The sequence below is a fragment of the Medicago sativa genome, chromosome 8, assembly GCF_051527215.1.
Source record: "Medicago sativa cultivar Bolivia chromosome 8, Bolivia_mono, whole genome shotgun sequence".
Taxonomy (NCBI): domain Eukaryota; kingdom Viridiplantae; phylum Streptophyta; class Magnoliopsida; order Fabales; family Fabaceae; genus Medicago; species Medicago sativa.
Window position 1 is genome coordinate 93,144,763 of NC_140756.1, and position 57,723 is coordinate 93,202,485.

Here is a 57,723-nt window from a genome sequence, read left to right on the forward strand (position 1 = left end):
TATTTAGTGGTACAAATTATGTTGCCTACACCACTAAAATTTTACGGATTTGTCGTTGCATTCAAGTATCGTGATTGTACGCTCTAAATCGCCTATTTTTTTTTTTTAGGTATTTCTTCCTCTAAGTTTTTTTCCTTTGCAATTTATTACTCATAACCCAAATTTTCACATATTTTACGTAAATGTGGCTAAAATAAATGAGGTTGAAAGCCAACTAATATTTTCCACATGACATTGATACGTTTTGTTGGTGTAATTTTTTTTACACATGCATCAAATGATACAACAAAATTTTACATATACATCTAATGATATATTGTTAGATCATTTAATGAGTTACAAACACATTATTTGTTAGAGATTAATTGGAATGCTCTGACGGTGTAAAATCGCTTTACACTATCAACCAATAGAATTCTGCCACATGGTATCATCTTTTAAAATATGTTAAACCTAAAATTACAATTAATTACACATGTGTGCAAACCATCTGTTCTTGGTGCTTGATGGTAACTAACATAGCACTCACGAGCATCTTAACATAGACGTAAGATTTTTGAACGGGAATTGGAGAGAGTATAATTTTATTCAGGTAATTGACATATTTGAATTAGAAATTGGGGGATTTCACCAAAAAGAAATTTCAGAATTTTATTGTTTATGATAATTGGGAACGACGAAGATGACGGAACTTCTGCTTTCTCTAATCCAATTAAGTCAATCAATCACCCTCTTAATTTCTTTGTTCCGATCAATCCATATTCTTGTTCTCTGTTCCTCAATTACTTGTCATGTGTAAAAGCACCATGAGTTGCCGTCAAGCGCCGAGAACCAGAATAGGTTGAGAGTGTGATTAAAGAGATGAAGAACGGTACAATAGAGATAGAGATGCGGTTGCGGTAAGGGAGAAGAAGAGGATGAAACCAGTAGTTTTCAGACTTAATTTTAGATTTATTTTTAATTCAATTAACATATTTTTAAAGTGAACATGATATGGCCGAATTCTATTGGTTGACAGTGTAAAATGATTTTACACTGTCAGAGCATTCCAATTAATCTCTATTTGTTATACTTTATTAATTGACGTGACAACACATCATTTGATATACATGTAAATTTATTTACATTGTCGGTATATATAAATTAAACTCTTCCAACATTGACTTTTGTTTAAATCAAATACTTAAAGAAACAAAATATGAGTGACAAATAAACTCTAAAAGTATCCAAATCTCAAATCAAATCCGTAAATTGTTCCTCTTTATTTGAGAGGAAGCACAACATATAAATTCATATATTCTTCTTCTTCAAAGTTTTAGACTATTGACATTAATAAAATACTTGGAATGTCTCACACAAATATTCAAGTTCTCTTTACATTATTTTAAAGGATTCAATTCTCTATATAAATATGATTTTATGCGGATACCACATAGCAATTATCTTCCACACCTATATGACTCTAATTGGTATTTATATTTCATATAGTGATTATAGTAAATTTTAAAATGAATTTAAGTGTTGACTTATTTCCATCCAGGCTGAGCTGATTTTGAAAGGAGTTGAAATAAAATCCATACTGTCTTCTCCCTCACATGCAAGCGCAAGAACTATTCAAAGAAGTTGGTCTATAATCAACCAACTCAAACGTTAAAATTAAAAGACATTCACATATTATTCTTCATGTACGTAATACGGCACATGCTTCACTTGGATTGGTCAAATAAAAACCGAAGACCCGTTATTTTAGAGGATGAATGTACGTGTGACCACGCAAAATAATAGGTCACACCAAACCAAAAATGACAACTAAAATCAAGTTGTAGAAAAAGTTATTCATAAACATCTTATTGACCGAGTGCTCCATTATATAAATCATATGAAAAAAGCTTTATTTTTTGATTTCATCTATGACTATTCCAACAATTTTACTAAATCCAAAGAAGAACTAGTTAAACAATTAGGTTGATCAAACAACACATAATTACGATGATTTTATATTGATCATACACATGCCAACCAAATTGCGTAAAGTATTCATTTCCTTTCTTTCTACGAGAAACCAAAATATGTGAATTGAACAACATGATCGAAACAATTATTTGTCATTGCACATCTAAATCTCAACCAAGATAAAACATCTACCCATAATTTTCCAAAGACAAGACAATCAAAGAATTAATAAATGCTTAAATGTTTTGTTCAAATTATATCCATCAACACATGAAGAGATAATAAACTTTGCATTCCAATTCAAATTAAATTATCTTTGATTGAAAGACGATTATACAATAATCTCAAAACAAACACTAATATCTTCAAATGACTTTAAATAGAGGGGAATCAACAATTGCTTCAAAATTTGATATCAAGTTATAAACTTCTTTAAATGAAAACATATTGTCGCCGTTGATATCTCAAATTCAAATATGGGGTTTAAACTCCAAACTTTACAAATGATACATCTGATAGCTACCAACTGAACTATATTTATGAACTAATGCAGACTTTCCTGTATAAAAAAAAAATTAAGGCAAGACCTCTCCATTATATATTCATAATTCATTAATCATGCATATAATTTTATAAATAAATAACTGATTAACTTATTGGTGTATTGTTACAAAAAAACTTATTGGTGTACTCAAAGCCAGGTACACAGGGCACACATATTTTTGAGACTGAAAGTCGCCTACAAATTGATTTAATTATACGAAAACTTATTATTAATTTTTTTTAGAGGATACGAGTCATTATCTATATCAAAAAGTAAAAGTAGTGTTTATTGACCATGGAGAAAATTATTAGTAGTATGTTCTTCCGAAACATTTTTTTTTATTGCTCATTGTGTACATGATTGTTTTAAATACTTTTATAATAACACCAAAAAAAAAAAAAAACTTTTAGAATGGTCAAGTTAAAAATACGTGGTCATGATTTTTATGAAGGAAATTTAAAAGCAAGGGGGTGGTGCCCAAAAAGACCTTAGACTCAAAAGAGAATTTACATTTATCTCTTTCTCAAAAAAATTAGCTTAGGTCAACCCGAAACTCTTAGAAAATGGACAACGTAGACCAAACCCATTAGAGTTAAAATTTGGCCAAGTTAAAAAAAGACAAATAAAATGAAAATTACTAGGACCTTGTATATTTTTCCTCTGCTAAATTGGAAGGAAAAAAATTAATTCTATTTATTATTTTTGGGTACCTAATATCCGAACTATTAAAGATGAAACAAATCCTTCAAAATAAAAATAAAAATAAAGATGAAACAATGAAGAAAAGAATGGAATGTTCTATTCTGAAACCTATAGTGAGCATAAGTAAAATGAACATCCACAAATTCATTTTAACTGTCCCACTTTCTTTTTAAAAAACTAAAGAATGCTATGGCTAACAAAATTTAACAAAACGTAAATAGACTCATAGGCCATAAGCTCTCTTGCCAAACAGACTTATAGAACCCAAGAGCTTCTAGCTTCCTGAAAAATATGCTACTGATTGTAGGTAGCACTGTTGATGATATTGGGATTACTGTTATTGTTGCTGGGAGGAGCAGCACCAATTATGGAGGAGATAGCAGCTGCGAGTGCTGCCGTGAAGTTTGGATCCGCGGTGATGGCGGCACTTAGTGATGATGCCTGTTGAGTTGGATGCAACTGGGAAGAGCCTCCAACATCTTGAGACATTTGAAGGCCGGAGAATTTGGATTGGTTATAAAGTGCTTGTGCAATCACTTGTGGTAATTGTCCTGATCCAAAGTTTTGAGGTTGTCCAAGCTGGAATTGGGAAGGAGAATTTCCGTTATTATCTGTAGTGTCGCGTGTAAGGTCTAGTGTCACAGTAGGAAATGGTGCTGATGCTGAGAGTGTGGCCATGCTAGAAGAGCAATTAGGAAGAATTCTGGCTAGTAAATTGGGGTTCATCACCCCATCAGCACTTGACATTGACCCAGATAGTAACACAGTAGCAGCAGCTGCGGTGGTCGATGCCATTGGCATAGCAGCAGGTGGGAGTGGATGGCTATGTGTCCCTTCATATGTTGTTATCAAAATTGATCTGTCCTCCGCACAACGTTGAACCTATAATATTTCAAATGAAACAAATAAAATGAGACGCATATTATGAGACGAAAGGAGTAACATTTTTAAAATAGAAGCAATAGTAGCTAGTATTAGACTATTAGTACTATACACATTGATTCATCAGAATAACCAGACTCACTTGTTTGCGAACGGGGCAACCCAGAGCCATTGTGCATCTGTAATATGCGCGAGGACAAGGGTTTCCTTTAGCCATTTTTTGTCCATATTTTCGCCATTGGCATCCATCATTGATCTGCAATTGTGATCAATTAGTTAATTAAATCAGCTAGGAGTCAATCAATGATCGATATAATATAATTAGATTTCTTTTTAGATGCACACTAATATAGTATACCATGTGGGCTTCTGATCGGGCACGGACTGAGACTCGTGCTTTTCTCATAGTGGCTTCTGCATTTGCTTGATCAGCGGCATTGGAGGGGTTTAATCTGGGAAGCTGACTTCGGTCCAAAAGTTGTACTAGTTCTGATGCGTCTGGATCAGGCTCTTTCTGATTGTTCTGAGGTGTGCATGGTTCAGGCTCTTGGTGATCATCCACTTCTGCTGCTGGACCATTCATCAACTTTCTAGCCACCACACCATCTCCTTTCTCCTCAGCTTTTCCTTTGACGATCTAAAATGTAAAAAACATATATCCATCCAGTTTCATAATTTCATTTCAAGTACGGGTATAAAGATATTTTAAACTGGCAGATAATTATTAATTAATCACCTGATCATGTTCTGTGGTTTGGTTTTGTTGCTGTTGCATTAAGGACATAAAACGCTTATGCAAGTTTGTGTAGCTACTGCTCATGTCACTCAGCATTTCCTTCAGCTTTTGGTTCTCTGCATTCACACGTCCAAGCTCCTCTTGCAATTGCTCCGTCTAAAAATTTAACAAGTGTATTTCATCTCTGTTAACTTTAACTTAGTGTGTATATAATAAATAACACTTAAATTTCATTAAATTATAATCTTGTTAAGTAGAATATTTGCAAATAATTACAATAGTACTGTAATCTTAATATGACTGAACATCCCTGTAAAATGAAATTAAACTAAGATGGTAATTAAGAAATTGACCTGTTCAGTCTTGGCACGCTTATCTTCAGCATTTATTGAAGTTCCATCATCCACCATTGATTGATCACTTCCGGTGTTAGTAATAAGGAGTTGTAAACCAGTCTACAATATTTGCATCAAATAAAAAATAATTAGCATATACCGTAATTCCTATGATAAATATTTTCACATTTATTTTCTTTTTCTTGTTATTGAGTTGCACTGACAAATCACAACCACACTTCAAAGGTAATTATGATTAACATCCAATATTTTTTATTTCACTAATCTACTGTCTCAGAAAGAATGAATATAAATTAAATCTATTTATTTATATATATATATATTAACTTTAATTAATCGAAGTGAATGAATAAAACAAACAGTAAATACGATATTTGGTTTGGGGACCAAGTATTTTCCTTATATTTCTACTTTGTAACTAATAATATCAAATAAAAAAGAAAGAAAAAATGGCTTACGTTGACATGGTCAGCGCGGAGATTGCAATGAGGATCGTAAATCTCATTAATATTATTATTATTATTCTTCATTGAAACATCATCAAGTTGTTCTGGCGATGATGATGATTTATCATTTGAGAAGAAATCAACTTCATCCATAGTTACACGATTCATGCCGCCGCGATTTTGATCATCTTCATTTTCATTCTCATCACACCATGTTGCTCCGTTTGTGCTTATTAGATTCATCGTCGGAAATGTTAACATCTTAGAAAGAAGAAGAAGAAGAAGAAAAAGCTAGATCATAAAATAAGATAAGAAGAATGAATAATAGACCTTTGTTATATATATTACTACAATAGAAAGAGATAAAAAAAAAAATATGATATATAGAGAAGAATGAAAAGACGTGGAGAAGAAAGAAGAAGAGAGTGACGAAGTCAAAGAGAGAGAAGTAATTGTGTGAAGTCTTCTACCGCTGCAATTGCCTCGCCTACAAAATGGGTTTACTTGGGACAATTTAAACCAAATATTCCTTTTTCCTATTTTCTTTTTTTCTTTTCTTTATTATTTTCTCCAATATCAAATCAATTATTATTATTTCATTTGATCCTTTTTTATTTTATTTTATTTTATTTTCTTTTCAGTTGCATTGCATCAGATAATGCGTCATTAGGCTAGAAAATCTCTGTTTACTTGGACACCCACAACTTTCACCTTCATAGCTGATCTGCCTCAAATCTCAACGCTCCACCTCATGTAACTAATATTTTTATTCAATTTCATTTGACTTTTGACTATGTTTTTTTGGATATAAAATTCAGTTTGACTCTATCTTTAATTTAATCCTTTTCATAATAAATACTATACGTGTCCTCTTTCACATGGAGTCTTCTTTTTTGTTCAAACTAGTTGTCAACCCGTGCTTCGCACGGGGTGGATTGCTTTTTTTTCGGATAATTTTGTTGGCAAACACATATTTGTTAATACGCTTAAAAGTAAACTGATTCGAAATTTAGGATATATAAAACTGGCAAACACAAATATATAAAACCTTCTAAGCTAAGAAAGGATATATAAAACATTCTAAGCTAAGAAAGGATATTTTTAGATATCGGTAGTTGTCCGGTCGTACCCAAACAGTTAGATTCCAGAGGAAAATGCACCTAAGATCAAATATTTCGAGCCAGCTTCCGTGGAAAATTACAATTTTGCAGATTTGACCCAATTTTCCTGCATGAAACATGTCAAAATTCATCCAAAAACAGTCCCCAAACAGCCCAAACCAGTTTAATCATCATTACCTACAAAACTATTCGGATTGAGCAGCATTTTCGTTCGCCAGCCTTCAATATCCAAAAGATAGAATTCCGTGTTCATGAGATCTGAATCGTACAACATGTTAACGAACCTGTCGGCGTAAACGCTCAGGGTTCAAAAAACTCATTACCACTAAAACTGTTCAGAAACAAAAAGAGAGAGCATGAATAACAAAGCAGAAATTTACGGGTCAAATTGAAAGTGGCTATGCCACTATTGTGGGTTTTAATAGAGAAAAAGGCCATGAAATATCAAAGGGATTAGAATGATAGATTAGTTTTCATTAGTAATAAAAATTTAGATGGATAACTCTTATAGCCATATCAATCACAAGCTTTATGGAGCAGTTGCATGTCTGCTAAACAAATTCTGGTTAATTGTTATAACATGTTATATTTTCAGTCCAACCCAATACTCTGCCAGTTGTAGTATAGCAATCTATGAATCAGAATTTAACAACACTTGCTTTCATACAAAACTGAATCCAAATATTTAAAATATCTAAAACAAAACTGAAGCAAAATCAATCCAAAACTACAAACACAACACTCATTTGTACAAATTTCCACATATCTAATTTCTATCCACCTTTTACTGCATGATTTATGTTGCGGTGTTCAAATTTCTGCACGAGACGGCGAGGCAGAAAGTAGAGGTTGCATGTTGAGTGGCATTAACCTCAAATTTACGTATCTTGTAATCAACATGCAACCTCTACGCACAAATTTCTCCCTGCATTATTGTTAATATGATTCCATGCTATACCAAGAGAACGTTATATTTGTTACTCTGCCTCAACATGCAACCTCTACGCACAAATTTCTCTTCTTTGAACTGATTTATCGTTTTGAACGGGGTTAGCATTGATTTATCGTTGAAACATGCAACCTCTACGTAATTCAACCCATGCTAACCCTTAAGATCGTTGTTGCCTTCGCACAGGTTGAATTACGTATTTTTTTTAAAAATTGCTCTAAAGGAGAGATGTTTAAGTTACGAAACATTGTCATTCTTCGTAATTTTGAGAACGAAGATCGCATAATAAGAATTTTGGTTCTTCATTGTCTATATGCATTATTGTTACTGCCTCAGCATGCAACCTCTACGCACAAATTTCTCTTCTTTGAACTGATTTATCGTTTTGAACGGGGTTAGCATTGATTTATCATTGAAACATGCAACCTCTACGTAATTCAACCCATGCTAACCCTTAAGATCGTTGTTGCCTTAGCACGGGTTGAATTACGTATTTTTTTAAAAAAATTGCTCTAAAGGAGAGATGTTTAAATTACGAAACATTGTCATTCTTCGTAATTTTGAGAACGAAGATCGCATAATAAGAATTTTGGTTCTTCATTGTCTAATGCTAGTCTAGTGATGAAGAAAAAAGAAAAAAGAAAACTTAACCAAGAAACACTTAATCTTCATTCGCATGTTCGTCACTTGACCGAAATGCATACTCAATCAACACAAGATGAGATGCCAATAAAATAAAATTAGTGTTTCAATTATTCACACCATCTAACAAAGAAAATGTTAGATCCCGTTTGCCTGTATAAAGGGCGCATTCTCTTTTAAGAAGATGATTTCAGGACTCAAAATTCAATGCCTTATCTACCCTCGCTTATTAAAAAATTACAAATTTGCAAAATCTATTGTAAGAGTAAATACTTAAATAATTGAGCATATGTACAGGCTCTTCATTCTTGGTATGAATAACATAAAAGATTTGGCCGTGATCAAGTTCACCACTAAACCAAGGTGACCAAACCTCCCTGACCAACCAACCAACCTATGAAAAGCAGAACATCCATCAGAATATGTACACGGAATTGGTACAAAGCAAATTGGATTCAAAATGAGCAGAAACCAAACATACCCTGTGTAAATAAGTTTCTGAGTTCTTCGGAAAATCAAAGTTAATAACAACATTAACCGCTTCGATGTTTATTCCTCTAGTAAAAAGATCTGTAAATGTTTCACATAAAGGAAGAGAAATGAAAATGATGAATTATTAGGACAATATATCTATATTGTAGGTTAAATATCGTTCCAAGCAACTTACGAAAAATAAACACACTGCCTGTTTATAAGAGGTTTTTTTAAGTGTTATCACTAAATAGGCTTACATGATCTGCAATCTCTTGATAATGTCTAAAAATGAAGGGCCTTATGGAGTGCATCAGAGTGAACCATTTCTGGCTAAAATCAGACCAAATAGCATTAGCTTTGGGCCCTGTCTCCTTCAATGTTTTCACTTTCTCTATGAATTCCAACAAAATTTCCTCACATGATAGACTTCAATTGTTAGTCATTCTAAATGACCTTAGATAAATATGAAATGGAAGGGTTCCCTATTACTTACATCTTTTCACATGAAACTATAAATTAGTGATGATGAAGTTGTTAAATTCAATATAAACTATCAATTATTAAAGCAACTTAATGGCACACAACCAAATATAAGATAAATATGTTTTCGAACCCTTTCTTTCAAATTAAAAGTATAAGTTCCCACGCGGATCTCAGCAATCACTTGTTCTGATTTTACATATTGATCATTTTGAACTATTAGCCAAACCAAGCAAATTATTAAAGCAACTTAATGGATGTGCAAAATATAAAGAAAAACTGGGGTTATCTTTACCATTAAAGCATGACCACCATCACCAATGTCTGAAATCGCATCTTCCTCACTTGGACCCATAAAATAGGGTATTCATTTGTAAACAAAAAACATTGAATCAAACAGAATCAGAGGTATAAAACATTAAACAAAATTAATTATACACAAAAAACCTAAATAAAAAAATAATAAGTAAAAACAAAGAATAAATCATATCATAACAAATGAAGGGAGAAATTTTGGCAAGATATTTTTTTCCTTTCAAAATACTCTGTTAAATCCACACACGCATGACATGGTTTCTTAGTAAAATCAAGGGCAAAACAATGACAAAATATATTCAGATTTGATTCATCAAATTCTAAATTGCCAATTTCACTACATCTGTTTATCTAAAGAGAACTTGGACCAAAATAAACTATTCTCATTGGAGAATAAACTATTCTTATCCCACAAAGGTAACACGCTTACCATTAAATGTGCCGAATTACATTGAATACAACCTAGAAACACCATTCCTCAATTTTGCAAAACCTCACAATGACAGAATTCCTGAGACAATCGAAACTACTTCAACCATATTTCAAACTTCACTGTGCTACTTCCGATTATTTTGTTGAAGCAATGGTTAATTTAAAAAGAAGATAGCATCAACATATGAAATTTGAGTTTAAAATATGTCAAAAAGGAAAAGGGAGCAGTACATACTAAAAACAACATGCAAACTTGGTGATTGGAGTCACTTCAAACCACTACAAAAGCATCATACTTGAGTCCACATACATACTTTATATCATAACTTTGGGAGTTTGCTGTTCAGCATCCTTGTTGGCTTAGACTTGCCATGCTCACAAGAGAAGAAGCTGAAATCATATATTGAAAGATAAATATCTCAAAGTTGTATAGTGTTAATATTGTCAAGTCCATAATCAAACAAAAAATACTGCAAATTTCTGCTTGAATTTTTATTCAGTTCATATCTTTTAGCCACTGCAAATTTCAAGCACCAAGATATAACCAAAATAATGCAAACACATAAAAAATTGATAACTCACAATTAAATGGCAAGTAATGGTGTATTATTTCCTATATGTAATCACTAAGTTGGTTGAGAATCTTGAGATTGTTCTTTTATAACCTCAATTCATTAATACAACTACAATGGATATTAGTACCTGTTTGTCATGGAGCTCAATGAATTTTCTGATAAGGACCTGCAAGTTCACATGATTAACCTTCAGACCTTTTCTAGTTATTGCCATAAACAACAAAATAAAAAAATAAAATCAGGTGTAGGGACTTTCTTGATCCTGAAAGCCAGAACCGCTTGTAGTTTTTAGGAAAATGAATATTAGAGAAAGCTATACAGAAGTGTATATATTCCTTTCTCTTTACTTTCTTTTTGTTTTTAGAGAATACCGAAAGAGTTACACGGAAGATACCTGTCAACATTTTCAGTATTCTTTGCTGCGATTCCCCCTTTGGGAGCTGCTGATAACTGCCAAAAGAGTACAAATAAAATACAAATTAGCTTGACCAAAAGCACTGTCAGTTGATATAAGTGCAGAGATTAATAAAAGCTTATTCCTACCTGAGGCAATATCCACACCGATTTCATCAAGCACCTGCCAAGAATAGGGTAAGTGAAATTACTATAAGTTTCTTTTTGTAATTTCAAAAGCTAATATTATCTTAATGTAAGGCCTTGAATTCATTTATCATCTTTAAGATTTTGTTTTAAAAATATTTTTATGTTTTATAATCTAAATTCACAAGAACTGCATTAGAAATATAGAAACACTGCAACTAAAAATATAATTAATCCTAGCCTTTAATGTTCAAGATCAAGACAATGACGCTAAAAAAATATACACAGTCTTTGTTGCTAACACTTGCATACAATTATTATGAGTGCTCAGAGTGCATTTGTAACAGAATAAACCAAAAATCATTAAAACAATATTTAAATGAGAAATTAACAGCGATGAATAAACCTAATCAAACAAAATAAAAATCACGGCGACCAAAATAAACCACAGTTCATAAAAGTCGCGAAATCGAGGTTTCTACTTACATCGTGCAGAATTTTCCGCGCTTCAGTATCCATTGGTAGTCACAATCTGGCAATTTCAGTTAAGCAAGAGCACCATTAACTGACCTGAAAAGGTAACAACCAAATTATAGCAAGTAATTACCGTGTAAAACACAACAAACCCATCGCTCATGATTTTTTATGGGAGAAACATATCAAGCTTAAATCAAAATTGTGGGAGAAACTCATCTCTCATGATTTTTTATGCCTAACTATGATTCCAAATCATTGTAGAAACCTGGCAGAGAGGGATTTCTTTGTCAGTGTGGTGAATCCCGAAGAGGTATGTAACATATCAATATTTGAACTTGAATATTGGAATTTGAAGAGGTATGTCTCTTAAATAATTTCATCGTTTCAAACTGATATTTTAAAATTTACCTGGTTCTGAAAGATGGAGTTATTTGAATAATTAACTCAATTCAGTTTCCTGTTATCATAAAATGTTAAGCTGGTCTCTCACTTTGCAGAAAGTTTGTCAAATTAGTCCATTTGTCATGTATTTGCTCATCGCTTGAATTTCATAGACACTAAGTATGTAATTTCATGGACTAAGAATATGAAATTTCAGGGACAACTTGATACTCAGTATGTAACTCCAGTGACAACTAAGTGAGGGACTGACGTGACATTTTATAAAAGCAGGGGACCAAATTGACACACCCTATAAAAATAAGGGAGCAAACTGGATATTTACTACCCTATCTATAACCAGCCTGAATTTTCATTACAATTACAGGAGTCTTCCATCTTATTTTTATCAACATAAACTGACAACAAATTTTAGAAAATGAAAACAAAATGTTTTTAAAAATTAAACAGACACTTACACTTCCTTTGCTTGTGCCACTTCTCTATACTTCCATACCAGTTCCACTGGAAACATAGTGCTGCAATACACATTATTCCAGCAGCAATAACCTCAACAAATGCCATTAAGAAAGACCTCTGAGGGGATAAACCTGAAGTTGCTAGGGATAACGCATACCCTCCAAATATGTTACATAACAGATATGATCACAACTGATCAATGATAACAGACACACATGTTAAAGCTTACATACATTCTTATTTTTAAACATCGGCAGAAGTCACCGGAAGATAAAGCTTACCTACATCAACTCAATTTCAAGCCGGTCATGACGAATGAAAGGAAGGCGACATTGAGGATGATCATCACCGGAAGTTTACGGCGGCTAGCGAATCCTGTTTCAGAGATTCGAGTTCAACGACTGATTGAGCATCAGATTGCAAGAAATATTTGATTCAAAGATTTCAAATTCAACGAAAAAGATGGAGAGAAAGATTGAGGGCGATTCACTTCCTTGCACGTTTTTGTCTCTCTTCCTTGAAACGCTGCTGAACCAATTTATAACAACCCTTCTAATGGTCAGAACCCAAATCGTTATTCTGTCTTGCCGCTTGTTCGCCGTCTTGCAAAGCCATCTCACCGTGTCGCCATTATGCAGCCCACTGCAATACTTTGTTCTGAAACAGTGAAATTTAGAGATGAATTGTTAATTAAAATAAAGAAACAACACATAACATCAAACACTAAGCATATATACACCCTTGATTTATTTAGGGCTAGTTTGGATTGACTTATTGTAGCTTATCTGCTGAGATATGTTTTGTGAGACTGTTTGGGAGAACTTGTGGAAAAAAGCTTATGAAAATATTCACAAGCTTTTTTTGGTTTATTTTCATAAGTTCTACAATATAACTTATAAAAATAGCTTATAGCATATATAAAAACACCATTTCTATAAGCTATTTAGATAAAATTAAGATTTTTCACAATTTAGATTTAAGGACCTATCCTAGCCAATGTCATCAAAATAGCTTATAGCATACACAATTTAAGTTTTTTCACAATATAAGCTATTTTTAACACCTATTATGACAACTTAACGACCAATGTAATCATCAAGGTATGTATTTTGATAAAATTAAGATTTTTCGCAATTTCTGTGAAACTGTTTTTGTATATACAAAAGCACCTATTATGACAACTTCATTTCACAATTTACCATCAGGTTCATACTACATACCTTGATGAGGCCAGTTCCAGTAACATGATCAGCATGTACATGTGTATTCATAGCATACACAAACTTCAAACCCAATTCTTGAATGAGTGATAAGTCTCTATCTACTGTCCTATCAGCAGGGTCGATCAACTGAAGTTTTCAACAACAAAAAATCAAAAATCAAAATCATCAACAACTAAAATTTTCATAAAAACACCAAAATCATCAAAACAACTGAATTTTTCGCAACAAAAAAAAAATCACCAATCATCAAAACAGAAGAAATCCATTATTCAATTCAACAAATAATTCTGACCCACATAAAAAAATTCCCATAAAAAAATTCTGACACTTCAAAATCATTTTTTTTCACAGAAAAATAAAAATTCATCAATCACCAAAATAGAAGAAACCCATCATCAAATTCAATAAATACTTCCAACCCAGATATAAAAATTTAATCTTCAGAAAAATCAATTAAAAAGGCCACATACCTGACATTCTCTATTTTCACCAATCAATTCACCAAAAGTTGAATTCTACGAAATCCCTACATCAATTTTCCTGCACAAAACCAAACAACAACCCAAATCCAAAAAAAGTAAAAAAATCACCATTGATAATCAAGAAAATGGAAGAAGAAAATGAATAAGCAAGTACCTTTCCTAATCCCTTACCTCCCTTAACAGCCAAACCTCTACTTTGTACCATCCTCCAATTAATTGGTTTTGGTCACCAACACAACACACAAACAGTTCCAAAATCACCCATGCATAACTCTTGAAGCTTGAATTTGATTAAATCTCAATAATGGTGAGAATGGTGGTGAGGTTCAGTTAGGGACAAGAGAGTGGAAGATTAAAAAAATAAAACTTGCATAAGATAATTGAGGCTGCATGGGTCATGATCTTTGAATTGCATGCTGCAGAAATTTTGTCAAAAAAGAAACGGCGGAGACGGCGAGGTCGCGGTGTGAGGAATAAGAAAACGGGTGGAAATTTTGAAGGAAGAAGAGAACTGTGTACGGTGTGAGCAAACCCAGATATATATGCCATGCCCGTTAATTTTACCAAAATGCCCTTCTCAAAAATTACAGGATTACCAAAATGCCCTCAGAAGGGCAAAATGGTAATTTCCACGGACATTAATTTTCTTATTTAGTTTAGTAGACTTCATACCCTCAATTAAGGTAAATAAGGAAAGTCAAAGATGGCAAACAGATCTAATAACTAGTAACAATGTTTCTAGTTACTGCCTTTGACTGGATTTCTGAATCAATGGTTCAAATTTTTAAAACTCAATTTTTCAATGTATAATTTGAATCATCTGATTTTACATTATTAGTTAAATTTGTCTACCGTTTATAATTGTGTGATTGGTTTACACCAATAAATTCAATATAGTTTATAGTGGTAATTTAAATTTTATTGTTGTAATTTATCATTTTCGCTGATGTGATATGATAGTCCATTTAAATCTAAACATTCATCAAAATCACTACCAAAAAAAAAACATTCATCAAAATAGAGAGAAAAAAAAGAGTTTACAATAAAATAAAATTAAATAAAATAAAGGGATAAAGGAGATTCAAGGGTTGAGAGTGACGAACATGAGAAAACATGTGAGAAATTTTATATAAGAAAATTCATTTTTTCATTTGCCATGTTTTTAAATAACAATGTGATAATGGCATACTAATTAAATTAAACTAATTTCTATTTGAACTCTATCTCTATAGCTTATAATGTCAAACTTTTATCACTAGAGGGGCACAACATGAACAAAAATAAATTTACTTATTATACACCGTCATTGTAAAAGATCAGTACACTATCAATTACTCATATTCATCACATCATTAAAAACAATTGGCTTTAGTTATTTTTTACAGTCACATATTTGATTATCGTGATGTGTTGACAATGTAAATTATACCGACAATGTATCACAGTTAAACTCCTAAAGATTAGAGAATATAATGCATAACATGTTGAATAGAGAAGATTATTGTTATGTAGTTGATACAGTCATGTAATCATTGTTCCGTAAGTGTAATTCAATTGGTAATCATCAACAACATTTTTTTGAACAATAATCATCAACAAGGAGTTTGAACATCAAATTTCTCATTTCTCCTGAATCTTATATTTTGATAATCGCTAATCTATTTGAAGAAAAAAAAAATCATATAATCATCTATCTTGAAAGGATAATAATAAGTGTAATAATTTTAACCCAAGAGAGAAGAATCACCGTGTGATTCAAACTTCTCTTATAAGAATAGGTGCATATTCCTCTATTATTATATTAAAATTATTTTGATGCAAGTCCTTCTTCAAAAAGTGAAGCCTTATTAGTAAAAGATTCTTATCTTCATACAACCTTTTCCTCTTTCCATGAATTGAAAGTATTGCTAGTTTCAATTTCTTGTGACGACGTTAGTTTTCAACTTCAGTTCCTTTGAATGGCCTTAATGATTCTTTTGAAAAATAGCACGAGAAAAGGCTTTATTTGGCTTTCCTTACCAAACGAAGAAAAAATCCATTATTTGTGGCTTATATCTTCTTTTCTATACCTTGATACCTTGACTAGGAAGAGTAGTTTGAAACAAAACTTCTACCAAAAAGAAGAAAAAAAACTTCACCGTCGAACATTGAACAACCCCTTTTTGAAAGAAAATTAAAGGCATGCTGGTTGGAACATTGACTGTTTGGTACGTAAGTTAGAATTTAGCACTATTTTCTCTCGTAAACTTAAAATCAGATAGTACTAAATATGCATAGTTGATCACATGGCTAATGTCCAATATTCTTTTCTTATGACGAAAGAAAAAAATAATACTAATAATTAGATAGGCAGTTTACAACAATATTTTACGATGAGGTTAAATTACATCATAAGTTGATCATTTAAATTTTTTCCATACCTACGCACTAACGTCTACACTCAGTCCAATTCTCTCTTTTCTCCTTCACTCACCATTCTCTCTCTCTCTCTCTCTCTCTCTCTCTCTCTCTCTCTCTCTCTCTCTCTCTCTCCATAACAACTTTATCTATCATACTCATATCATGTTTCTCATTTTTTCTTTCAATTGCTTTGGTTTTTGTGTCAATACCTACACCATCCAGTCACTATTATAAGCAAAAATCAACATTTTAGATTCATTCATTAAATGATGTATGTGATCTATAATAAATACTATATACATCATTAATTGAATGAATCTAAAATTTAGATTTTTGCTTATAATAGTGACCGGAGGGTGTACATATTTTTTAATATATTTTGGTTGTCCCACAAGTTGTCACATAAAATGGTTGTTCAAATAACATTGCTCTTTCTCAATCATTCTTACTCTCACAATTAACAATGTCAATCGCTCTCGGAGCTGAAAAAAAAACTTTATTTTTTATTTAAGATAATAATTCACTATGGGGACGGGGATGAGACTAGATACCCAAACCCGTCGGGGATGTAGATGAGATTCAATTTTTCATCCTGTTGGGTATGAGCAGAGTAACATGTAAGTATATGAGAGTCGGAGATGAGGATGAAGAAGGTAAAACTCGTCCCCATCTAACCCACCCCATTGTCATGCCTACTTAAATCCTTTAAGTTATTTAATTGTAATAAGTTGGTTTTAAGTTTTTTTGGTACCATTGAAAAATGCAAACTTGACATCTAGTTCAACAAACTCACACTGGAAGTAGTTTGCCACAACTACTACCAATCTCACAATAAATTTCTTTGCAACTGGTGCAAAGATTTACGTGAAGTCAAGGCCATGTTTTTGCAAGAATCCTTTTTGCAACTAGCCTTGCTTTATAATTTGCAATTGAGCCATCAAGCTAGTTAGGAGGAATTGAGCTTATTGTCGACAACAAATCAACAATCAACCTTGCTGAAAATTCCATAGCTCTTGGGAGATGCAAGCACATAGAGGCGAAATTTCACTTCCCTAGAGATCAAGTCAACACGGGAAGGATCACTTTTAGTCTACAAGACTGATGATCAAGATGCAGATGTTCTTACCAAGCCATTGAAGATAGAAAAATTCAAAGACATGAGGAAGATGCTCAATGTGATTAGCCTAGAGAAATTGAAATAAGAGGGAGTGTTGAAGTGTAATTCAAATTAGATATATTTTTATAGGCAAAGAATGATGTACGTGTGTTAAATTAGTTGTAACTCAACAAGTTAGTTACACTTAGTTGAGTTACTTGCAGTGCAAGTAACCAACTAACTAATATGGTTATGCTTGGTTTTTTTTTTTTTTTTTTTTGCTAATAATATGATTAGACTTAGTTGGTCAAAACAGTGACTCCTGAGACGTTGTATAAACACATACCCGTTGAGATAATGAAGGAAATAAAGTAGCCTAACCAAAATTAACAAACATTTCCTCATTTCCTGTTTTCTCTTTTTTCCCTCTTCACTAATTTTTTTTCTTTGTTTACAAATAGAGACAATTTGTACAGGCTGAAAGAATACGAATTTGAATTTCGCATTAAACTATCATTAATCAATACCTTTGTAATGAGTGTGAAATTAAATTGTGGGTGCAATTCACTTCAATGATTCCAAACATCTTGAAGTAGATTCTCTCCATAATTTGTGCAAAGCTTCACAATTCAGAAAGCAAAAAAGAGATAAATAGATTACGATTAAAGAAGCCATAGTAACGGAATAATAAAAGCAAAAGGAGGTCCTCAAAAAAGCAACAACACTTGCAGATATAATTATTATTGTCTCATACTTCAAGCTTTAAAATTCTTAGACCACTTTTGACTCAAAAACCATCAACCTAGTACCTGTTCATGCATTCATCTCTAAATTCTAATGATGAGTTTCCATCTAACTATAACCCAAAAACAAAAACCAATCTTATTACTATCAATAATTCAACTCATTTACTTATTCTCCATTCTCACAAAATCTCAATCCATCCTTTGTAGAACTTCATGTGGTTCCATTCCAATCCAATATCCTTTTTCCATTGATGATGGTTGTGGAAGTCCATATTACAGATTCATTCTTTCTTGTTCTGATACACAAAAGCTTGAACTAAGAACACCTTCTGGAAGATATCCTATTCATAATGTTAGCTATATTGATCCACACATTTTAGTCACCGATCCATTCATGTGGAACTGTGAAGACGGTGTCAATTATCGACCAACAAGACCATTTAGTTTAGACACAAGCACACGTTTCAAGCTTTCATCTCAAAATCAGTATCTTTTTTTCAATTGTAGTGAAGAAAAAGTTATTGTTAAACCAAAGCCTGTGTTTTGTGAACAATTTCCTGAACACTGTGATTCATCTTGTGATAGTGCTAGTTATCTTTGTAGACATTTGCCAGAGTGTTCTTTTGCTATGAGTGGTAGTTCTTGTTGTTCTTATAAACCTAAAGCTACTGAATCTTTGAGGTTGATGCTTGAGTATTGTACAAGTTATGCTAGTGTTTATTGGAGAAATGTTGGAGCACCTCAGCCTTATGATCAAGTTCCTCAATATGGGATTAGAGTTGATTTTGATATTCCAGTGACGACGCGGTGTCTTCAATGTCAGGATCAATCCAAAGGTGGTGGTGGAACTTGTGGATTTGATACACAGACTCAGAGTTTCTTGTGTTTATGTAAGGAAGGAAATTTCACTACTCATTGTAATGGTATGTCAAACAAACACATTATCCTATTTTATCTTGTGATTGTGACTTAGGAAACAAAACAATTTTTACTTTTTTAATCATGTTATTGGTGCAAAGTATCTATCGACTTGGATGATTACCTTTAGTGGGGTTTTGGAACTTCGTTTTTTTTCTCCATCGACAAAGTTCGAACCTCAGATCTTGCTTAAGGGATCTAAGTCCAGTTTCACTCGTACTAACATAGTATTGGTAGGAAGACGATAATTAAACTATTGAGTAACAATTTTTGGATGATTTTGAATTAATTTAATTGGATTTATTATTTGTTTGGCAGATCATGATAATGCAAGGCACAGTAGGAATGTCCATGTAATTGCAGGTGATTGAAATGAACTTAATTAGCAATTAATTAACATTCACAAAGTCATGGTTTTTGAAGTTGAAAATTAAGCTTATGTTTGTGGTTTTGCTTTGTGTTGGATTTGGAATTCTGGCTGCAGGGACAGTTACTGCTATTTCAGCTTTTGGAGCACTTGGAATTGGAGGTGGTATTTGGTACTTAAAGAAAATGAAAGCTAAAGAACCAGTAACATGTGGAGTTCAAAGCAATGAGAACAGGCTTTTCTAAATGCAAACCAACCACATACATACATTTTTCCTTTTGTTACTTTCTTAGCCCACTTGAGCTATTGTGTTTATTTATTTATACAATTATGGGGCCTCTCTTACTTAGGGGGCATGTTTTGATTGGTTTATTTGAGTTTATATATTGTTATAAATAATTGTGAGACTATTTGAAAAAACTTATAAAAACAACTTATAACATGTACATAAGTTGTTTTCAACTTATTTTTCGTAACCTCTTCAGGATAGCTTATGAAAACAACTTATAGTTTATACGAACATAATTTGACTTTATTTTATTCAAACATGGTCATATACCTTCTTCACAATTATTAGGTTAATTTCATTGTTGCAACTTATGTTTGATTGTATTTTATCTCAAGTTTCTTGATAAAAAAAAAAAAAAAAAACACTTTGTTGCAATGCATTATCCAAAATGATATTGAATCTGCCAAAAGATACAAGCTAATTTTCTGCAAAACAGTTCTTTAGCTGTGAACTTGTGATACATTAATATATCTTCACTACATTAACATGACCTCCCAACAAAACAACTCAATGGACCTGCATTGAGAGTCATAGCAGGTACCATATAACCTGGAACAGCCACAAAAGATTGAGCAGGTGTATAATTTGGTGCACAACTTCCATATCCAGATGGTATAAAATAAGCACCATTTGAAAAATAATCCTTAGAAGATCTCCATTTCCAACTCTTCCAATTTCCCTTAGATTCCCTCTTGGTAATCTGTCACACGTACAAAAATAAATAACCACACTTTAGTCAATATCTTAAATGATTTAATTTTTGAAATTAATCTATATATAGTTCTTAATACTATGTTTGTTTTACCTGTTTTTTATTACTGTCATTTGGTGCATTATAAAAGTTGCCTTCACTTAAAATGGTTGGGTTAGCACTTCCTCCTATAGCATACATTTGCCACTGATCATATTTGTTGTTTACCACATGAGCATAACCAAATCTTACCCTGCACATTCATCAACAACTCAATATTTTTATTTATATATCATTATAAAGTCAATAGCGGTGTCAATGTGTCTGTGTAAGTATCTTGTCTGGCGCTTGTGTTTGTATCAGTGTTTCATAGCAATTTAGTCGCTAAGTATATAATATAATAGATAGATAGATGTAAATTTTATCCATAAATAACATTAGTCTAACCTTGGCATCCTTTCAATTAGCCCACTGCCAAACCGATTGAAGACTATTGTTACTTTCATTATCTTATCTGCAGTGTAATCATCATTGTGTCCTAGCAACATAACCTTAGAAAGCACTTATATTAGTCAATGCATGCATATATTATAATTATTAATTAAGAGGTTATTGAACCATGATAAAAAAACATATGTTGTTAAGCTTACTTTGTCATGCTGGGTGAAGTAATTGTTAGAAATGGTAATAGCAGTTGAGGCATGAATAATATCAATTAGTCCATCAGTTGAACGAGCCAAAAAGCAATGATCAATCCAAATATTTGAGGAAGCAAATATACTAATAGCATCACCATCAGCGCCTCGACGACGGCCGACATGATCAGGAGTACTTCTAACAAGTCCAGCCTTACTTGGTTTACAATCATGAATGCTAATTCCATGTATAATAACATGACTAACACCTTGTATTGTAAAACAAGGTCCATTTCCAATCTCAACTTTAACTCCTCTACCATCAATAGTCTTGTAACTATTCATGATAAGTTCATTCTTTAGAGTAATAACCATGTTCCTTTCGAAAATGATCCAAAGAGGCTTCATTTGTATTGCGCCATAACGAAGTGTACCTGGTTTTAGATTTGCAGGGTCATCAGAGGAATCTGTAACAATATATATTGCACCATATTTGCCTCCAATTGAATCTTTGCCAAAACCAATAGCACAATCAGCTAAGGCTTTTCGATTCATCGCCCAATTTGGTTTGGCGCGCCAACAAGAATCTATCTTGTTGAGGTATGGTTTGTTAGTGTTATAGTAGTTCTCTTTTGAATAGGCATTAACAAAGCTTAAAACATTTGATAGTAAGAAGCATGAAAGTAAGAGGAGTGAAGTTGAAATGGCCATGATTAAGTGATTGTAATGAGGTTGAAGTGATTACAAAGGGATCAATGTGCTCATTTAATAGGTGAGTGCATACATTTTAGGAGCTTGACTTAAACATTTTTTGAGTTTAGTTAACTTTAAACGTGGTTGCACGAGCTTGGTTAGTTGACTTACTATACAATTTCTTAAACTTTGATACAAAGTTATACATCCATTTTTTTTTTTTTGAAGTGATGTGTTATTAGAATAAATTGATGATGATTCAATGGACATAGGAAGTTAATTAGTGTTCACTAAAGAAAGCTCCTCAGAAATCTATATATTTGGACGGCTTTTAAGTAGGACAAGCACGTCTTGTGAAATTGTCATGCTTGGGATTCAATATAATAACTTGATTTATTTAAGTCAGAAGCTCTAAGTTCCTTCAAAAAAAGTCAAAAGCTAAGTAAAATTAGAATTTAGTTCTAAATATTTAACTAATTTGTCAAATATGCTAGAAGTTACAATGGAACCTAGTTTAAATTGACTTTAATCAGCTTGTTGAAAAAAAAAATTAACTTTAATTAGTTTATGAAAACTTATCAACTTTCATAAGTATATAGTGTTTGACTTGCAAAATTGTTAGAGGTATTATAAATTTAAAAGTACTTCTTCTTTTTTGGTGGTAACCGGGGTTTGAACCCCGGACCTTACATATATTTTGCATTGTCCCAAGTAACTGAGTTTAGCTCACGAGGACTAAAAGTACTTCTTCTAGAGAAAGGAGAGAGATTTTTAATAAAATTTAAGTGAAGAGCTGAAATTCATACGACAAAAATAATTTTCAAATGAAAGTATTTTATGAAGAATTTTTTTGATATTTGTGTTAAAAAATATAATTTCATTTTACAACAAGAGAAAATTGTTAATCGTTTGTGAAAATTGTGATTTTCTGCACCTAGTGATTTTGGATGCAATAGGTATGTCAAAGTAACATAGGTCTTCTAGTAAAAAAAAAGTAACATAGGTCTTTATAGTTTCTTTTTTTTAAGAAGCATTACATGTCTTTGAAGTAATTGATTGTGAGTTTATTAGTTTAGTGTATGTTTGGTTCCAATTTTAGAGGGATCAAAATTGATTATGGAGGTATATAATTGATTATGATATGTTTGGTTGTTTAGTAGTATTGATTTAATTATCTTCATGATTTATTCTACTTGAAGTTAAGATTTGTAGCATTTGATTTTTTAATTGGTTTTTATACACAAATTTATAATTCAACTCATTTTTACTTGAATATATCTAAACACAAACCATTTTACACTTAATCCACTTTAGTCGGAATCAATTTTATAAAATCGATCTAGTCAAAATCACTTGTCGTCACCGCAGAACCAAACATCCAATTATAATGTCCCATTGTAGAACCCGAAGTGGATTTTTATGGTTCGAATTATAGAAACTAAAATGGGGTAAAATAAAAAATTCGTAGGATACATGTGAAGGATGGGGTGCAAAAATAATTTCAGTTGTTTCTGACTTTGTAGACTCAGGCCATGCATTTATGGGCTCGGATTTGCTCGGTTCCCGAGCAACCCAATTTGTGACCAGTTGAATAAATACAACTAGGGGTGTTCGCGGTGCGGTTTGGTTCGGTTTTAAGGGTAAAAGTCATCTGAACCGCAAGATAAAAAAGCATGCGGTTTGGTTTGGTTCGGTTGACTTTGAAAATAAAATCCGAACCAAACCAAACCAAACTATTGCGGTTTGGGTTGGATCGGTTGGTGCGGTTTTTTCGAGACAATACAATTTTTGGTTTCCAACATTAAAATCAAGTTAAAAAGCTTAAACACAACATATTTTCAACAATGTTTTAAATTTCATCAAATATTACAATTTCATTTTCATTTATAATGTTTCCAACAACATAGACCAAGTTAAAAAGATGGACAAAATATCATCCTATTTTGTAAATGCAAAAGACTAAGATTTTATCATTTTCTAAAATTTTAAGTAGCACATAAATACAATTTTTAAATAAAAAAAGTAAAGAAATAATCTAACAAGCGAAAAAACATGTCATTTTATAAAAGTTTTCATTGAGTTTCTAAGTGTATTGATCTAGGTGAGATATATTTAATTAACATTTTTCTTATGTTGCGGTTTGGTTTGGTTTGGTTCGGTTGGTAAAATGAAAACCACAAACCAAACCAAACCATGCTGTTGAGCAAGAAAATGATCTGATTACATCCGAACCAACTGCGGTTTTTTGTGGTTTCGGTTTGAATTGGTTCGGTTTGCGGTTTTTCTATTGGGTTGGTTCGGTTTTGAACACCCCTAAATACAACGAAAAAACCCTTTTTTTTTGTTAAATATGTTTTTGGTCTATAAATATACCAACTTTTTATTTTAGTCCCTCTAAAATTTTCCTTTAACTTTTAGTCCCTATAAAATTTTCAATCACTACTTTTGGTCCCTATTTTTTTATTTTAGTCCCTCTAAAATTTTCCTTCAATTTTTAGTCCCTATAAAATTTTCAATCACTACTTTTGGTCCCTATTTTTAAGTTAATTTTTGTATTTTTTAATGAAATTGTGCAGAAATATGTAAAATATTGTAAAAAAATTCTAATTTTTTTGGAGAGATTCTTATAATATTATGAATTTTTCTGCAATTTTTTTTTCAAAAATATAAATTCTACATATGAGTTTACTTTAAAGAAGGGACCAAAAGTGAAGTTGATAAATTTTTGAGGGACTAAAAGTTGAAGTAAAATTTTAGAGGGACTAAAACGAAAAATTGATATATTTATAGGGACCTTGGTGTGCTTTTGTGTGACGCATGCTTTTGATTGACGTGTGTGAATTTTTTAATCCCTTGTTTTGGTCTTTGACATTTTCTATTTTTATTAAATTGTGGTTGAATGTTACTTGCATTTATATGCTTGTTTGATGCGTTGGTTTATCATTTTTGTGATCCTTGTATAATTGTATTTGTTCTTGATATTATATTTTTCCCTGATGTGGCTGTGAATGTTAATTTATTGCTTAAATATGTAATTTGTCTTAGAGATGTAATGTGATTGGATTTTTAATTATATTGAAGCTAGAGTGTTTCTGTTAAGTTTTTTTTTTTTTCCTCGACCAATAAGATGAAAAGAAGAAGAAACAAATGTAGTTATGGTAGGGATGAAGTAAGTGTTTGGTTAATTGGTTTTGTTTGGTGTTGGGTTTTTAAAAAGTGAATGCACTTTTAGTTATATGGTGGATTATTTTGTGGTAGTTTCATAAGCTTGTTGTACGATTGGCATTCAATTTGTTTAAAAGTGCACTATTATCTTATTCTTTGATCTCTGATTGTTAAATTTGTTTTGTATTGTTGGTGTTTGTTAGAAGAATTAGGAGTGTAGGAATTGCTTTAAGTTATCTGCTATATGCATAGAGTTATATTGATATTTTGCAACCCAGTCATATCTTATGATTGATTTTTGTTTTAATATTATTTCACTTTGCTTACAAAAAATTGAGTTTTTGATTGAATTTGTAATTTTAGAAATAATTAGAAGGATATTTATTTTAAGAATTTTAATTCAATTATGTTAAGAATTCTAATTCAATTATGTTAAGAATTCCTGTATAGGTTTTTGCTAAGAATTTATTATTGATGATTGAAAGAAAAAAAAATAGTAGTGTTTTAATAAAAATGAAATAAATTAGGTGTAATGTCTTGGATTAAAATTTGGAAGAAACAATACAATAACAGGAATCACTAATAATTTGAAAAGAAAGAGCATTATAGTTTTCCATAAGCACCAAATACCATCTGAGAAGAGAAGCCAATCGCTTCAACCCTAGCCACCAAATAAGAAAACTCATCGTCAAAAGCAAGAGAAAAATGCGAGAAAAATGCACAAATGATTTACGCATTCAAAGTAGCAAAAATTAAAGACTAGAACTGTTGCATACAATTGTTTGTTGACTTGAAAATTGCAATGCATGGACACCAAAAATAATTAAATTGGAACTTTGGATACCATTAAGTTAACTATTTTTTTTAGGGGACCATTAAGTTAACTATTCTAGATGTTGTATTTAATCACTATATTCCCTAGATCTTTAACCACTAAAGCTGGTGGAGGATGATAAAAGGTCTTGCTAACAAGTGTTTAAGGGTATTGTTTAAAGAACTTATCAAAAGAAATTTTATTTTAGAAATTCAAGTCAAACATATTTAGGTTGTAATTACACAATTTTCTATATAAAAATTAGTACAGTATTTTTTATTGCTTAAACAATGTCCTAAGTGCACTTTAGAAATTTCAAAAAATAAAAGCCAATGAAGGAATTAAATAGAAATAATAGTATAGTAATGATATTATTACTGAGAATCAACCAAATCGGTTACTAGTACTGTCACACTTTTAATCATTATACACTAAAATAAATACTTGTACCAAAAACAAAACAAAAAAAAAAATGTTAGTACTACATACTCAACAATAACTTTGGGTTATCAAATATCAACTAATGACTACCATTGAATTCAATCATTGTCATTTCTTACATTAAAGTCCTTGTAACCGATAGATAGAAATGAAAAAATTAAATTGGTATCACGGAATTTGCCACAACTTTTGATCTATTGTTTCGATCACGACCGAACAATTGGTACGTTCCTTACTTGTTGAGGAGAGGCATGTTGTGTTGTGTCTGTGTCATATTGTTATTACAAATACTACAAACTTTGCTTATGCCACATGCTTATGTTTAATTTATAACACACCTTCTCCCGGCTACTTCATTCATGGCACATGACCTATTATTGTTACACTTCAACCACCAACTAATTCAACTCTTTCATTTACTCAACATGGGTTACAATGCTTTTTTAATTATAGATAGATAAACAAAACCAACTTCATGTAATAATTGACCAATCAGGAGCTGGCAGAATATGTACATAATAATTTCCCGTTTCATCTCAATAGTATTGTTGGAAGATATATAGAGATTTTTAACTTTATTTTAAGGAACTCTTGTTTGGGTGCATGAATGTGGACGGAGGATCACAAAGGAGGAGCGATATTTGTACAACCAATTTTATACAATCTTTGTGACAACCACTTTTTCTCTATTCTTATTTGACAAAACAATAGAGAGAGAAAAAAAAAGAATAAAAAAAACATGTGAGTATAAGAGAGGGTTGTTTCAAAAGTTGTCAAAAAATTGTTGTACAAATATCATTTCTCATCATAAAGTGTTGAGAAATGATATTTTGACAACCACTTTTTGACAAATTTTGGACAATTTTCTCTCTCATACTCACATGATGTTGTTATCCTCTCTCTTCCTTTTTCTCTCTCCATTGTTTTGGACCAATAAGAAGTGAGAAAAACAAGGTTGTCAACAAAGTTGTCATCAAATGGATGTCAAAATATCATTACTCTAAAGTGTTACCGTAGTTCCAAATCCCAATGTTGGTATGTTATCTTTACAACTCCGGCTCAACAACATTCTTACATGGTGGTCCCACTTCATTCCTTACCATCCATTTTATCGTCAAGGAAAGGAAAATGTTAGCAACCAACCTCAATGTAGGTCTCATTTTATGGGGATTTGGTTCTTTAAAAGTGTAACCTATACGAATTTCACTTTATAAAAGAGAGTGATAAAAAAGAGTGTCGTTAAAGACTCACAAATTAAAATCATCTCTTTTGTTTAATTAATGAGAAATGATATTTTGACAACTACTTTTGGACAATTTTCTCTCTCATACTCACATGATGTTGTTATCCTCTCTCTTCCTTGTTTTTGACCAATAAGAAGTGAGAAAAACAAGGTTGTCAACAAAGTTGTCATCAAATAGATGTCAAAATATCATTACTCTTAATTAATTAAACTTTTAATATCATCTCTAAACTTATATCACCTCTTTTATTTTACACCTATCGTCATTTTAATCATTTATAGTCAGAGACTAACGTGACATATGCAACAAAATGTTATAAACTTCATATAAAAAATACTAAAGCTTATTTCTAAAACAATAGTAACTAGATATTTTAATTAAACTAAAATTTTAATTTGATATGAGCAGATAAGTTGGATTGATATGGACAAACCATCAGGTCAGCATGTTGTTGATCTAAGTGGTAAATTACTTAGACATCTTAATCAAATGGTTAGAGAGTCGATTCCTGACTCCTAGACATAAAAAAAAAAAAACTCGATTAAAATGAGAAAATCTACATTGTGTATCCAACACTTTTTCTCAAAAAACATTAATGACTGGAAAACAATAGTTGATACTTGATATGCCGTGCCTATAACATGATTATAAAAAGGGTCTTGTTAACTTGTGCCCTAAGGGCACAAGATAAGAAACTAAATGTAGAAACTTAATCTTGGAAATTGTGCATTCATAACCTTAAAAACTTCAAAACTTATATTTTCAATGCAATATTTATTTTTATATTCTATTTTAAGATCCTTATCTTGTGCCCTAAGGGCACAAGTTAACATTTTCCTTATAAAAAATATATATATATAGACAACCCGATCAAAAGGTGTGTTCTGTAAATAGAAGGACCCAATTGACAAGGGTATGTCTATGACTTTGGCAAATATGTGCCAACTCAACTCAATTATACTACACAGCCAACCGTATCATTCAAATCAGCAAACTCACAAACACTAGCGCAAATATAAATAAATTTCCATTATTCCACATACTAACACTTAACACATTCCTTCTGCACAGAAAAGAAAAGAAATGGAAATATCTCTTCCTCTGATTCTTCTTGCAACTGTGGTTATTATGGCTATGCCATTTTCATTTGGTGTAAAAGGAAACCAACTTTCTTACAACTACTACAAGAATTCGTGTCCAAACTTAGAAAGTTTGGTCGAGAGAGAATTGATGAGCGTATTCTTGAGAGATATTCGTGCACCATCAGCATTTCTAAGGCTCATGTTTCATGATTGCCAAGTTCAGGTAATTACTATAGCTAGTAGCACCGATTGCTTGACTCACAAACTTAACAATTTTAGACAAATATTACAATGTAGGTGTTTTTTATGTCGTTTAAGGTTGCTTGGACCTCACTTTGTTTGTTTTGTTGAATTAATTTCCATGCAGGGATGTGATGCCTCGATTTTGTTGGACACAATCTACGCTACTCAAAGCTCTGAAATAGCTTCTTCAGGAAACTTTGCAATCAGAAATAGGGAAACAATCAACGACATAAAATCGATATTAGAAGAAGAATGTCCAGGACAAGTATCTTGTGCAGATATCATTGTTTTAGCTGCTAAGGTATCAGTGTCACTCTCTGGAGGACCAAGTATTCAGGTTCCACTTGGAAGAAAAGATTCAAGAACTTCTAGTTCTAAAGAGGCTGATGCTAAGCTTCCTTCACCGACAGTAACAGTTGACGAATTTTTATCCATTTTCAAATCTAAAGGAATGAACATTCAAGAATCTGTTGCCATTTTAGGTAATTCATATCAACCATAAATAAGTTGAACTCATTTCGTCAGGGAAAGTCTCAAAAGTATAAGTTTTACACAATTCCCACGTGCAACCAACACTTTTTCCTCCCTTTTTACCAAGAATTATGGGTGTGACTTGTGAGAAATCTCAAATATCTGCTCTTTTTGTTGGTGGTTGAGATCACTAACTGGAGTAACTATTAGCTTCATCTAATCCATAATCCATTTCAGGGCTAGACATCATGATATCCAGATATACAACTCATGAACACTTATTCTTTAAATTCCTAATAGCATTTGACATTTTATTTTATTTTTTCTTGTCATTTAAAGTGTTATACTAATACAGATAAAAATTGTTACCTAAGATAAGCAATGGTTTTTGATCTGTTACTATTAATTTTGACAGGTGCACATACATTAGGCGTTGGACACTGCATAAGCATTGTTGGCAGATTGTATAATCAACAGATAAGAGGAGACAATATGGATTTGGGTTATGAAACCTCACTAAGACTAGCATGCCCAACTGTTATTCCTATGACAAACCTAACATTTGTGCCTAATGACATTACCCCAACAATATTTGACAATCATTATTACAGAGACATTATGATGGGAAGAGGTCTGTTTGGTATTGACTCGAGCATTTCTAGAGATCCACGAACTGCACCCATTGCCATGAGGTTTGCTATGGATCAGAGCTACTTCTTTGAGACCTTCTCATCTGCATTTGTTAAGCTTTCTGCTAGCAATGTTCTCACAAATATGCAAGGTGAAGTCAGAAGGAAATGCAACCAGCTGAACTAGCTGAAGAAAATGTTATATGCAATTGTTATTCTTCTATTTGTAAGAAAATATACAAGACAAGCACAAGACTTGTCCAATTCATTTGTCCTATAATTGATTATTAAAGATTTGTTCACCCAGACGGTTTTACCATTATCATTTTACATGTTTCAATTGTATGATATTGATTTCATTTTATTTCATTTTGATAAGTTTTTGTATGGTGCAAATGTATGTAAATCAACATGATTTTTAAAAAAATGGAGTGACCCACATTCATTTCACTCGAAAAATGAGTGTTGAAAATAGAGTGTTAAAATAAGCGTTGTTAGCATTACTCAAATGCATAAATAAAACATCAAATTTCATGACAGGCCCCACTCATGAAAATATTGCCTCACCGTCCCATGAATGCTTCTCGTTCTATATCACTAAGCTGTTAAGATTAAGAAGACAAGCCTTAACGAAGTTCATCAAACTTTAAGGCAGGGGTCCACAAATTTTCAAACACGTGTAAACTGCAAGAGAGCACTTTCTTTTCAGAATTGCTTTTTCCACCTCCCGATTTTGGCAATTACACCACCGTCGTCCTCTATTTAACTCTTCTCCAAAAATACCCTCCCTCAATACAAATCAGTAAACACTACCCTTTTTTTATTTTCCATAACACTTGACAATCGCAGAGAGATCTTCGCCTTCTTGAGACTTGTGATTGTGAAGGTGGGAAAATTTAAGAAAAATGGGGGGAAATATTGAACAGGGTAAACCAGAAAAACAGATCGAATTCCACAATCATGTTGTAGCATTCATATATTGCTCCAATTTTACATTATCTGAAGCATAACAGAATTTATATTTGTAATAGGTATATATTAAGATACAAAATTTGAGGGGATAACGATAAACAAACTAGGGATAATTGAAACAAAGTTCTCGTCATTTATTTTAAACATCCCAAGACATGCAGCCAAGTCTATCAAACATATATGTTACCATGAATCACCTCTAGCAAATAGCAGTCAAAACCAAATGTTTTGACTTCAACATAGGAGATCACTTATGCATCCATGTGGTTACTTAGCCTAGCTGGTGCTGCCATGACCCTAACCTAGGGGGTTCAAACTTTTGAGTTTTCCGACCTTTTGAGCTAATAGTACAAAAAAAAATAAAATCAGAAGTTCAAAATGTAAAATATATAAGTATATATTTGTACTTTTTTTTTTAAAGTTAGGGGGATCAGTTGAACCCCCTCAAACCCCCTGCCTCCTCCCCTGAGCCTAGCATGATTATATTTTGGCAATGAAGAGACTTTACTTTCAGAAATATAAACATGTCTATGTATATTATATTATTATTATTATTATATTAAGCTTTATATAATAAATATAAATTATATTTATATGCGAGTTTAATTAATTAATAAAACTAATATAACAAAGTAGCATAATGGGAACTATAATACAACTTTGAAATTGTTAGCGGGAAGATGATGTGTGCATGATGTTGGCATGCATCGCACGGCAGAGACGATTTTTCCAAGTCGAATGAGATTTTGCAATATTAAAGTCATTGTCCCTGAACACTAGTATCATGCAAAGTACCCATTTGTAACCATCACAGATCTGCTCAGCACACCTACAGCCATTTGTAGCAATGCCTAACCATGATCTGGGTTTGGACAACAATGCCTCACAAGAAATTAATTGGATGGTGTATCCTTCATGAGATCCCCTCCTAGATCATCACAGACCCCTTGATGCAGATACAAAAGGTTCATTCAAACATAACCCTAACGTGACTAAATCCATTCCAAAGTTGCCAACAAAGTAAAAAAAAAACTAAGTTATTACAATGGACAATAAGGTCCATAAACATTGAGTAAATGCATAACATTTTAATGATCAAAGCAGACCAGAAACCATTATTGCTGCTCTATTTCTATGATAACAGTCATATGGGATGAATACTTGGCTAGCTGCAAGCTCAATTTTTTCAGCCAATGCTTCCATCTTTAGATATGCTTTGGTCTTTCAGTGGATACAGGGTAGTAAGGGAGTTAATCAGCGCAACCAAAATTGAAATTTTAATTGTTGCTTCCAGTAGAAATGTACACGGTATATAGTAGCTACTGTACACCAATCTTGATGTTTTTACGGTCCAGAACAACATTCAAAATCTTGCCGGGAACATAAATTCTCTTCCTGATAGATTGACCATCCAAATATTTGGATAGCTTTTCATCCCTAGATGCTAATGCAAAAGCATCCTCCTCGGTGCATGTTTCTTCAACCTGAATGGTACCTCTTGTCTTGCCATTAATCTGAACTGGGAGGACTACTGTCGTATCCTTCAGATAAGCAGGATTTGCCTGCAGTTACAACATATAACAGACATGATCGTGGTTAGTGTATTGATATGACACTAAGTTCATTTGATTGAAATTTAAACACAACCTGGAAAAACATCCCCCTTTAAAGATTTCAAAATATTGTGTCACTAAAATATCAATGCCAGATTGATCCTCTTCACAACCACAGTATAAGTATTTAAATGTTTGTAAAAGACTTCTGGTATTCTTGCATAAAATTCTTATTTTTCAAAATTTTGCGAAATAACTTTGTTAAAATTTATTTCATTTTCATAGTATCATTTGGGCTTAGGCTCTTTTATCTTCCAAAAAAAAAACACCAACACAAATAGGTTGTGCCTTTATCATAAAATTATAAGAAGTTTCAAAATGTATTAAAACACTTACTCAAGTTGTTCCCAAGAGGAAAAAATTGTTGCAAATCATATAATTCACGACTTAACAAATCATACCATTAGGAAAAAAAATACCGCTGTAAGTTGTGGCTGTGTACTATGACTTGTTGAAAGTTATGAAATTTAGCACTAAGCATCAGTTTGTTCTTTGTAAATAAAAAATATATACCTTTGTGATAAATATGTAAAAGCTATACTTTTGGTGGAAAAGCCAGAGATACCTATTTGACGCAATCAGTAATTGTAGAGGGAATGTGTAACATAATAAAATATTGGTTAGACATTATTGGAGGATAGTATGCTGTCAACAACAACAACAACAATCAAGCCTTATCCCACTAAGTGGGGTCAGCAACATGGATCAAATTACGCCATAATGTTCTATCATAAATCATATTTAGATCTAACTCATTTTTTTTTTAAGAAGCTAAATTAGCCCATCCAAATTGACACCATTCGATCTAACTCATTAATCTCTAAATCTTTCTTAATAGGGAGATAGTATGCTATTTATAAAATAAATTGAAAATCAGTGAACACATAACTTGACAAGCCATGAATGAATAGGAATGGTTTGATATGGACCCAAATTCATACCTTAGGAAAAGGCTCGTAGGCTAATGATTTTGTGTGGCCAAGACGAGACCATAGCTCCTCAGCCATGTGTGGCGCATATGGTGATAACAGCAAAACAAAAGCCTCAACCACTGATCTTGGATGTTTGTCCCACTGAAAATATATGCCAAGAAAAATATAGAGATCATATCGAGTCTCGTAACAGAGAGAAGCGAAGGAAAAAAGGAACGCTTGAACTATCAAAAATAAAAAAAAATAAAACCAAACACAATACACTTCATAAAGATGTGATGTACATTATACCATATAGGATATACATATGATGATGCATATTTTCATTTTGCTTCTTATTGCATCAAGCCAAACATGAATAAGATAAAAAAAGACCAATTCCATAAGTGAGTGAAAATAGGGGACCGAAACTGCAATTAAAGCTAAAGATAAAATAATTATGTAGTTATAAGGCTCAAATAACATTTTATCACCTATGCAATTTTTCGGATTTAGTCTTTAAAAAGTCGTCTGTTTTAATCTCTCAAAAATAGAAAATTTGCTTTTGGTCTTTGCTATTTTTGTTTTAGTTTATGTAATATCTGTCTGTTTTGGAATTAGTCTCTATACAGTCCCTATTCCATAGACAAATCAATATTGTTCGCTTATTCCCTTGGATGCAAAAACAATGGAAGTTGAAACAAATAAATACCTTATATGCTGCATTAAGGAACTCCATCATTGCAGAAATTCCAGTGTTGAATCGTGTGCCTTCAATTTCCTCTGTTACCTGAATACTGAAAGTAAATTCTTAGCTCAATTGTTCCAAATCAGCTTGTTAAATCCATAAACAAAGACACAAGAAAACTATGATTAAAAAGTTGAGATATTGACCTTAGCGATGCATTTATGAAGACAACGAAGTTGTTCTATAGTAGGTTCCTCATCAACGGATACAGTTCTATCCTTAAATGTGCCATCAGACAAAGGTAAGCCAACAATCAACCTCCAAGTTCTACCTAAAAAACGATGTACGCCTTCAATGCCGCTAGTATTCCATGTCTTTGAGTCTCTAGGAACATGTTAAAAAGGTAAAAATCAAAGAGAAAATTGATGTGGGGTAAGAGTCCTGTATTAGAACAAGATCACAGCTGGTAGTGTCCCCTCCCCATACCACCATAAAGAAATAAATTAAAAAGGGGCAGAATAAAATCATAATGTTGTTTTGATTAAGGACCAATCTCCACAATATATGCCACAAGTAATAGGGTTCAAGGTCAAACCTACCTCAATGGTCCCATGAACATTTCATATAAACGAAGAGAATCTGCTCCATACTCAGAAATGACATCATCAGGATTAACAACATTTCCCCTGCTTTTACTCATTTTATGGGCACGGGCAAGTATACGTATGTCAGGATTTTCTTTCAGGACAAACGAATCTCCAGATTTTGTGACCTACACTCCAGGGAAAGGTAATATAAGTTCTTGTCAAGGAAAAAAAAAAGGTTCAAAATCTTAACTCGGCAAATATTGAAAACATTGAGAAAGTGACAACTTCATTGTGAAACCTTTTCCTCAGAAATTCTTTCTAGATTATGTTCATTTAACATATTAGTGGAATCAGCAGATATCAGATTTCCATCTTCATCCCTACAAGCCATATATTGAACCTGCAATTCAAACCATTAGAAAATTGTGAATTTATGATGATTGCTTAATTTGTTTACCCTCAAATTTCAAGCAGAAGAAATGAAATTACCTCCCCAAGGATAATCCCCTGGTTTATGACACATTGGAAGGGCTCCTTGGTGGATACAACACCAATGTCAAAGAGAACCTGAGATGCAAAACTCGGTTAAATCTGCACAAATATTGCACCAACACTAACAATTGGTAATAGGCTTTTGATGCCTTATTGAACTCATTTAAATCCCTAATTGGTGGATTTATCAATCGTTCATTCAACAGCCGACGACTCAACCAAGTTGGCAGTTATTATTTAACTTCTAGAAGGATCACTTAATTTGATTTTATGAGTGTATTAAGTTTTTATATTGGGGCTAACTCATCCCCAATAACCAACTTGTAAGGTGAGGGATGTCTCTCTTTATAAACTCTAGTCAAGCCTTATCTTTAATCTAAGTGGGGCTTTGGTTTTTCCAACTATTTTCTTTAGTACCAATCGAAGAATTTCCATTAAAGTAGTTCATGATAGTAAGAATACAAACTTTCTTTCAAGTTCACGTTATTGAAACTCATTTCCTAGAAGTTGGAAAACTAAAAACATAACAAATCTCTTTAAAATTCACAACTACACCCCTTGATAAGCATTTCCTTCTTAGCTTCTTTGGTGTGAGATATAGTAATGAGAAGCATTTCCTCCTTGGCTCCAAACATAGCATATTACCAATAGAAATTCTTGTTACACTTCTAGGCTGAGCCGAAGAGTTTGCTTCCAAGCATAGGATGTTAGGATTTAGTGTAACATCAACTTTTTGTTGTCCACCTGCTTGAAAGAACATGTTGTTCGGGCTGGTTGTGGTCTTGAACGTTGACTTTGATGTGATGATGATAGCAGAGTTAACCCTGCCTAATTTCATCATTAAGTTGCTGATCAGAAAGACTTCCACGCATTTGCGAAGTAGGACGCCTCAATTCATCGGTCCTAGAAACTGGTGATCCTCTTTTCTGTCCTTGTCTGGCAACATGTGATGAAGCCATAGCCCTTTCTTGTTGGCTAACTGCTGCAGCCCCAGCTGCATTAACAACTTCTGAAAGACTTCCCTCATATTTGCAAAGTAGGACGCCTCAATTCATCGGTCCTAGAAAGACAAGCTGCTAATGCAGCTGGGGCTGCAGCAGTTATCCAACAAAAAAGGGCTATGGCTTTAACACGTGTTGCCAGACAAGGAGAGAAAAGAGGACCCGCCAGTTTCTAGGACCAATGAATTGAGGCGTCCTACTTCACAAATGTGTGGAAGTCTTTCAGATCAGCAACTTACTGATGAAATTAGGCGGAAGTTAATTATGTGATCATCATCACAGCAAATTCAAAGTTCAAAGACCACAACCAGCCTGAACAACAAGTTCTTTCAAGCAGGTGGTCAACAAAAAGTTGATGCAACACTAAATCCTAATATCCCATGCTTGGAAGCAACTCTGTGGCTCAACTTAGAAGTAACGAGAATCTCTATCTGTAATATGCTATGCTTGGAACTGAGTAGGAAATGCTTCTCATTATATCTCACACTGAAGAAACTAAGAAGGAAATGCTTATCAAGGGGTGTAGTTGTGAATAAGAGATTTGTATGTTTTCAGTTTTCCAACTTCTAGGAAATTAGCTATTTTAATGGAAATTCTTTGACTGTTGCTAAAAAAAAATATTTTTGAAAAACCAAGTCTCACATAGATTAAAGACAAGGCCTGATTAGAGTTTATAAAGAGAGGCACCCCTCAGCTTATAAGCCAGTTTTGTGGGGATGAGTTAGCCCCAATAGAGTGCATTAATTACATACAATGAACACTCTCTTTAAACCATAAACTGGACAACAGTGTTGAAAATGATAAAATGCAGGCCTTCTTTTATTTTATACATAATAGTAGTTTAACTATGGATACTTTGATTTTCGATGACCATTGATATGGTGAATCCTTTTGGATATATTTGACATGTCGAACACTATAACAAGGGGGCTAACCAATGTGTTGAAATATTTATTATTTAGTATTATTTTATTTTCTTGTTTAAGAGTCGTTATATTACTCCTAAAATAAAGGAGCTGACGACGTATTTTCTCTCCTATAAAAGGAGCCCTTTTTTTCTTCATAATAAAATAACAGACAATTATCACCCATATGTTTTTCTACATGGTATCGAGAGCTCTGTTTGGGTTAGGGTTTTGCTGACGACCCGTTCTTTCTTTCGACCAGACCGATCCAAACTATGGTGGACCCTACACAAACACCACCACCCCCTCCCGGAGGTCGCGGCGGCGGCACTAACAACAACAATTCTGGCCGCAGTGCCAACGTCAATTCCGGCGGTGGTGGAGTCAATTCAGGCAGCGGCGCCAACGTCAATTCCGGCAGAGGAAGTGGATTTCAGATGCCTGAAATGCCTAGTTTCATGACAAACAACAATTTTAACGGTGGATTAGGTTATGGCAGAGGTGATCCCAACAACAACCTTTTTGGGTCTGGTTATGGCTACCCACTTGATGGTGGTTACAATAACTCAGGAGGTGGAGGTCAAAATAACTCTCTTCAGGTTAATGTTCAGAAACTGGATGGCTCAAACTATGCTGAATGGTCCCAAACTGTTCGACTTATTCTAGATGGCAAAGGGAAGTTGGGTTTTCTGACAGGTGATGTTCCGGTGCCTGCAACAACACATCCTAATTACAGGTTCTGGAAATCTGAAAACTCTTCTATTATTGCCTGGCTTATTAATACTATGGAGGTAGGTATGAGAAAAACATACATGTATCTGCCTACACCAAAAGATGTTTGGGATGCTGTAAAACTGTCTTACTCTGATATTAAAAGTTTCTCTCAAATTTATGATCTAAAATCAAAGTTATGGAATTTAAAGCAGAATGACAGGGATGTCACTACCTACTATAATGAATTGATGGCCTTTTGGCAAGAGTTGGATCAGTGCTATGATTATAATTGGAGGTGTACTGAAGACAGTGTTCAGTTTACTAAGACGCAGGAGAATGACCGTGTCTTTATTTTTCTTGCTGGTCTCAACAAAGAACTCGATGAAGTAAGAGGTAGGATTCTTGGAAATAATCCGCTGCCAACTATCCGCGAAACTTTTTCAGAAATCAGAAGGGAGGAGGCTAGACAAAGAGTGATGATGGGAAAGTCAAACTCAGCAACTGATGGTTCAGCCCTTGTCACAAACAACTTCAACAAAGACAGCAAGAAATATGTTAAGAAGGATGGTAAACCTTGGTGTGATCACTGCGAACGTTATTATCACACGCGTGAGACTTGCTGGAAAATTCATGGAAGGCCTCCTAATTGGAAAAAGAAGGGTGAGGGTCGTGCACTTCAAGCAACTTCTGATCAAGAGCAACAATCTTCCCCAAATGCATTTCCATTCACTAAGGAACAGCTAGACCAAATGTACAAACTCCTCGAGTCTCAAACACCTTCGTGCTCCATAGCCCAGAAAGGTAACTTCCCAAATTCAGCCCATCTTAGTGTCATTCCTACTTGTACATGGATCGTTGATTCTGGAGCCACCGATCATATGACCGGTGAATCCAGTTTATTTTCTTCATACAAACCATGTGCAGGAAATTTCAACATAAAACTAGCTGATGGCTCTCTTTCAGCCGTGGCAGGAAAATGTTCTATTGTTTTGTCTCCCTTACTAACCATTCAAGATGTGTTACATGTCCCAAATTTGTCTTGCAACTTATTATCTGTCAGTACGCTAATCACAAATAAAAACTGTCAAGTTAATTTCTTTGATACTCATTGTGTATTTCAGGATTTGATCTCGGGGAGGGTGATTGGCACTGCTGAGGAAAGCGGTGGACTCTACTACTTGGAAGATGAACCAAAAACCAGACATCAATCTGGACCAATAAGTTTTTCTTTCGTTAAATCTTTTTTTGTTTCAAATAATAAGGATGACATTATGTTGTGGCATTTAAGGTTAGGCCACCCTAGTTTTAAGTATTTAAGTTTATTGTTTCCTAAACTTTTTGTTGAACAAGACATTTCTTCACTTCAATGTGAGGTTTGTGAGTTTGCTAAACATCATCGAAGTTCTTTTCCAATTCAATCTTATAAACCTTCAAAACCTTTTTCAATGATTCATAGTGATGTTTGGGGACCTAATCGAACAAGTACTTTATCCAACAAAAAATGGTTCATCACTTTTACAGATGATCATACTAGACTTTGTTGGGTATACTTGTTGAAAGAAAAATCTGAGGTAGGTCAAATAATTCAAAACTTTTGTAAATTGGTGCAGACACAGTTTAATACCCAAATACAAGTGTTTAGAACTGACAATGGTACTGAATTTTTTAATAAAATTGTTGGAAATTTTTTCCTTAAAAATGGAATTGTGCATCAAAGTTCATGTGTTAACTCACCCCAACAAAATGGGATTGCAGAGAGAAAAAACCGGCACCTTCTTGAAGTTGCACGAGCACTACTCTTCTCTACCAATGTCCCTAAATATTTATGGGGTGAGGCTGTCTTGACAGCTGCACATTTAATAAACCGTATGCCATCCCGTGTTTTGAAATTTCAAACTCCTTTGCAAAGTTTCTTGAAATATTTTCCAATTGCTTCAGTTCTGTCTGATTTACCACTTAAAATATTTGGATGCACAACTTTTGTTCACTAACACAAGCATCTTGATAAACTTGCACCCCGTGCAATCAAATGTGTTTTTATTGGGTATTCATCTTCTCAAAAAGGTTATAAATGTTTTGATCCTAATACAAAGAAAATATTTGTAACAATGGATGTTACTTTTTTTGAAAACAAACCTTTTTTTAGTAATGATCATCTTCAAGGGGGGAAAACAAATGAAGATTCTCCTGAATTGTTTGAAAACTTAATTATCTCAGAAGATGTGTATACATCACATAATTCTGTTCCTACATCTGCACCTAAAGAAAATGCCTTGAAAAAATTAGATGAACCTACTCCTTCCATGAGTAAGGATCAATCAGAATCTGAGGCAACAAATCAAAACAAAGATCAAACAAATAGTTTTTCTGAAATTAATCAAAATGCACCAGATAAAGATCCTTATAATGAAACAGAAAAAAGATTTGAGGAAGGAAATCCAATTTGGAAAGGCAAAATTTATGCCAGAAGAAACAATGATCAAGTAGTAGAAGACCCTGTTCCTCAGCTGAGCCAAGAATCTGAACCGAGTGAAAGTCAACAAACTCAGACAGGTAAATCTCTCCTTGATCCTAATCCTCTATATACCAACCTTGATGTCCCCATAGAACTTAGGAAACAATATACTGATCTTAATGTTCCCATAGCCTTTAGGAAGCCAGGTAGGTCATGTACTAGGCACCCCTTGTCTAACTTTGTTTCATATTCAAACTTGTCTCCCTCTTTTGCTGCATTTACTTCTAATCTATCTAGTGTCAAAATTCCTAAGAATGTACAGGAGGCTCTAGAAATTCCAAAGTGGAAGGAAGCTGTTTTTGAGGAGATGAAAGCTCTTGAAAAGAATAAAACTTGGAGTGCCACAACTCTGCCAGCAGGTAAAAGAACCGTGGGATGTAAGTGGGTGTTCACAATAAAGTACAATTCTGATGGATCAATCGGAAGGTACAAAGCTCGATTGGTTGCAAAAGGATTCACACAGACCTATGGCATAGATTACTCAGAGACCTTTGCTCCTGTTGCAAAGCTTAACACAATCAGAATACTCTTATCCCTTGCTGCTAACTTAGATTGGCCTCTCCATCAGCTAGATGTCAAGAATGCCTTTCTCAATGGTGAATTAGAAGAAGAAGTATACATGGATTGTCCTCCAGGTTTTGAAGAAAGTTTTGGGTCACAGGTGTGTAAACTAAAAAAGTCCTTGTACGGGTTAAAACAATCTCCGAGAGCTTGGTTTGAAAAGTTTACTCAGTCTGTGAAGAAACAGGAATATACTCAAGGACAAGCGGATCATACTTTATTCACAAAGTCAGGTCAAAATGGAATGATAACTGTTTTGATAGTCTAAGTTGATGATATTATTCTTACAGGTAATGATGAGATAGAAATGGAGAGATTAAAAAGAAACTTAGCAGCGGTTTTTGAAATCAAAGACTTGGGTCCCCTCAAGTATTTCCTTGGCATGGAAGTAGCAAGGTCAAAGAAAGGAATTGTTGTTTCTCAGAGAAAATATGTTCTTGATCTCCTACAAGAGACAGGTATGAGTGGTTGTAAGCCGGCTGACACACCGATGGACCAAAGTGCCAAACTTTGGGAGAAAGGGGACACACCAGTTGACACTGGAAGATATCAGAGGTTGGTTGGAAAATTAATATATTTGGCTCATACTCGTCCAGACATTGCTTTCTCTGTTAGTGTTGTAAGTCAATTCATGCATGCACCATATGAAGAACATCTTGAAGCTGTGCACAGAATCTTGAGATACTTAAAAGCAACTCCTGGAAAAGGGTTACTCTTCAAGAAGACCAATGATAAAGATGTGACAATATTCACTGATGCAGATTGGGCAGGGTCCATTATTGATAGAAAATCAACTTCAGGTTATTGCACATATGTGTGGGGGAACCTAGTGACTTGGAGAAGCAAAAAACAAGGGGTAGTTGCAAGAAGTAGTGTTGAAGCTGAGTTTAGAGCAATGGCCCAAGGAATTTGTGAAGGTATGTGGATTCTCAGAGTTCTAAAAGAACTGAAGATAGAGGTAGAACTTCCATTGAAATTGTACTGTGACAACAAGGCAGCTATAAGCATAGCTCATAATCCGGTTCAACATGATCGTACAAAACATATTGAGATCGATCGTCATTTCGTCAAAGAAAAGATAGACTCTGGTACACTCTGCTTGCCATTTGTTCCTTCCAATCAACAGACCGCTGATATATTGACCAAAAGCTTGGGAAGAACAACATTTGAATACTTGATCAGCAAGTTGGGCATGATTGACATCTATGCACCAACTTGAGGGGGGGTGTTGAAATATTTATTATTTAGTATTATTTTATTTTCTTGTTTAAGAGTCGTTATATTACTCCTAAAATAAAGGAGCTGACGTTGTATTTTCTCTCCTATAAAAGGAGCCCTTTTTTTCTTCATAATAAAATAACAGACAATTATCACCCATATGTTTTTCTACACAATGTTTCACCAAGAATGCTAACTACGTAAACGACACGCGTGCATTATTATTTGAGACCTATTAATCATTCTTACTAGATATCATGGAACAAGAGTGACAGGGCATAGCTTCTCCACAGACAGGTTAAATTCATGGCTTAGATTGAAACAAATCACAGACCAACATGTTCCAGATTGATACTGGAACCAAATACAAACCTTGTGCCAGAACCTAGCATATAGTAAATGGAGAACTGCATGCTCAGCACCACCAACATACACATCAACAGGGCCCCAATACCTGCAAGAGAAAAACAATTTTAAAGTGGGCGGGGAAATTCAATCAGCTAGAAATTGTGCAAGTAAAATACAAGAAACCAGCAAAAAATGGATAACGAGTAACTACTGGAAAGATAGACAAAATTAGTTGAAGCTACACCTTTCTTTTTCCTTATCAACCAGTTCTTTGGAATTATTTGGGTCCATAAATCTCAAATAGTACCTGGAAGGATATTAAAGGAAATGTGACATATACACGTAAAAAGAATTACACTTTATTTTCATTTGTATCAGATGCATAAAAATCCAGAATCAAGACCACAAAACTACTGGACTTAGCCACAAAACCATGGCTTAGTGGCTCAGGGATTACTAATAAAACAAAATCATTCAAGATCCTCCCAATAACTTACCAGCATGAACCAGCCCACTGTGGCATGGTATTTGTTTCCCGAGTAGCTGGTCTTCCGGATAACCTATCTGTGGTCTTCACCTAAAAGTGGTACCATCCAAAAAAAATATAAAAGAACGATTACAATGAGAGGGGAAAACAAGCTAAGAAAACAAAAACAGAGGACTCAGAATTATCTAAGTAATTTAACTTGTGTCATACTAAGTACACATTTAGAAATGTTAATGGTATTGCACTTCCATAAAATTTCAAGAATATAGGACCTATTACTACAGGCCTTTCAGTTTCCTTATAAATTAGAACGGCTTATATTTTTGAATGAGGCTAATGCATTAAGAAAATATTAAATGATATAGGCAGAGTTCTTACTCAGAATTTTTTAGACAGTATATAAGAAGACAAATAATCCTGCCAAGGCCGGTCCCAAGCCCGGGTAAAATGGAGAGGGTTGTGTTAGGCCTCGACAGCCAACGTAAAACTTTGTCGAATCTCTATGACATGGACCAAATACGAAGGGTATAGTTTTGGTGCAAGAGAGAGATATTAAGGATAGATGGAAGAAGTATTTCCACAACTTATTTAATGAAGGATATGAGATCTTACCAGACTCTAACAGGTTAGACATCAGAGAGGAGGACCGAAACTATAACTATTATCGTCGGATTCAGGAGCACGAGGTGAAAGAAGCGTTGAAAAGGATGAGTAATGGCAAGGCAGTTGGGCCGGACAACATACCTATCGAAGTGTGGAAAAGTCTTGGCGATAGAGGAATTGGGTGGCTCACAAAACTTTTCAACGAGATTATGAGGACGAAGAAAATGCCGGACGAGTGGAGAAGAAGCACCTTAATTCCAATCTATAAGAACAAGGGGGATATACAAGATTGCGCGAATTATAGGGGAATTAAGCTAATGAGTCATACCATGAAGTTATGGGAAAGGGTAATTGAGCGAAGACTAAGAAAAGAGACTCACGTTACGGATAACCAATTTGGTTTTATGCCTGGGAGGTCGACTATGGAAGCGATCTACTTACTTCGACGCGTGATGGAGCGATATCGGACGGATAAAAAAGACTTGCACTTAGTTTTCATTGATTTGGAGAAGGCGTATGATAGAGTACCTAGAGAGATTTTGTGGAAAGCCCTGGAGAAGAAAGGGGTGAGGATTGCCTATATTAGAGCTATCCAGGATATGTATGAGGGGGCTTCGACTAGTGTGAGGACGCAGGATGGGGATACCGGAGATTTTCCCATAACAATAGGACTGCACCAAGGGTCAACCCTAAGTCCTTATCTTTTTACTTTAGTTTTGGATGTACTGACGGAACACATCCACGAGTTAGCACCGAGATGTATGCTTTTTGCAGATGATGTAGTCTTGCTTGGTGAGTCGAGGGAGGAGTTAAACGGGAGGCTAGAGACTTGGAGGCAAGCCTTAGAAGCGTACGGTTTCCGCCTGAGTAGAAACAAGACGGAATATATGGAATGTAACTTCAGTAAAAGGAGAAGTGGGTCTACCTTAGAGGTGAAAGTTGGAGATCATATCATACCCCAAGTTACACGGTTTAGATATCTTGGGTCCATAGTACAAAATGACGGAGAAATAGAAGCTGATGTACATCATCGTATTCAAGCTGGGTGGTTGAAATGGAGAAGAGCCTCAGGTGTTTTGTGCGATAAGAAAGTACCACTTAAGCTGAAAGGAAAGTTCTATCGGACAGCAGTCAGACCGGCAATGTTGTATGGTACGGAGTGTTGGGCGGTTAAGAGCCAACACGAGAGTAAAGTAAGCGTAGCGGAGATGAGGATGTTGCGTTGGATGAGTGGTAAGACTAGACATGATAGGATTAGGAATGACATCATTAGAGAGAGAGTGGGGGTAGCACCTATAGTAGAAAAGTTGGTAGAAAATAGGCTTAGATGGTTTGGACATGTAGAGAGAAGGCCCGTAGACGCCGTGGTAAGAAGAGTAGATCAAATGGAGGAGAGTCAGGTTAAAAGAGGTAGAGGAAGACCTAAGAAAACTATTAGAGAAACCATTAGAAAAGATTTAGAGGTCAATGAGTTGGATCCAAATATGGTCTTTGATAGAACATTATGGCGGCATTTGATCCATGTAGCCGACCCCACTTAGTGGGATAAGGCGTTGTTGTTGTTGTTGTTGTTGTATATAAGAAGACAAATAATCTAAAGAGCAACTCGTGTAGATATTGAAAATGACCACTAGTGTGACTATAAGTTCTCTCTTCCTGTGACAAGATTTTAGGGAGTGCACGGAAAAGTTCCTTTGAAGGTACTTGAAACTCCTAAAATAATCAATCTATAGATTTCTCCACCTGATTGCATTTGCATTTGCATTTGCAGCAAAATAGAAGATGTACCCAGATAAGACAATGATTCAATTAGAAAAGGACCGGGTAACATTGTCTTGATATGAAAGGGGAAATATAATTCATGAACCACTACACCAGACTGTTATCATGTCGGCTCTTAAATTTATTAGTCGATGTATAGTAGCAGAGGGCTTAATAGCCAAAAAAAGTACAGCCCTGGTTCAAGTTTGGTAGGTTTATCGTCTGATCAGCCAGTCAAATCAAGATCAGTAACTATGTTTTTTTATGTATGGAAAATTTAATAGTGAGATTTCGGTAAACCATCAACATTTGTGCCAATGCCAAAGAAATGATAAAAAGGCATCCAATTGCCATTATATCTTGATAACAAAGTATGCAGAAGCAAAGTAACGATTTGTATTTGGTATAAGCTTACCCAAGACACTGCCTTAGCCAGAGGAGGCTCCCCTGTTCCTGTGGGAGAAAAATCATCCAATTCAGGTAGAATAAGGGGCAATTCAGTCTCATCCAGAGGGACAGTCTCACCACTGTCATCCAAGAAGATGACAGGGATAGGTTCGCCCCAGTAACGCTGCCGAGCAAAAAGCCAGTCCCTTAACTTGTAGTTCACCTGAAGGAAGAACAATGTATTTCATATTATACAAGCCATAAAAAACAACGTTCCAATAAAATGAACAAGCTTATTATAATTTTAGATATGAACCTTTCTCTTTCCATTTCCACTTTTTTCTGCCCAATCAATGACTTTTAGAGCTGCTTCTTTGCTACGCAAGCCATTAATGTCAAGCCCCATTAACGTATTTGATGAATTTGCAATAATGCCTTCACCTGGAAAAGCCTTTCCAGACTCAGCGATGCTTTTATCATCTGGCATTACAACCCAGCGAATAGGAATGTCATATTTCAAAGCAAACTCATAATCGCGTGAATCATGTGCCGGCACAGCCATGATTGCTCCTGTTCCATAACTGCCACAGTAACCACAATTATATTCTGGTTTCATATAACTTTTCACCACATTGACCATGTCATGGAATATTTAGCAATCAATAAATGAAATCTGCATTCTAAATGATACTTGTATACACACCTCCCCAAAACATAATCTGCCACCCATATCGGAATGGCTTCCCCGTTTGCTGGATTTTTTGCATAACAACCAGTAAAGACTCCAGTCTTTTCCTTCTGAAGCTCCGTCCTCTCAAGGTCACTCTTTTTTGAGGCAAGGTCAATATAATCTTCTACCTGAGATTAAAATCCCTAAGAATCACCATCTCCTTGTCTCCGATTAAAATCCTTCTAATAAATTAGGCAACAGAAATGCATAACTTACATGCTTGCTCTGAGCAGTGGAAATCAATGATGAGATCAAGGAATGCTCTGGTGCCACAACCAAGTAACTAACACAAACCAAGCAAATAGGAAATTGATGAATAGTTTATTTCATGAGTGCTTAATCTGATTCATAAAGTTCATAAAATATTTATTGAAAATTGAATAGATAAATACGTTGCTCCAAAGATCGTATCAGGCCTGGTAGTATACACAGTAATCTGCGTGTCTCTCTCCTTTCCATCACCATCAAGAATGCAAAAATCCAACTCAGCCCCTTCTGACCTCCCTATCCAATTTCTCTGCATTTCTTTTACACTTTCCGGCCAGTCCAGGTCATCTAAATCCTCCAGAAGACGGTCAGCATATGCAGTAATCTTGAGCATCCATTGCCTCATCGGCTGCTTGGCAATAAACAACGACACTGTAAAGATTATGAAACCATTCAAAAAAAAAACCATAAGAGAAAAACCACCCAAAAAAGTAAATTGAAAGAAATATGTATACATTAATCAGTATACCTTTCTTACTACAGGATGACCACCGCGTTCACTCACACCATCAATAACCTCCTCATTGGCCAACACCGTGCCAAGTGCAGGGCACCAATTAACTGGAACTTCAGCCTGAGTTTTTTTTATATGATGTTAAGAACACCATAAGAACATCAATACTTAGGAATTAAATGAAATAAGCACAATTTCTAAGTCATTGTCATATGCTGAACCTGATATGCCAATCCTCTCTTTAAAAGCTGTAGAAAGATCCATTGAGTCCATTTGTAATATTCAGGTTCTATGGTTGATATTTCACGATCCCAGTCATATGAGAATCCTAATGATTTCAACTGTAAAGACATATTAGTAATGCACCCATAAAAGGAATTTCTCTTTTCAGGTAAATACATATCAGAGCCATGGGAAGCAAATCAAGTGGAGGCTATTCAAATCACTTTCCAGTTACTTGAATTAACAATTCAAACAAGATGTATATTATGAAATGTAATAGAATTTATTGAGTGATTAAATTGTAATTTATAATACAAAAACTCCTTATTGTTTTTATAGTTCAAAGCATAGGCTTACAGCTTACTGGCTACTTTGAAGCTTATCCAGGAAACCAACGCCACAACTCAATTATTTAGATCCTTTTCAATATAATTATTTAGAATAATTGCAATTTGATTTCTCTAATTTGGACTAAGTGAGATTTCTGTCCCTTGGCTTTTTTCAAGCTAGTCAAGGAACCAAACTTGGTCCTGCAGTCAATATTCTTCTACCTGAAACTCATATTTTCATTTTCTATCTAAATATACAGGGGTCTGCTCTGGATTTGGAACATGAAACAATTCCAAAAGTTCAGAAAGAAAAAAATTTAATGAAAATTTGATAAAGTTGAAGGAAAATGTAAATTTTTTTATTTTGATCGAAATTTGCTTTTAGATTGGTGAATTTTAAGTGGATTTAAATATTTCAATTTGTAAAGATTTTAAAGAGAATATGAAAATTTCAAAAGTTTTTGAACAAACACAAAAACATGAAGGATTGATTGAGGACCAAATCATATTGACTAGTTGATAGAGGGAAAGTGAGACCTAACTAACTACTTAACTATTCACAACTACAACTTAACACAGTTTTCCAAAGAGTAAAGATCTTCAAATGGATCAAAATTGGGCGCATAAGTTCATTACCGGCACAATATAGGCAGCAAATAAGCAGCAAATGTTAATAATTATAGGATATCTCTAATCATTTAATACAATAATTAAATACAAGGAGTTCATTCAATTCAACACATGCATGCTTCAGATCCTTTCATTACCAGTTTACCTGAGAAGTAAAGCGATTAATATTGGTCACAGTGGTGAGCTTTGGGTGAGTTCCTGTCTGAACACAAAGCCAATAAAAAAGATGGAAATTATTACTATACTCAAAAAGATTGCAGAGAACATTGACATGCTAGCTATGAAGCACAAACACAAACACCTGACAGCCACTGACACATGGATGCTGGTAAATATTTGAGAAAATAACATAGTAATTGAATACTATAATCGGTAATCATATGTGTCAGTGTTGTTCCATACACTATCTGACATGTGTCCAGTGTACACGTCTTCTTCAATAAGAAATGTAAGTGCTACATAGCATGTCAGTGATAGGAAGAAGCAAGAAATAGACCTGAATAGCATATTGTTCTGCAGGCAATCCAAAAGCATCCCAACCCATTGGATGCAACACATTATATCCTTGCATTCGTTTAAACCTAGCTAGAATATCAGTCGCAGTGTATCCAAGTGGATGTCCAACATGTAACCCAGCTCCACTGCAACAAAAATGGATAATAATCTCAATTTCATTGCAATTCTGAATATAAATCTAAAAATTGAAAAATAAAAGTAACTTCAATTGAAAACCTAGGGTAAGGGAACATGTCGAGAATATAATATTTAGGTTTTGATGTATCGATATCATCATCTGGAGTTCTGAAAGTGCGAAATTCGTCCCAAAAACGCTGCCACTTGGGCTCAATTTCATGGAAAGGATAAGCTCTGTTAACAGGCTTCTTCTTCTGCTCCGTTTCGTTCAGTTTATCATTTGTTGCCGAGTTTCTGATTCTACAACTGTGACTGTGACTGCGGAATCTGAGAGTAGAAGAAGATGTTGTTCTTCTGAATGGTGTGGGAAAAGGAACGGTGCTGAATTTTGAGGAAGGGAGGGGGAATAATAGAGACGGAGGAGAAGAGTGTGATGAGAGGAATTGGACATTGTTGAGATGAAGCATTTGGATTGATTGAAACAGAGAAATGAAAGAACAGAGAAAGAGGATAACGTCCTGAATGAATGAAGATGGCGCTTAAAACTGAACAACCACGTTTAGAGATTTATTTTTGGCTTAAATGCACTTTTGGCCCCCTATATTTCAAATAGTTGCGATTTTGGCCCCCTAAAAAAAAAAATGGATATTTTGGCCCCCTATGTTTTGTTTCTCTTTTGGTTTGCTGAAAAGTCAATAAAAAAATCGAAAAAATCAATTTTTAAATAAAATAAATGAAAAAAATAATAAAAAAATATTAAAAAATTCTAGAAAAATGAAAAATAATAAAAAAATAAAAATTTTCCAGATTTTAAATTTAATAAATGAAAAAAAATCCAGAAAATCAATTTTTAAATTAAATAAATGAAAAAAAGAATAATAAAAAATACAAAATAATGAAAAAATTCGAAAAAAATAATGTCAAATTTTTCAGATTTTTTAAAAAATTCGAAAAAAATACGGAATTTTTTTAAAAAAATCTGGAAAATTTGACATTATTTTTTTCGAATTTTTTCAGAATTTTTTTCGAAATTTTTTTTTCAAATTTTTTCCAGAATTTTCTAATGTTGAAAATTTGACATTCTAAAGGCGCAAGGAAACGAAAAAAATATACACAAAAACACCAACGAGAATACAACTTGGCCACAAATTTGGTACATATTTCTTCTTTAGGGAAATGAATGTTGTCCATGAATTTTTGTCAAAAATTTTTCGTTTTTTTAATCATTTTTATTAATATTTTTATTTTTCAAGAATTTATTTCATTTTTTTGTAATATTTTTTCGTTTTTTAAATTTTTTTTATTTTTTCATTTTTCCAGAATTTATTTCATTTTTTTGTAATATTTTTTCATTATTTTTTTCGTTTTTTAAAAAATCTGAAAAATTTGACATTATTTTTTTCGAATTTTTTCATTATTTTTTAATTTTTTATTATTCTTTTTTTCATTTATTTAATTTAAAAATTGATTTTCTGGATTTTTTTCATTTATTTAATTTAAAATCTGGAAAATTTTTATTTTTTTTATTATTTTTCATTTTTCCAGAATTTTTTAATATTTTTTTATTATTTTTTTCATTTATTTTATTTAAAAATTGATTTTTTCGATTTTTTTATTGACTTTTCAGCAAACCAAAAGAGAAACAAAACATAGGGGGCCAAAATATCCATTTTTTTTCTTAGGGGGCCAAAATCGCAACTATTTGAAACATAGGGGGCCAAAAGTGCATTTAAGCCTTTATTTTTCCCAGTTTTTTTTTTTTTTAAGGAATCCCACTTTACTAGTGTAAAAGGCCAACGGTAAAACCATGACACCCAAACTTAGGTGGCATTTACCATGGGAAGATTGAATCCTTTCCCACCATGGGAAAGGTGACTTCTCACCCACACTTGGCAGTCAAACAAATTGTTTTTGTTTTATTTGTTTGGACAAACATAAGGATAAGGATCCTCTCCTTTAATATTTGTCTCCTTATCTCCCATTCTCCAAATTTTAGTCATTCGATCAATCCAACGGTGGTAAATTTAAAAGAGAGAAAACTAAAGAAAATTGTTGTTCACACATTAGAGAAGGTTGTGACACACATGTAAAATACGTTTTTGCCCCCTCGGCAGTTAACTACCGAGGAATTTGAAATCCGGCTGCAGTTAACTGCCGAGGAATTCCTCGGTAGTTAACTGCCGAGGAAAGCATTTATGCAGACAGCAGGTCCTGCATTAATGCTAACCCTTACCAAGCCGTTTTTAGGCCAGTTTTGACCTGTAATTTCACCAGAGCATTTCCATAGGCAATTCAAATTATACAACAATGAAACTCGGTCATAAACAAGAAAAATACAATATCTTTTACATTTGTCCATAATTAAATCAAACCGACATTTGGTTCAAACCACACAAAAGTTTGAAATTCATCAAAACGGAACATAGTGTCCATAATCAAACAATACATTACAACACATTACAACTCATTACACATCATTAAATTAAATCCCTACTTACATTCATTACAATTGCATATGGAACGAACATATATATATAATACATTATTTTCCACCATATTCCTAAACATAAATCCGACGTCGCTATCGTCTTTAATAATCCAAGGCATATAGCTTGTCGTTTTCCATGTGAATTCATCTCTATCTTCTCCTAGGTCTATCGTTGGCATTAGAGCAGACAAGTGACGTGTATATTGATTTTCACCAAGATGCTCAAAATAAGTGTTAAGTTGTGTCTTCAAATCATCAATAGAGTCTGTCGGTGTTATCATAACCTTAACCGTCTTTTTAAACGCGCAATACCTAACACGACCTTCAATTCTTGCAACCTCTGACATGTTTCACTTGACAAAAGCTTTAACAAAATAATCATAGATTAGAACAAAATTAAATGGAATGTAATAACGAATAAATCAAATGCGTAAACATTAATAAGCTATAAATAAGTATTGCACTAGTTTCAAGTCAATAAAAGTCATATTATCATATATATCAATATCAATTACATAATGTTACTTATATATTGGCCATAAAAAATTGGCATTACAATTTTGACCCCAAAATATACGTCGGTGTAATTTCTACCAAAAAAAAGGACTAACACCGACAAAAAAATCACTCGTTAAAGGCCAAGTGATTGGAGAAGATCAAGTGACATAAAATCTTCCTCATCTTCCGCAATAACTTCAAATTGTTGCTTTGGTTTTTCGGGAGTGTACAACAAAATAGGCGCCGCTTTGTTTGATTCTTTTTGTGGTTTTGGCGGTTTGTTTCCACTTTCAATAGCCATGAGCTTTCGGAACAACTCATGTTGATCCAAATACTCATCTTCCCAAGTCACCGCATCTTGTTTCTTGTGATTGTGCCACTCGTAGATGATGGAGGTAGTGGACAACCATTCCTCAAATAAATAAGCACAAAGTGATTAGGAATTACCCCAAGGCACATGATGGGAGTTTTTTGCTTACCCGGCGGTGGTGGCCCTCTTAGTGGAAAAAAAGATTCCGAGTTACCAACTTCAAGATTTGTCAACACAACCACACACCTTTTGTAATAATTAGCAACAATGTGCCCCATGTCCGGAAAAGTCAACCACTTATCAACAAGATGTGCACAACTTTTTGTATTTGCGGGAGGATGTAAGCCATTTAAAATGTAGTTATAACGATCCTCACCCGCAAATACTTCAACATAATCATCTCTATGATCTTTCAATTCTTGAATAAGATGTGTACGAATCATGAGATGATTTTGTTCGGTTAAGCCCGTGAACTCGGCTATAGCCCGGAATCCACAATGTCCATCACCAATAACATCCACCACTTTTTCAATAAATGGAAGCATGAAGCGTGGCATATAATCAATAGGCCTCATAACCGGGATAGCCTTAGGCTTTGGATACCGAGAAGGTGGTGGAAGTGGGGAAATTGGTGCTTTACCAAGACGAGCACCTTTTTTCCTTTTATATGATGATGTTGTTGGTGATGGTGACGGTTGACTATCCGGATTTTGGGAATCAACAACCTCCCAAGAAGAAGGGATCCGACTAGTGGATGTAATTCTTCCTTTAGACCTCGCAATGTCCACTTTTTTCTTGGCTCCCTTGATTGTTGCTTTTTGTGGTGGTGGAGACATCATGGTGGTTTCAGGAAGTGCCAATTGCCGCAAAGCCTCTTTGACTTCAAGCTTCATTTGGAAAGGGAGTTTCTTGAGACGTTCTACAATACCCTTCAACTCATCATCCACCGAAAAACCAAGTTCATTACTTTCTTCTCCCATGCGTAACCTTTACCAATGGTGGTGTATCTCATCCAATAAAATTGGCTTTTCTTCAAGGAGTTTAGTTGCAATTTCGCATGCACATGGTAGGCCGTAAGATGTCCTTTGAACACAACCACAAATTTCCTTGTTCATGCACAACGTTTCCCTACAACGTGACTCTTCCATAGCAATGTTGTCCAAAGCATATCTAGACACATGACCACCTAAGCCGGAGTACAAAGTGACATCTTTGAATCTATGTTCCAACACGGTAACGCTCTGACCAAAGGCTGTTTGTATCGCAGTGTGTTGAAGCAACAACATGTTATGTATTTTCTCCCAACAAGTACCCAATCACCCACACTATTGTCCAAATATTTCTTCACCAAAGCATGAGCTGATTCTACCCTATTGGTGGATCTACAACCAAGATGCAACACACGGTCTGTCCATACCCTAACTATTTTCTCCTTCACTTCATTCAAGGTGGTCATGGCATAATTTAGGAAAAGTGGGAAATCACTACAAGCATCTTGGAACTCCACTAATGCATTTGCATATAACTCTTGAGTGGACGATTCAACCATATCTTTCCATGCCCTCATGATCTTCTTGACAACATCGCGATTACTCACCTCTTTCCCATCCTTTTTTCCCAAAGGATATTTACAATCTAAGACACACCTTTGTTTAACATTTGCTTGCACATGAAAGTAACAATTCATAGCATAACTTTCCGGGAAAACAATTCCAACCGCTTTCATCAAAGACTCATCCCTGTCGGTAACAATCACCTTAGGCATATTCATCTTTGAAGTAAGAAGTTTACGCAACATTTTTAAAACCCAAACAAAGTTTTCCTCTTTCTCATGCATCAAGAATCCAAACCCAACCGAATATGTCAAATCGGTCGAAGTTACCCCAACTACCTCAAACATTGGCATCTTATACAAGTTGGTTTTGTAGGTGGAGTCCATAACCAAAACCGTTGGAAAATTGTTAAACAACTTAACGGATGTTGGATGAGCCCAAAAGATATCTTCGATTGTATTACTTTCACCATGTGTTCTTGAGTAATAAGTATAGTTGTGCTCCTCCAACTTCGAGATTAGATATCGCAACGGCTTCTTGTCACCTCTATTTGCCTTCCATATTTTTTGATGTTCATTGTACACTTGCTTCACATTTGTCATGCAATGTGGTCTTTTGTTCTTCAAGTGTATCAAAATATTTCTTGGAAGCATCTTGCTCTTGGTCAAGTCATGTACAATCTTCTTGTCATCCTCCTTTAATCTACCGGCAAGAATGTGTCCTTCTAAAGCCGGTTCCATCGCATGGTTGTGAACTCCATTGAGAATGTTCAATCCCCATTCCTTTGTTTGCGTACTTCGATATCCACTAATCATGAACAAGCACCCGCATTTTCTTGAGCCCGTTGTCGCATGCTTCGGTTTTTTTTAGGCACTTTGTGAGCTCCACTCCTTTCACACACTAGGCGCAATATTAGATGGATCAAGCTTGATTTTGTGTAACAATTGTAAATCCCGCCTTATTTGCTTGACAACGTACCCACCCAAGCAATTCTTCTCTATCTTGAAACTTAATGTCGTCAGAAAAAAACCTAGCCGTGTCAACTTCGTGGGCTTGAAGTGGGACGACACCAGGACTAACATATTTAGAAAGCTTCAACATGGACGGAAGCTCCATCAATGTTTGGTTTGACTTCAACCTTAGGCGGTTTGACATCTTTGGACAAAATTACGTTTTGTCTCTCCCGAAACATCTTCCGCGTTCTCGGTCATTACTATAATTAAACAACACAAAAATATAAATTAACAACTTACTAATGCATAAACATCAATGCCATAATGAACTAAAACAAAAAAAACAAAGAAAAAAAAGTTTGGAAAAAATGGCAGTAGCTGCCATTTTTTCGTTCTTAAAATTTTTCCCAAGTGTTCCTCGGTAGTTAACTACCGAGGTTTCCCTCGGCAGTAAGGTACCGAGGTTTTCCTCGGCAGTATACTACCGAGATTCCCCATGCCAGAGTTCTACGTAACTGACGTAGATACCCATACAATAACCAAAAAATAAATCGATTAAAATGCTCAATACCTGTTTTTTTACGTCTAGAGTGTGTTGATAGCTCCTAGGCTTGATGCTTGAATCATTTGGGGGAAGATTTGATAGAAAAAAATTATTGGATTTGGGGGGGAATGGATGAAATGATATGGAAGTTGATGAAAATAGTGTGTAGGGGAGCAGGTTTCCTGTTTCATCTGACGAAACATAATACTCGGCAGTTAACTACCGAGGAATTCCTCGGCAATTAACTGCAGCCGGATTTTGAATTCCTCGGCAGTTAACTGCTGAGGGGGCAAAAAGGTATTTTACATGTGTGTCCCAGCCATATGGAATGTGTCAACAGCAATTTTCAAAACTAAATCCGTAAATCTGGAAAGACGAAAAAATGGGACAACATTAACAAGACTCTTCAACCTGATGCCACAACATAGACAACCCTTAACTAACGTGTTCCCCTTCGTCGGCGACGGAGAACACAGTGGTAGCGCCGCAACTGATGGGTGGGAAGCATCCTGCAGTTCCGAATTGTGACACGGTGGTGCTCACAGTTCCGATTTGACAGAGGACAAAGTTGCGTGTGATGGTACTCCGGTCGGAGACGACGGTGTCGGCTAGTGGTCACCCACAACAGAGACACCGTCTTCACACCGTTCAACAGTGACGGAGAAGACGGGGTGAACGGTGCGACCGCTGGGCTCTTCCTCACCCCTTGCACTTTCTTATATGCATTGGTTATGGTGAACTCACAATTTTGCAAAAGTACGTGTGTGTTTGGTTTGGCGGTGGCGAGAATTGATTTTAATAGAATTGAGTTTGAGAGAATTGATTTTGGTTAAAAGTGAGTTGGATGTGAATTGATTTATGTTTGGATACACTTTACTAAAAGTGATTCTTATGAGTTGATGTTGTTTGGATAGTTTGAATCAAAATTGATTTTGAATGCAAAATTACCAAAAGGGGAATTAATATCTATTTAAAATTAGACTTCATTTTTCTTTAATAAACTTCATTTTTATTTTATATAATGGTTCAAATTTATGTTGCATTATTAAGTCAATTATTTGTAGATTAATAAAACTTTTAAAACAAAATGAAAATTGTATTTTAGTAAATAAATTAAAAAATGAATACTGTATTAAAAACTTTTTTGCATAGATAATTTAATTTGATTTAAATATATTATATTATTATTTTTACGGATATTTTCACCATGGAGCCGGTTGATGATTCAATTGTTCATTTTTATGCATTTAAACTCACATCTTTTTATAAAAAAAAAACTTAAAGCTAAGAATGAAGATTCAAACCTAATTGGTATTTATTTAAGGATTTAACGTATACATCTATTGCCTATTTATTTGTTAATTTTTTTCTTGCATTGAATATTAATTTCACCTTTCATATTTTTTTAAGATATTATTGTAGTATTAGGTGCAAAGAGAGAACTCACATAATTCAAAAGCGGTGTACAATCAACCAACTATATACCTCCAGAGTTGGATGATCTTGAGTAAATATTATTTAATGTTTTTGTCCCTCATTAATAAGCATCTGGAGTAATTTAATTTATTTGCAGAGGAGGGGAGAAACTCAGGTGCACACGGGGAGAATATGCAAATCAACTTATTGACTTTATGTTTAAAAATTCATATGTTCCAATTATTTTCATATTCCAATTGGCTAAGTTTAAATTATATAAAAGTATTTTTCTTAAGAAATTCTTACATGTTTATGATTCAAGTTTATTGTGTATATTATAAACTGTTTGCAAATGTTTAATTTTTTTTTTATATTTTGGCTTTTAGGAAAATGTGAGTATCAAACACACCCTGTAATAATTCAAAACCAATTATTAACGCTGATATTCTTAAAGTTCAACAACTCTAATCCATGTATTCTTAATATAAATCAATTATGTTCTATTCAAACTTTTAAGATAAAAATTAATTTATGTTTGTATTTTTATATTAGGTACAAAGAGTTCAATTCAAAATCAAGATCTCAATCATTGGCTAAGTTAATTACAGAACCAAAATACTTATTAGAAGATGACTTTTTGAAAATGTCTACTTACAAAACAATCGTAGGGTTAAACAATTGCCAAGAGGTATTTGTTATGTACATAACCGACGTATATTTTTTAAAAATTAATTAAAAAATGAAATTTAAAAGAGTATTTTTAGGATGATTCATTTGTCACATATGGTATTGTGAAACATACATACTTTGAATCACGATGGT

At 33.9% G+C, this 57,723-nt stretch overlaps 5 protein-coding genes and 2 long non-coding RNA genes across 12 annotated transcripts; 2 read left to right on the forward strand and 5 right to left on the reverse strand.

Annotated features, from left to right (window-relative positions):
• Nucleotides 1-3,142: 3,142 nt before the first annotated feature.
• LOC146903450 (putative WRKY transcription factor 31) lies at nt 3,143-6,108 on the reverse strand. Its single transcript, XM_085731610.1, has 6 exons — nt 5,632-6,108; nt 5,171-5,272; nt 4,818-4,973; nt 4,440-4,718; nt 4,224-4,337; nt 3,143-4,081 (listed from the first exon to the last, which is right to left on the reverse strand). Exons 1-6 carry the CDS (start codon nt 5,878-5,880, stop codon nt 3,494-3,496), a joined length of 1,488 nt encoding a protein of 495 aa, XP_085587736.1. The 5' UTR covers nt 5,881-6,108; the 3' UTR covers nt 3,143-3,493.
• A 466-nt stretch (nt 6,109-6,574) lies between these two features.
• Nucleotides 6,575-7,859, reverse strand: LOC146903451 (uncharacterized). Its single transcript, XR_015021568.1, has 2 exons — nt 6,918-7,859; nt 6,575-6,846 (listed from the first exon to the last, which is right to left on the reverse strand). It is a non-coding gene; the product is annotated as an uncharacterized LOC146903451 (long non-coding RNA).
• A 476-nt stretch (nt 7,860-8,335) lies between these two features.
• On the reverse strand, nt 8,336-14,702 carry LOC146903452 (uncharacterized). 5 transcript variants are annotated; one of them, XR_015021572.1, is made up of 17 exons: nt 14,359-14,700; nt 14,176-14,245; nt 13,703-13,831; nt 12,973-13,139; nt 12,764-12,857; nt 12,614-12,674; nt 12,482-12,541; nt 11,634-11,717; nt 11,151-11,184; nt 11,002-11,057; nt 10,735-10,773; nt 10,268-10,422; nt 10,031-10,111; nt 9,581-9,629; nt 9,063-9,135; nt 8,813-8,901; nt 8,336-8,725 (listed from the first exon to the last, which is right to left on the reverse strand). It is a non-coding gene; the product is annotated as an uncharacterized LOC146903452 (long non-coding RNA). The 5 variants fall into 5 exon arrangements; XR_015021570.1 differs by lacking the exon at nt 9,063-9,135 and having other exon boundaries at nt 12,768-12,857; XR_015021573.1 differs by lacking the exon at nt 9,063-9,135 and having other exon boundaries at nt 10,347-10,422.
• Nucleotides 14,703-17,949: 3,247 nt separating this feature from the next.
• On the forward strand, nt 17,950-20,190 carry LOC146903453 (uncharacterized). The gene is made up of 3 exons (XM_085731612.1): nt 17,950-19,352; nt 19,666-19,710; nt 19,832-20,190. The coding sequence occupies exons 1-3, from the start codon at nt 18,521-18,523 to the stop codon at nt 19,957-19,959; spliced, it is 1,005 nt and encodes a 334-aa protein (XP_085587738.1). The 5' UTR covers nt 17,950-18,520; the 3' UTR covers nt 19,960-20,190.
• A 55-nt stretch (nt 20,191-20,245) lies between these two features.
• On the reverse strand, nt 20,246-22,074 carry LOC146903454 (Pectin lyase-like superfamily protein). The gene is made up of 4 exons (XM_085731611.1): nt 21,345-22,074; nt 21,142-21,245; nt 20,809-20,947; nt 20,246-20,703 (listed from the first exon to the last, which is right to left on the reverse strand). The coding sequence occupies exons 1-4, from the start codon at nt 22,038-22,040 to the stop codon at nt 20,485-20,487; spliced, it is 1,158 nt and encodes a 385-aa protein (XP_085587737.1). The 5' UTR covers nt 22,041-22,074; the 3' UTR covers nt 20,246-20,484.
• A 6,498-nt stretch (nt 22,075-28,572) lies between these two features.
• Nucleotides 28,573-30,436, forward strand: LOC146903455 (Peroxidase family protein). The gene is made up of 3 exons (XM_085738780.1): nt 28,573-28,991; nt 29,136-29,493; nt 29,898-30,436. Exons 1-3 carry the CDS (start codon nt 28,770-28,772, stop codon nt 30,296-30,298), a joined length of 981 nt encoding a protein of 326 aa, XP_085594906.1. The 5' UTR covers nt 28,573-28,769; the 3' UTR covers nt 30,299-30,436.
• Nucleotides 30,437-31,667: 1,231 nt separating this feature from the next.
• EMB2369 (tRNA synthetase class I (I, L, M and V) family protein) lies at nt 31,668-49,680 on the reverse strand. Of its 2 annotated transcripts, none has more exons than XR_015023972.1 (20): nt 49,239-49,680; nt 49,003-49,147; nt 48,652-48,708; nt 47,547-47,666; nt 47,341-47,445; nt 46,997-47,220; nt 46,821-46,887; nt 46,578-46,732; nt 46,191-46,455; nt 45,903-46,097; nt 43,134-43,213; nt 42,881-42,943; nt 42,661-42,742; nt 35,372-35,449; nt 35,181-35,282; nt 34,895-35,067; nt 34,502-34,679; nt 34,320-34,404; nt 33,638-33,769; nt 31,668-32,645 (listed from the first exon to the last, which is right to left on the reverse strand). XR_015023972.1 is itself a non-coding variant. In XM_085738781.1 (20 exons), exons 1-20 carry the CDS (start codon nt 49,604-49,606, stop codon nt 32,403-32,405), a joined length of 2,910 nt encoding a protein of 969 aa, XP_085594907.1. In that variant the 5' UTR covers nt 49,607-49,680; the 3' UTR covers nt 31,668-32,402. The 2 variants fall into 2 exon arrangements, 1 of the variants encoding a protein (XP_085594907.1); XM_085738781.1 differs by having other exon boundaries at nt 34,320-34,397.
• Nucleotides 49,681-57,723: the final 8,043 nt, after the last annotated feature.

What these genes read in the sequence shown, in the direction of transcription:
- LOC146903454 (XM_085731611.1), bottom strand. Translation starts at nt 22,040, where the DNA reads ATGGCCATTTCAACTTCACTCCTCTTACTTTCATGCTTCTTACTATCA. An exon ending in ACTTCACCCAGCATGACAAA is followed by an intron (nt 21,246 to 21,344) that starts GTAAGCTTAACA and finishes GTGCTTTCTAAG; the next exon opens with GTTATGTTGCTAGGACACAA. An exon ending in ATGACAGTAATAAAAAACAG is followed by an intron (nt 20,704 to 20,808) that starts GTAAAACAAACA and finishes TACGTGTGACAG; the next exon opens with ATTACCAAGAGGGAATCTAA.
- LOC146903450 (XM_085731610.1), bottom strand. Translation starts at nt 5,880, where the DNA reads ATGTTAACATTTCCGACGATGAATCTAATAAGCACAAACGGAGCAACA. An exon ending in AGCGTGCCAAGACTGAACAG is followed by an intron (nt 4,974 to 5,170) that starts GTCAATTTCTTA and finishes TTAAATTTTTAG; the next exon opens with ACGGAGCAATTGCAAGAGGA. An exon ending in AAACCACAGAACATGATCAG is followed by an intron (nt 4,719 to 4,817) that starts GTGATTAATTAA and finishes TTTACATTTTAG; the next exon opens with ATCGTCAAAGGAAAAGCTGA.
- LOC146903453 (XM_085731612.1), top strand. Translation starts at nt 18,521, where the DNA reads ATGATGAGTTTCCATCTAACTATAACCCAAAAACAAAAACCAATCTTA. An exon ending in TTTCACTACTCATTGTAATG is followed by an intron (nt 19,353 to 19,665) that starts GTATGTCAAACA and finishes TTTGTTTGGCAG; the next exon opens with ATCATGATAATGCAAGGCAC. An exon ending in GAATGTCCATGTAATTGCAG is followed by an intron (nt 19,711 to 19,831) that starts GTGATTGAAATG and finishes TTCTGGCTGCAG; the next exon opens with GGACAGTTACTGCTATTTCA.
- EMB2369 (XM_085738781.1), bottom strand. Translation starts at nt 49,606, where the DNA reads ATGCTTCATCTCAACAATGTCCAATTCCTCTCATCACACTCTTCTCCT. An exon ending in GACATGTTCCCTTACCCTAG is followed by an intron (nt 49,148 to 49,238) that starts GTTTTCAATTGA and finishes TTTTTGTTGCAG; the next exon opens with TGGAGCTGGGTTACATGTTG. An exon ending in GTCATCCTGTAGTAAGAAAG is followed by an intron (nt 47,221 to 47,340) that starts GTATACTGATTA and finishes ATTGCCAAGCAG; the next exon opens with CCGATGAGGCAATGGATGCT.
- LOC146903455 (XM_085738780.1), top strand. Translation starts at nt 28,770, where the DNA reads ATGGAAATATCTCTTCCTCTGATTCTTCTTGCAACTGTGGTTATTATG. An exon ending in TTCATGATTGCCAAGTTCAG is followed by an intron (nt 28,992 to 29,135) that starts GTAATTACTATA and finishes ATTTCCATGCAG; the next exon opens with GGATGTGATGCCTCGATTTT. An exon ending in AGAATCTGTTGCCATTTTAG is followed by an intron (nt 29,494 to 29,897) that starts GTAATTCATATC and finishes TAATTTTGACAG; the next exon opens with GTGCACATACATTAGGCGTT.